At 40.3% G+C, this 72089-nt stretch overlaps 5 protein-coding genes across 6 annotated transcripts; all 5 read right to left on the reverse strand.

Moving 5' to 3' along the window:
- Window positions 1–13116: 13116 nt before the first annotated feature.
- prkg3 (protein kinase cGMP-dependent 3) lies at window positions 13117–25161 on the reverse strand (the record flags this gene model as incomplete). The annotated part of the gene is made up of 21 exons (XM_083934626.1): window positions 13117–13203; window positions 14886–14961; window positions 15170–15232; window positions 15522–15638; window positions 15932–16095; window positions 16287–16428; window positions 16703–16792; window positions 16884–17020; window positions 18251–18362; window positions 18497–18541; window positions 18670–18717; window positions 18879–18944; window positions 20600–20688; window positions 20811–20888; window positions 21197–21260; window positions 21386–21491; window positions 21648–21761; window positions 23778–23944; window positions 24124–24250; window positions 24378–24440; window positions 25074–25161. The coding sequence occupies 21 exons, from the start codon at window positions 25159–25161 to the stop codon at window positions 13117–13119; spliced, it is 2043 nt and encodes a 680-aa protein (XP_083790752.1).
- A 5802-nt stretch (window positions 25162–30963) lies between these two features.
- On the reverse strand, window positions 30964–35536 carry LOC310961915 (phospholipase ABHD3-like; the record flags this gene model as incomplete). Its single annotated transcript, XM_083934210.1, has 9 exons — window positions 30964–31514; window positions 31846–32011; window positions 32101–32149; window positions 32242–32415; window positions 32610–32722; window positions 33565–33610; window positions 33764–33946; window positions 34090–34250; window positions 35417–35536. 9 exons carry the CDS (start codon window positions 35534–35536, stop codon window positions 31309–31311), a joined length of 1218 nt encoding a protein of 405 aa, XP_083790336.1. The 3' UTR covers window positions 30964–31308.
- Window positions 35537–36921: 1385 nt separating this feature from the next.
- ctsbb (cathepsin Bb) lies at window positions 36922–39617 on the reverse strand (the record flags this gene model as incomplete). The annotated part of the gene is made up of 9 exons (XM_083934619.1): window positions 36922–36998; window positions 37108–37236; window positions 37701–37817; window positions 37911–38054; window positions 38158–38243; window positions 38330–38445; window positions 39033–39147; window positions 39274–39359; window positions 39498–39617. The coding sequence occupies 9 exons, from the start codon at window positions 39615–39617 to the stop codon at window positions 36922–36924; spliced, it is 990 nt and encodes a 329-aa protein (XP_083790745.1).
- Window positions 39618–40829: 1212 nt separating this feature from the next.
- fdft1 (farnesyl-diphosphate farnesyltransferase 1) lies at window positions 40830–52233 on the reverse strand. Of its 2 annotated transcripts, XM_083934672.1 has the most exons (8): window positions 52072–52233; window positions 46960–47057; window positions 44986–45169; window positions 44623–44751; window positions 43648–43839; window positions 43067–43243; window positions 42221–42373; window positions 40830–42134 (listed from the first exon to the last, which is right to left on the reverse strand). In XM_083934672.1, exons 1-8 carry the CDS (start codon window positions 52168–52170, stop codon window positions 41907–41909), a joined length of 1260 nt encoding a protein of 419 aa, XP_083790798.1. In that variant the 5' UTR covers window positions 52171–52233; the 3' UTR covers window positions 40830–41906. The 2 variants fall into 2 exon arrangements, with proteins under 2 accessions (XP_083790798.1, XP_083790797.1); XM_083934671.1 differs by lacking the exon at window positions 52072–52233 and having other exon boundaries at window positions 46960–47592.
- Window positions 52234–63168: 10935 nt separating this feature from the next.
- Window positions 63169–71743, reverse strand: gata4 (GATA binding protein 4; the record flags this gene model as incomplete). The annotated part of the gene is made up of 6 exons (XM_083933643.1): window positions 63169–63294; window positions 63651–63787; window positions 64138–64219; window positions 64571–64696; window positions 64807–64973; window positions 71221–71743. 6 exons carry the CDS (start codon window positions 71741–71743, stop codon window positions 63169–63171), a joined length of 1161 nt encoding a protein of 386 aa, XP_083789769.1.
- Between the last annotated feature and the right edge of the window lie 346 nt (window positions 71744–72089).

Consider the following 72089-nt stretch of genomic DNA (forward strand, 5'->3'; position numbering starts at 1 on the left):
AAAAACTGTCTATTTGTAATTAAAGTAATTGGGTGGAAATTTAATACATCACTAAATTAAAACTGGTTGCACCAAGTTGACTCGGTCTGGCATAGAGATTAGTTTTTTCTAAATATTTACACCCATGTATCATTAACGCAGCTAACTGAATGAAGTGGCAAAACTTACGTTAGCTTGCTTAAATATTACCCTTTTAGAATGAAGACTAAAATGTAACATGGTCAACTCATCTGCCCTGACACACACACACACACACACACACACACACACACACACACACACACACACACACACACACACACACACACACACACACACACACACACACACACACACACACACACACACACACACACACACACACACACACACACACACTTATTTTAAATTACATTTCACAAAAATGACATTCCTTAAATTAAAAAAACTTTGTGATACAGTTACATTTATAAAGCCAGCTCGGTTAGCAGAATCAAATACTCCCCCACTCCTTCTAAACTGCATAAACATGCTGCTGATTCTGAAACACATTTCTCCATGTAGCCCGTGCATATATAGACAGAACAAAGTAATGTCTATGTTCTGTGTAGTAAATTTAAAATAATACTTAGAGGTCAAATGTTCCCCCCACTGTTTAAAAAAAACAGGACATATGCAATGCACTTTTAAAAAATGAAGTATTTTGCGCTTAAAGTAGCTGTTAAATTTGAAACGAGCCCCCTTGTGCCAACATGAGTAAATAAAAGCAAACTACTGCTATTATTCATGCATTTCTATGTAACAGTGTTGATTGTGAGAGCGTGAGTGAGAGACAAAAAAGGGACACAAAATGAATTGAATGAAAATAAAATGATGGCTTAATGATATTGGCATAAACTGGTAAATATAATTGGTGTTTGGCGCATCAAAACGTGTCCGTATGTGACGAGAAGGGAACGACAATACTGCCATACATTTACAAAAGATAAGTAAAGTTTAATATATCTCTAGGCCTCCTAAAACTAATTTTTAAATCTTAAATCTGAAACTAGCTAGACGTTACCAAGAGGAAAGACTTTAGACACAAACTTAGCTATGGATTTACAAATAAAAACAGCTGGTGCAACCCAGTCTTAGACAGTCTTAGTAGGTTACAAGTTTGCTCTCTTTTTCTGTTGTGGATCTCCTGGTTTTCTTGAAAAGATTCTCCGAAGCATGAGCACTGACTGACTGCACTGTTACTGGAGGTCACCAGCTGTCACATGGAATCAAGTCAAACAGGAGTCACAGAAAGATTTGGGTGAGAAGATTGGAGACTCTTTCAAATATGATTGGGTTTCTAAGAATGACATTATGTTCTTCTTCTTGCAATCAACAGAGACACTTACTGTACGTTGTACTGATTTGCAATACACTGCAAGAAAGACTAGGATATTAATGCCTAGGGGGGAGCAGTTTGAGGTTCAGCATAGCTGCTCAAAGCGAAGCACCCAGAAGTCGTCCTATTGCTTTTCCCCAGTCGGCCGTGTGACTGACAGCCACTGAGAGGCAAGCTGTCAGTGCTGAAGAGAGTCAAGGAGCGCTGTCGATGGAGCATTATGTAATATGTCAGGTCACATGTGAGGATACCCGTGCATGATTGTGTTTACAGTAAGTGTGTGTGTGTGTGTGTGTGTGTGTGTGTGTGTGTGTCTGTGTGTCTGTGTGTGTGCGTGTGCGTGTGTGTGTGTGCGTGTGTGTGTGCATGTGCATCGGGGCCTGATAAAACTCATTTAAAAATTCCACCCACAGCATTTTCCGAGGGCATCCTCTTCTTTTTCCGGGGTGACAGTTTCTAATTAAGTCTGTGACTGTATCAAAATCCCAGTTCAAGCATGTTGAATGTACCTATCCATTCATGGCGGCACACATGAGCCTCATTATGAATGTAAGCACATTTGTGATTTCACATTATGATTTATGTATGCAAAGGAGTTAAATTAGCTCAGAGACAAGTACAGGCTTTTTAAAGCCACTGGCCCTCTTTTGTTTTTGTTTTTTTACATGATTATGTCATATTGTTATAATGTCATAATGATCACAATAGATAGTGTTATCTGGTTTCATCATATATTTATTTTTTTGATAAGGAAATGTGCATCAGTGATTAATTTTTCATGAACCATAACTTTGATTTGGTCAGTTTCCTAAAATGTATGCATGAAAATCTTTTTAAATGAGACCCATTATGACAAGGCAAATTAACTGTTTACTGTTAATGTTTTCAATTCCCAATAAACCCATCTGTACAAACGTGCCGATATACATGTTAGGGATCATGTACACTCATGCACATTTTATGTTGCATGCCACTTTAAATGTAACTTCCAGAGTTTATAGATCAGATGTGTCTATAATTGCAGTTTTTGCTTTTGACAGTATGGCAATCATGAGATTCCAGTATGTTAACATGTGTGTATGTCTCCTGAAATCATGACAAACTTGTCAGAAGGTTTAGAATAAAAGATTTTATATGTAAAAAAAACAAAAAACCTGAAGGTCACTGTTTTCTTTCAGCTCTTGGACAATATGGCGTAAATTTATATTTTTAATTTCTGTCAACAAAAAAGACTAAAAAAAGACAGTGTGTTTGTTGATCTCCTAACATTTATGACTTCCCCAGTCTGTCTGTGGCACTCAGCCCCAAACTTGTTCCTACGTTTTTTTAAAAGTCATTTCCCCAAACACCTGGGCACCGTAGTTTTTAGCAAGTGTTTCTTAAACAGGAGTGAACGGTGTATTTGTTGGGGACTATTTTCAGAGGTGGATTAATACACATCAGGTGCTCTCGTGAGTATTTCTGGTAGGAGGACAGTATATCAAGGATTGACTGAAGACTACAGTCCAATGACAACGAAGGAATACTGTATGTAGTGCAATGATGGTGGTTTGTGTATGGGGGGGGGGGGGGGGGGGGGGTTTAACAGTTTTAGGCCGATCACACAGCACATAAACCTATATCATGTCATACTTAGCAGATATTAGATACATTTATTGCTCAATTTAGTCTTTCAGTGGTGTTTGTTAACAAAAGGTTAAGTAGCTTTATCCTTTAAGTGTTGCCGATTTCTAAATTAAATTCACTTTTTGTTTTGCAATCCCATATTGCATTACTACGCTGAAGTGTTTTCAGTTATTTGTAATGCTGGGTTCCCACATAAGACATCTATTTTTTTATCTATAATGAATTAAACAGCACCTGTACCAGATAAACAACCTGCAGGCAGCTGGCTGTTGTGTGCAGCTCAATAATAATAATTTTTAAAAAATGACAGACATGATAATGGATCAAAGCTGACAAACTGATCTGAGTCACAAGTTACCAAACATTCTTCATGGCTCACACGTACGCCGAGAAGGCTGCCGCTCATGAGACTCTACATTAAAAACTTTACTTAATTTGTAAATGTTTACCTCATTTCCTTTGTTTTAAGGACTTTTCTTTGTAATCTATGTCCAGTAGGAGGATTTTCCTTCAGTCTGTCCTCCAATTTCTTGTGTACAAAACACAGAAATAGAACATGCAGACTGTAACATTAAAGACAAAACCTGATCAGGGTCTGCAATGGTTTTCCTTAATGCAAACTGACAGGTTACTTAATGGCTCTAAAGATAGAGAGTGACATTGCGCATCACCTCACAGCCTCTGCCTTGTCAACAGACAGACAGGACCATAAGCATATCCTCTGATGCTGCATTACACTGAGAGGACATGACTCTGTGTCCTTCAAATGGGAGACAGTATGATTCACTGCAGAGTGGCTTTAAACACAGTCACAAATAACACATTTGAGCTCTTCGTTGGAACGAGAATGGTGATGTTTCAGTGTTTAAACATGCAGACTCTACAGACACATTTCATTTGGTATATTTTAAGTATACAGGTGTTTACTAAGGGTAGAATTCTGTGAAACCCTTAAAAGTTTAGCTGTTAGTTATCTGAACAGCAGACTGCAGAGAATAGACGATACTATAGAACTGTATAGGTGAATCCATGCAGTCACTCAAAGCACTCGGAGATAAACTTGGATACAGAACAAAGAGGGAGTATTTTGTGTCCTGCAGACAGACGACCACAGTGCCAGCATGGTTGGAGATTGTTTGGTTCGTTAGAGATCCTGTCTGCAGTGACATCAGAGGAAAACAGTGACTCAGCCCCCAACCACTACCGTCTGGGGCGGGAGAGGTACACGGTGAGAGCGGCGGTTACCTCACACATTGAGAGGAAGCTGGAACTGTCTGTGTGTGTGTGTGTGTGTGTGTGTGTGTGTGTGTGTGTGTGTGTGTGTGTGTGTGTGTGTGTGTCAGATCCTTCACAGACTGTCTAATTCAACAGTATTTTTCATCTTTTGACCTCAAACACTATTGAATTAAATAAGGATTATTGGTTTAGGAAATTCTGTTCGATTGCCTCCATTGTGAGACACCCACTGTGGCACCCATTTTACTGTCTTGTTAGTATGTGGATCCCAGCCGAGTAAATGTATTGATGACCTCAGCTGAATAGGATGTGAGGTCCTTTGTTATTCAAGCAGTGCTCACCAATATCTGTCTTCTCTGAGAAAGCTTTTAAGGTGTAGTATGGCATTTTGAGACCTTCTCTTCTCAGACTGGAAGAACAGTTCCACTTTTAGGTCAATTATCTTATCTGGCTCCATCCAAAGTTAAACAAGACCATGCCATGCTAGTGGCTCTGTAAACTGTCAGCTTAAGGGCCTCAGGTGGTGCCCTGTTCGGCCTTGTTCGTCGTTTTCATGTAACTTAGAATTTGCGGTCCCGTCCGTTGACCCTTTTGGCAAAAAAGCAAAGAAGCCTATTGCTCAAAAATGTGGAAATATGCCATTAAAATTCTTTAAGTACTCGTCAATTTCAGAGGTTGGATTAACCAGGGTTTTTTATTTTAAAGAAACAGCTTCAATCTAAACAGTAAGCCCCTTTATTGTGATTGACCTTTTCTATCAGATAATCACAAAGTCTAAAAGTCAGACTGATAGCAAAGACGTACTCTACAATCCAGAGGGGAACGGTTTACACTTTAACCTTTCCCTGAATATAATATAACAGCATTTTCCTGTGGTGTCCAGGGTGCTGCGGTTAGGATATCCTTTCATGCTGAGAGGATGAATGACATCCTGACCTTCACAGCTTCAACACTCCCTGTGGACCATGAATATACCTTATATAGTTAGAGAAAGTACCCCTGATAAATAGTAATGACAGCAACCCAGCGATATGACTTGAATTTCATTTTTAGTATGAAGCCGGTATGCTGTAAGATGCATTAAAAGGTCCCAAAATGAAAACTGATGTAAGAGAAAAGGGTATTGCCTCAATCCATCATGATACACTTGTCAGGGCAAACTGTGCATTTTTAGTCTGATAATATAATTAGAGTATCTCAGAGTATCTCATCGATTTCACCTTAAAATCTTGGTTGAAGGAATAGTTTGTACCAGTTCTCCTTCCAAATACGCTCTTAGATCTTTCAGATATTTAGACAATTCCTTGCCAGAAATGTACCTAGGTGCATTCATTTTGTCCTAAAATAGTTTGTAACGATTATATCATGCCTTGAGTTTTTAAATCCAATTTGCGTTGACATCAAGCAACCTCCGCGAGTTGAATGGATGCCCTTTGTCTGATAGGTGTAGTGTAACCAGATGGTTTATATTTTGTATGCATTTTAGTTATCTGGTGTCCCTCAGTCGGTTTATTTTACAGTGGGCATGGCGATCGCGGCAGGTGTGCAACACGCCTCTTACCGGCACCTGTAGTGCAGCCGTGTCCTCACCCGCTAATGCGGGACGGAGCTACCTGTGGTGTACTGCCTCTCACTTCCTGACTGAACCACTGTATTCGTGTAGGTGGAACATCCCTTGAAAGAGATTAAATTAAATAAAGATATAAATGTTTGAGACATCACTTGATAAATGAAATTGTTTTTATTGTGACTAATAAAGGTTGTTAAATTATTTTACATCGTGCCTGTATTCATTTGTGTAGGGACCTGTGTATGGGTGGTTTTTGGGAAACCCTCAGAGAAATTAAAGATAAAGGAGTATACTCTTAAGGTGCAAGTCCTAAGGTGGCGTTGTCGGTGTTATATTGCTTCTCTAGATCTGCCACTCGCAGTTCAACTGGTATTGCCACCGCCACATCTGAGTTCACCTGCAGATTCGGTCTCAGAATAGCCATTTAATCTTTCTGTGCCGCCATTTCTGTCACTAGCCTGGATATTTATTTCCTTCTACTAGGTCATAGATGTATCATTCCTCAATATACTGTAGACAAAGGACAAAAAATAAAAAGGAAATTTATTAGATTTGGAAGAAATAAACTGACTTCTTCTGGTACAACCTGGAACATATCACATTGTCCAAAAGAGGGCAACGATGTCACCGATGCAGAGCAAAACGCCTCTGGATGCAATTAGATAGACCTATAACCAATGAGAGCAACGAAACATGACCTACAACCAGGGGCGTTTTAGAAGTGAGACGGTGCGTCACTGGCCCACCTAGCCCAAGGAGAATAGAGGCAGGGAGGAAGAAGTGAACGTAAACACCTAACCCTAACACACATAAGAGCGGTATCTATCTTCTCTAAAAAAAAATTATATTAGAAGTGTGTGCCTCAGTATATGTGTCCCAAAATGTGTACATTTGATACAGCACACAACACCTAAAAACAACTCAAACTATACCTGCCGGACATTACATAACATTAATTACACCTGTGTAGTCCTGAATTGACATCAAGGTCCATCATGAAGTGTTGATGATGTGCAGCTGCCCTTTATAACCTTTGGTGATTGAAAGAGCTATGGTACCTCAGACTTACAGCTCCTCAGCCCATGTAGGTTTGTTTGTTTGTGCTGAAGAAAAGAAATAAGAGATGGTAAGTACCGATGAGTGCAGCTGTTCCAGAGGGATTCAAGAGCATTCATGCACAAGACAAACCAATCACTGAGGCCAAATGAGAAAGCAGCTGAAGATCCATTCTTCCTACGCTGAGAGTTCAAGCATGTGCAAAAAGATTTTGCCTGTTGGGAATTTTGAAACAACTGTTGGGCTCCTGGGAAACAGCAGTAAGCAAAACTTTAAATGTGCATAGATTTAGCACAAACACTGCATTTAAGGTCAAATCAAACCATACAGCGTTCAGTCATTCAACATCTGGAAGATTTTAGTCATCATTTTTGTCGGTGTTGTGAATAAGTGGGGCTTTCATCACAGACAAGGACCCACAACAGAATAAGGCCAATCAGCAAGCACTGATTCAGAAAAGATACACGGAAGAGCAACTCAATTATTGTGACTAACGATTGACTCTTAAGAGTTTTAATGAGTCATTTATTCAAAAGATGCACCAGCAAAATCATTGTGGTTTAATTTAAGACCACAATTAATTCAGCACTCAAACTACTGTTACACAACGATCACTGGCAGCAAAGCGAAGCACAATGAGGGTTAAGGCCCTGCATACTAAATCTTTATGCTGCAGGTAGGTTATAGCTGTACTGTGCATACACAAGCAGCTTCAGGCTGTAAATTACAGGCCAGGCAGCATGGCAGATATATTACTGTATATCCGTCTTTTTCACCATTGTGATGAGTGATCAAAATGTATTTAACTGAACCAACTGGGGAAAGGCCGTACTAACAACGTAAATCAAATAGTGGAGCAGGACATAAAATCTGATCACAGTAATCGTCACATTATTTTAGGTGGGGGGAAAAAATCTTACATAGTTAACAGTTTTTGTTCAGCCACATCAGCTCAAAGACTCAGAGGAGGGACATTAAGTAACAGTATTGGCATGCCTATGGTTAAAAACATCACTGTGTGTGTGTGTGTGTGTGTGTGTGTGTGTGTGTGTGTGTGTGTGTGTGTGTGTGTGTGTGTGTGTGTGTGTGTGTGTGTGTGTGTGTGTGTGTGTGTGTGTGTGTGTGTGTGTGTGTGTGTGTGTGTTGAAACCTTTAACATGTTTGAAATCGATCTTTGAAAACTGGAGAATTTTCTAGAGAAATGAACAATAAGGTGTGTATATGCAGGGAACAACTGCAATAGAGAAGAAAGAATATGCAGCAGGGGCATTTCTAGAACTTAAAACAAAGCATTTGATACTGTCGAGCATGGCTTTTTAGTAAAACAAATGACATATGCACTCTGCTGGGTAAGCAGCTATCTTGAAAACAGGCACACACATAAAACACACACAAATGCTGATTGCTCTTTCCACAATTTGTCAATCTCCAGCTGTACTAACAAAAAATAAAAGCAAAAAAGATGAATGGAGTTGGTGTAAAAGGTATGAGGAAACAGAAGGGTTGGTCAGTATTAGTGTTTCGAACAAATCTGATCCAAATGATAAACACTGTGGGGAAATAACATGACTGCAGCTCAACAGGCTAGCTTATGACTTCTATACACAGAAACAGATGCACACTCCTCGAACATTAAAGGCAAGGCAGACAGCGAGCAAACAGCAGAGCTTAAGTAGACGGAACGCAGGTGCAACCGATAATTAACCAACACAGGTGTAACCACTAAGACTAATTACCTCAGGAGTGCTCAGCAGAGAAACCCCGACCAAAAAGAATATGTTGCGACAAAAGAAATAGGAAAACAAACAGAACAACAGCCACAAATGATCTACTTTCCCTGATGGAAACTAAAGCTCAGGCTGCAGATCCTCACACTGGGCTCAGAATAAACTTCCCACACAGAGAATGAGAAAGACCTGAAGACATCCGCATTAGGAAGTCAGGAGAAGAGCCACTGAACACCTGATTGAACTTTTGTTCTGTGAAAATGTTTTATTTTAATCCTTTCTTGTCAACACATTCACTGTGTGGTAGGTTCAATGACCAGGGGGCTTTTACACTGATTACACAACAATAAAAGCTATACGTGATAGGATACAATAAGTGAAACATACATTATCATACTGTGTGATATAATATCTCTAAGAATAGGGGTTTGGTGTCAGATGTGGGGGGGACACCTGTGTTTGTGTTTTCCATGTGCACATTAAAAAGTAACCTGAGTGGTTGAAAATTGCAATTGTGTCTTTGCTAAGTCATGGTATTCAAAGGGCTCCAGTGACATCATCGGCCTTGTGAAAGGTTAAATACCTGGATCTCCATACCAGTTAGTTGGACCAGTCCCAGCCTGGTCAGTGGCGTACGTGAACTGATGAAGCCTCTTAGATGAGAGGTAAAACGTCTTCCTAGACAAATAATGGGGATAACTATGACCTGGACAAATGAGAACATTCACAGGTCGACTTAAAGTCATCATCCAGAAAATTTGAGATACCTTGTTTCTAGCGGCCTCTTTGGCAATAAAATGTAACTGCAGTTGAGTCTGTTCTTTCAGAGCCCTCCATCTTGTCACGTTCAGGATCGTTATGTGTGCTGACTGTTTTTTTTTCTCTTTTGTAAACTTTATTGACACACATTAGTTGTCTGAACTTTATATAGTGTGTACGCCATTTTGTGGTAGTGTTCGAATTCTCCATGGTTAATTTCATTCACTATATAGTCCACTATAAAACACTTGAGCGTACATACGATGTACACTACATTGTACCCCCCTATACCACAATGCAATGCGGTCATGTTTTACAAATGGAGAAGAAGAAGCAGAAGAAGGTATTTCAGAGCTAACTGCAGTTACGAACTACCATTACTCACAAGCAAACTAGTTCTCGCTCACGAACCATCCGTGGACCGCTCGCAATCGGGACACACAACCATTGTTTACAAAACCACACATTAACACCATTGAAATTTCAAAAATGTATTTGGGATTTAACACTGAAATTAAAATGAACATCAATACAACCTTTTACCATCCTCCTGGGTGCCTGGTTTGTATCAGAAACAGACTGTAAAACGGGTCCACATGATGCTGGACGCACCCAACGCAGCATAACCGGCAGTGATGAGAACCACCGGCAGACCAACCGCTGTCAGCAGCATCACTAACATGGCGGCGTATTTGCATCTAGGGAGGGAACGTCGCCACCGACAATGATATTGGAATACTGGGCAAAGAGGCACGTAAAAGCGCTTTCATTACCGTATCACATGATCAATCACCATTTGATACATAGGAATTTAACAGACAATTAACTAGATGAAAATCATACAGATTATAACTTTAAAATCACATTATTTTCATTGTGACAGCCCTCTACCCTGTTCGGTTGTGCCTGGTCTTCTCTTCTCCTGAAGGTACATGTAATTGGTGTGTGGGTTGTCCACTTGGGCTGATTGAAGCACCTGGGCCAAGTGCTCCCAGTCCACATAAGCTACCACCTTTGTTCAGTTTCTTTGTCATTCTTCCCAGCAACACCTGCACACTGCAAAACACTGTCCTTTACTACCTTATTTTAGCTTAATGGAAATTTCTACTGTCTTATAGGAGACTGTTAACTGTAAATCAAAATACAGATTATCATTTAATTACACAATATTATGCGTTGTTGTTGTTGTTAGAGGGTAAGGTGGTCCTTATAGACTTATAGAACCTGAGAGGCAAACCTCGGGGCAAATTGAATTACAAAAAACCTCACTGCTGCTCATAAAGTTTATTGCTCTGAGCACAAGGTGGTAAACAAAGGTGACCTACATGAATTTATTAACAACGTGACATCTACTATGATATGTTGTAACATGATGTAAGATTATATCATAGGATTTGATGAAATACTGTTCTGTGACCCCTAAACATTTGTGTTTGTCTTCCTATTTTCGTAGTTTATTTGTGATTTATGTTTCGCTAAGTTAGAAAATGACCTAAAACAAAATGTAATAAACAAAGCAGTGACATTCAACAATTTCTCATTGTTAATAGTTTGCATTTACAGACCAAAACAATTGTTGAATTCAAACAAAACTACTTCGTTAGAGTTGATGTTTGTTACTTGTACATGAATGAAGTGTGTAAGTAAGTCAACACTGACTTTTAGTTTCACACTGAACATGAACAACAGTCTCCTGTGAATGTCCTGTGTTTATTTGACCCATCCATCCACCCCAACCTCCCCTCTGTGTTTTTATACCATAGACTGTAAAAAAAAAAATGGACGTAGCGTACCCGTCTGGGTCCGCTCTCTCAACTTGATCCAATCGTCCTCGCCTACGAGAGTCGCCATCTTGTCAGACTTTGACACCGCCTCATTTCCTCTTACCAAAAAAGGGCATTGATGTGACGTAGGGGGGAGGGAGATACGTCCATCTGGCTGACGTTTACCTCCGAGGAGCTTAAGTGACCGCACCCCTAAATATTCATATACTTTAAACTCCAATAAAATAATAACTAGCCTGGTACAAAGAAATCCGGCCTGTTTCACATTGGGGTCAATGAGAAATTGCTCTATTGTGCAAACTAGGCCTAGTGGCCACTCGGGGAACTGCAGTTTTTGGCACTTTCGTATTGGATCAACCAGAAAGTCGCTGTGGTGGGGGCTTGTTTTATACCATGTCACCTGACTTCCTCCACCATAGTCATAGTTACTACAGTTACTAGAGGTCTCTGCCTTACAATAAACGTAAAAATGTGTCGTAGTAAGCTGCTTGCACAGACGACCTATATGGAGGTTTTTGACTGGAGGTCGGTCTGCTTGTTTTTCTGTGCCTTAGAGCTCCATTGTTGCGCAAAAAGGATTAAAAACGCAGCAATGAGCTACACAATTGCACTCTGTAATATGTTCTTTCTTTAGAATGCGTCTGTGTATTGCAATTTAGCTTTAGTGAATTTATCTGCGGCTGAAAACAAACAAATGCACAACTTACTCCTGCGTGAGTAACATTTGCTAAAACCTGCAGTGCCCAGATGTTTTGGGAAATGACTTTGCCACAGTGTCACGGACAGAGTAGGGAATTTAAAAAAAAACATTAACAGGTTGTTGTTGTTGTTGTTGTTTGGTGTTGGAATACCACACGCTTAATGCTTTAATCCTGTTTCCTCGTTTCTGTCATGTCGTCCCACGCACTGCAGGTCTGACAAGGTTGTATGCAGACAAATGTTGATCCTACATGCCTTTTGAAAGATATGATTGCTTTAGTGTGAGGTGTTTTTCTGATGTGGAAAAATAGTCTCAGTAGGAAAGTCACAGGCATTAACAGGACGGAAGAAAAGGACACCTCCTGCCTTAAAACCTGCTAACATGACAGACAGCTGTATCCTACTGGGGTACAGCTGTACCGTTTAATACCTTATCATTTCTCTCTCTGATAACATTTCTATAAGCACTATATCATGTGCTGTTAACGCCATCCATTGCTTACTGTGTTCCATATGTGTAAGATTTGGCCACAACAGCAACAAAACAAAAAGAAAATTCAACCTTTCACACTTGGGATTTGATCGCAATAAGAAACAAACACAGCTAGCATATACAGTACAGTAAGAGCACTTTTATTTACTAAAGTCGAGTCTTGTAGAAAATTTTCTTCAGGACGTTCTACTGTATATGATCTTTCAATCAAGGTGCGTGAAACAAATCTACATGTAAAAAGCGTGGCAGATTATCCAAAAACAAAGGGAAATCTCCTCAAGAAAGTGACCGTTTACAACAATAATAGAACAGCATGTTTTATCTATAAATCTAACATAGATCCAAGAGAACAATAAACATTGGAGTACAGTACAGATATGACGTCAGTTTTGATTTTATTGTTAGGTGTAGAGAGCCTTTGATACAGATTGTACAATATGAAGTTTTGTTGTTGTGGTTTTCAGTTAGCGAGCACATCAACCCATGTTTTATTCTAATGAGTGAAGAGTGTTGTACGGATGATGTTACTAACACTTCCTGCACTAGATTTGGGAACATCTTGTCCCAGCACCTCCTCATATTTTTGTCCCTTTTCCATCCTGATGGTTGTCTCTCTATGGCAACAGAGAGGCTTTCATAAACATTTGGGAAGCGATGATTCCCTGCAGTTCCACTCTAATTTAATCATCAAATTAGGATGAAAAGTTATGTTTTGTTGATATGAGGCACCGTCATGTTTTGAGGACATTTTCTTGATTTGGCTCCATATTTGAGTGATGTGGGCAACTCTTGATCCTCTGTCAAATATATCAGAAGTCACGGTCCCAACCAGAGAACTCCTCCTCCGCTTTCGTCTGATCAAGAGGGAAACGATCAAAGTTGATGTAGCAGGGGCCCTGAACGAGGAAAAAAATATAGTTAATTGAAAATTGCGGATGTATTTGATCACAATCCTGTGAAACCATGACTCATTAGAAACAGTCCGTCCTTCACAGCATTTTTCTTCTATGGAAATAGAAGCTCTAAAGTCAAAGGCCGTGACGACCTGTTCAGCTTCTCACTATAAATAACGATGTCCTACAAGAACCTGGCTGATTTTATTTACTGTTCCTATCGTATCTACAAAAATGAATGCACTATTTATTTCATAAATAACCCATTTAATCATGAGCCAGGATGTGCAGGGCTGCCTTGGAGCCTCGGGCTACAAAGAGGATGTAGGGAGGTCAGGGTGGATGGATAGGTCCACAAACATTCACCCAGGAGACCACTGTTTGTGTCCCACATGAAAGCAAAAGTCGACTGAATTATTTTAACTTACTTTTTCTCATGTAAAGTACGTACTTAACTAATATTGCATGAAGGTTACGTACCAAATGTGCTTATTGTAACCCAGACCATCTTTTCGTAAACCTTCAAACGAGTTTTGGTTCCTAAACAGCTTCTGTAATACACATGCTTGTGCACAAGGACCACTCCCACTAAACATTGGAGGTCAGATAGACGTGCAGATCATGTCTGTATTGGGTCCATCGGTCCATGACCAATTCTGGGTACGGGTACAGATCTGGTTTACATTTATTTGGAGGTATATGACCGGTGTAGGAAATGTACATGTTATAGACGTCCAAATGATGTTTTATTTGTTATTTTACATTTTCCTTTTTTTATTAACTGGTTTATTTTGAATAATCAAGTTATTTATATATGAATATACGTATTTTTGCATTTATCCGTTAGTTTTATTTGGAAATGCAATTTGTGGAAAATAATTTCATGGTAGCCCATCCACCTTATTATCACAGACCTCTCCAACAGTCAAATACTACCGAGCCAGAAAATGCAGGTCAGGAGCAACAAGCTAATGTTAGCACCTCTGCTAGTAGCAAACAACCTGTTGCTATAGTTGCAGTTGCTAAGCTGTGGCTCAGGTTGTAGAGGGGCAAAGCCCGGGGGGTCCGCAGTTCGATCCCTGCCCTGCCGTGTGTCATGATTGTTGTGTCCTTGGGCAAGACTCTTGCAGACACCAACCTTTTCAATCCGAATGTTATATGTTTGATTATTATAGAAGTAGTCTAAAATTAGTCTACGGCCACATTTGGACTTTATACAGCCCTTACGTTATCAACATTAGACATTTGGTAAACAATGAACGACCCCTTCAGTGGACCAAAATTGGATTTCCAAAAATAAGATAGAAAATATGTGACTCCGACGTCCCATTGCGCAGAAGGCTCACTCATACACATGAAAAAGTGTGCATAACTTTTTGTACAATACCATGCGAACCGTTATGGCTAAGCTGACATGAACACGCATTATGGTTGGACAGTTCAGCTTATTTGATACGAGATATTTTGTGTGAACAAATCTTAAATTCCTATTAAATAATATCAAAGGATGTTTGATTCCAAAATGTAACTTTGATTGTTGCACCTTCAGTGATGCATATTCAGTGTTTTAACAGGTACTGAAGATTTGAAAACACGTTCGAAAGGGTTTTTAAAATGACTGGAAGTGAGTCATGCTCTGTTTTCTTAAAACCACACATAAAAACTCAGCTAGTGGTTTGACTTGCCTTGCGTATGAGCCGGACTGTGGGGGCGTCAAGTTGACCCACACGCAGCTTGTGCCAGTTCATACTGCTGAACCACCTGAAGGCAAAGAGGAGAGCGACAACAGGTCAAACATATTGAGATATGACTCACACTCTTAAGCTCAAACTGTAAAGGCAAGAAAATAAACACCTTGATCAAATAAAACTAACTAGTGAATACTACCTGTGTTCAACCAAGCATCACGAGGTATCACACACATTTTAACTAAATAACAACCGTACATGTGACGTGTTGCCATGGTTACCTGTGATGCCGGACATCTTTGATTCCATTCTTGGTGTTTCCTAACCTCTGACCCGGCCGCGGTCTACACACAAAAAACACGAGACATCATTCACACAGATGACTTTTACATCCAACCTTCTATATTTTCACGAGATTCACTTTTCAAGAGCTTTGCATTCAAAAAACTTTGCAGATTACAGTATTTTCCATAATTAATAATCTCAGATAGACTCAAGTCTCTGTCATTTTCACATAAACATAATCCAACTCTATTTTATGACAAAAGTTATTCAGGGAACAGGGAGTTCATTTTTGAATGAATACAGCGTTATCAGTATGTGATCAAAATGCAGTCAGTTTATATGTTTCACCTGCACAGTTTGCTGATGATGGACTTGGCTGCCTCACTCATGTACGGTGGATACTTGGGCACACCGTCCAAAATCTTGGCATAAATCTTCTGAGGCTCTGAACTCGAAAAGGGAGGGCTGACAGGTCAAAAAGAGAGAAGAGTGATTAATGTTTGGACAAGCAGTCAGTCGAGTTGCTGTTGGGTAACCTGAACAGCTTCTGGGTTGTGTCAGACATATTTCCCTGCTGCCATCTACTGGTTAACATTTGTGTGACTCTCTTGTGACATGAAATCCCTGAATCATTGAATCACTCTTTGGCTTAAAAATGAAAACCGTAGGTCATTTATTATTATAAGCTTGTCTGATATGAACCATATATGACATCAGAAATTCTTGTTTTTAAATAAGGGTAGGAGTATTGGAGTTACCTTCCCACCAATAGCTCAAAGATTAGGACGCCGAGGGACCAAAAGTCAACCGCAAAGTCGTGCCCCTGGTTCTTGATGATCTCTGGGGCCATGTACTCAGGAGTACCCACAAATGAGTAGGTTTTCTCACCACGCACCAACTCCTTGGCAAAACCAAAGTCCACCTGTAGAGAGACACGCACACACACACACACACACACACACACACACACACACACACACACACACACACACACACACACACACACACACACACACACACACACACAGATACTTTATAATTTGCATACCAGCAGCAACAAAAGTGAGTTTAGAGAGTTCAGAAATGGACGCACATACGTAGATAAGCACTCACTAGTTTGACGTAGCCCTTTACGTCCAGCATCAGGTTCTCAGGCTTCAGGTCTCTGTACATGATGTTCTTCTTATGGAGGTAGGCATAGGCCTCCACCACACAGGCCGTGCAGAACGTAGCCATGGGCTCGTCAAAACGCCCTCTGAAATCACAGGGACATGAACGGTTCGAACACCTCTCCAACCGACCCCTTTGCTCGCTTAAATATGCTTTCAATACGTTTAAATAGCAATAAATCACATTTTCTTACCAATTAAAGTATCACAGAATTGTGCAGCAGTGGGGAAATAAAACATCCTGTCTTTTATAATATCTCACTGGTTTACAATGAGGAATACCCGTGTAACACCACAATATTCTGCTTGAACAAACAAACATCTAAAAAAAGAAATGAGTCGTTGTCTGTGTTTTCTCACACTTCTTTGAGTTTGGTCCAGATCTCTCCTCCAGCACAGAACTCCATGACCATGTAGATGTATCGTGTGTCTTTAAAAGCTGCATGAAGTCTGCAGAGAGAGGATGGGAACGTAGGATTAAAGACCGACTGACACCTCCGAGTTCTCCGTACATTATATTCATTCATATATAGACGGATACCTGACGATGAAGTCACACTGGATGGCTTTAAGGATCTTCTTCTCAAACAACATGTGCTCTTCCTGTCTCTTGGAAACAATGTGCTTCTTGCTGACTCGCTTCATGGCGTAATATTTCCCATGATTCACTGTGGTCATCTTAGAATGACAGCAAAACAATGATCGTCACTAAACTATAAGGGCTAAATGTCTTGAGTTTGTATGAATATTTGGATGGCAGTAGTAATCTTAAACCCCAACAGCCAATTTCTCAACGCACAATTTAGCTGATAGATTAATTCAACTGAAACAGAAAAAACAGGAGAAAGTTTTGGTAAAACTTGAAAAGTAAAATGGAAATGTGTTTTCCCTGAATATGGTATTCATATTTTTTATTTCTATACTCTAGACTATTATTTATAGGTTGAACTCTTTTACGGCAACTTCCTGCATACTCTGGCTAGCCATCAAGACGTGGTTGAACTATTAACGGAGAAATCCAGGAGAGTGGCTAAGAGCCAGACGTTGCCAACAGTGATTAACTCAGGGCAGTACGATGAAGACATTAAAACTTCTTTTTTAACCACTAATACTTCTAAAAATAACAGCAAACCTCTGCAGTAGCATGATAAGAGTCCCTACACAGAAAACAAAGCACCAGTGGGCTCTTTCCTTTGGGATTGACTTTGCTAATCGACTTGAATGAACTTAACTATGAGAGGAGCTGGTACCGGGGCCAGTAGGTAAGTCTTTCAAAACACTTTTTTAATAAACTCTGGGCTCCCGCACTACGTTGTTGATGCTTTGTTTTATGTGTAGGTACACTTATCATGCTGCTGCAGAGGTTTGCTGTTATTTTGAGCAGTATTAGTGCTTAAAAAAGCTGTTTTAATGCCTTCACTTTGCTGCCAAGAGCTAATCAGTGTTAGACACGTCTGGCTGTTGGCAGCTCTCCCGTATTTTTCCATTAATAGTTGTTACACAAAAGAACTGTCTCGATGGTTTATTTGATGTACTTAAGTGCCGAAAAAAACACAGGGTGATTGATTTTGTGCTGGGAATACACTTTAAGGATTGTATGAAAATGATTAGGGAAGAGTGGGATGAATATGTGTTTTTTCATTTTTGAAGAGATGCATTTATAAAAAGCAGAGATGCGTCTTTTTCCCTCGTCCCTGATTGATTTTTTTTTCTTTTTAATCCATAAATCCACAATTGCGTTTATGTGACTGGGGTTCAGTCAAATGTATTTTAACCAGAAGAAAACATGGTCAAAAATAATTTCTACAGACACAAAGAGATGACAACAATCCACATATGGATTTAAAGAGAAAAAAAAAACAGCAAATAACAGTGCTATTACAACAAGAAACACACAAATACACTCACCAGCTCAACACGGCCAAACCCTCCAACTCCAAGCGTGACCGGATCTCCTTGGTATCGACCCTCCTGATACTGCATAGGGACCAGGTCCTTGAACCTCAGAGTGGAGCCGGGACTAACCGGGACAGACGGAGAACTTTAAACTAATGCCATTAAATTTCGAGGAACTCATGTGTGTGATTCAAATTGATTGTGTCACATCTTTCAGGCTGCATCCACCGAGCCTTGTAATCTTCCACAACCACTCACCTCGAGTTTTCTGGAGCTGCCTTTGCCTCCTGCAGCACTTTGGAGCTAGGAGTTTAAAAAGAAACAAAAGAAAAAACAAATATAATGCATGATTATATCACACATTAGACTATTCTCACTCAACCCTTTAAAGATTCCTGGTTATAAAACGAGATGTGTTGTGTCGTACGTACTCGTCAAACAGCTCGAGGTGTTCTATGGGAATTGTCTCTTCAAATACCCTGAAGAGAAAGGAATCGTTAGACAAACTGTGTAGATCAGAGAAAGTACACATCCAGGAGCAAACAGTGCAAACAAGGCTACGGTGACAGAGAACAATTTCTCCCTGGGAGCAACAGCCCGACCTAAGAGGAACATCAATTTAGTGTCGAGTCACACTCACTCCTTGTCGATGGAGAAGCAGGTAACAGGGCCGTCAGCACTGCAAGTTGCAGTTCTCAAGACTTCCCTGCAAGAGGAAAAACAGTGCACATGTGAACTCAGAAAAACTGTATATCATTACTGTACATGCATTTGTCAACACCTCAGTGGGAATTTTTCTGTGGTCCGGCCCAAATGTCTGGTGTGGAGATCCAGGTATTTAACCTCTCACAAGGCCGTTGATGTCACTGGAACCCTTTGTGCTCCAAGTGCCAACGACCGTCGTTTGAGTGACAATCGTTGGTGGGAAGTCGGTTTCTACTTTGTTAATGCTCTATTGAGTCTTAACGACAGTCGTTGGAGTTACAGGAGGCCATTTGTGAACAGTTGTTCTTTGAGGGTAGATTGTTGAATTTCCTGGAAAAGCTTTGCATTCACGCTTGACCTCGATGACATCTTGCATATCGAAAGTTTAATCAAGCTACAAAAAATCAACTTAATTAATACAGCTACGGCAGATGATTTCTTGTTGTTCCGGCTTTTAAAGCGCATTAATATACGTGGATACGAAAAAAGTAATTTAATTTAAAAAAAGTAAAATTTATTTATTTATTCATTGATCTTTCTGTTACGCAAATCTGCATCTTAACAATAACCGGGACGCATTTGCCTTTAATAAAAAGCTGATATCAACCTTGGTAGGAGTTCAGTCTGTAGGTGACTCGGCTGGGAACTGTGTGGACCATGCATTGAGTGTGAACTGGTGGCTGGAGAGGTGCCAGTTCATCTCCTGGTCACTGCGGAGGTGCTGTTAAGAAAGGCACCGAACTGCTCGGGGCGCCGATCTATTTGGCAGCCCCCTCGCTCGGACATCTCTCCATTAATTGCATGTATATAGGTCCTGTTTGTGCATGTGTGTGTGTAACATGTTTAATAACAGAGTGAAAAAATTGAATCTCCCCTTGCGGGAATTCTTCTTCTTCTTCTCTTTATGTAATAAAGCCAATGACTCTTTATTGTACCGTAGATTATACAATATCTCTTAATTAGTTGTGTTTTTATGCAGCACCAGCTACAAATTTGCTAAAAAAGATTTTAACTGTTTAATTTGCAATATGTTTGGAATTTCCTACTCTGTACTTCTGTCGATTGCATACAGTAATGTAAAGTAAAGTAAAGTATGTGAAATACCGATGTTTTTACAATGCCACATGCACTAACACGCACACACGGCCAGATTGTCTATCAGAACAAACAACAGAGAAACTCAGATTACACACAGAGCGAGAGTGACTCCACTGTATCATTTCACAGAAAATAGTTGTTGCTGCAGCTGCTCTAATAATGTTCTGAATGTTGAGTACAGTGCATTTTAAAGATCCGAACCACCCAGATAGATAATAGATAGATAGCCAGATAACAGCCTTTTCCCCCTGTTGAGGTCAAGGAGAAGGTACTAGATCCACCAGGACAGCACTGAGAGGCTCAGGAGGAGCTTCTACATTCAGGCCACTAGGACCCTAAATGAGGACACGATTGATTGCTTGATTGCTTGATTGCTTGATTGCTTGATTGATTGATTGATTGATTGATTGATTGATTGATTGATTGATTGATTGATTGATATTTTGTGACCATAATGTCAGAGATGACAGCTGTGAAAAAAGATGGTGCACAGAGCAGCGGATGTTGCAGTAGGCTCCATCAGATGCCCTCAGGCGTGTGTTGTGTTGCCATGGTTACCGTATAAGGGCCTGTTCCCCGAAATGCTCCCCTTTTCCCATCCTACGAATCTGCTTCTGGTGTCCACTCACATTCTTAGTCACCAGGACCTGAGGAGGAAGCACGCGTGGGAGGGAGGAAGAGATAATGAGAGCGTATGTGTGCTGTATACACACACCAGCTGGTGCAGTGCACTGACTTTTTTTTTTTTTTAAATTAGACACCACAGTACCTCTCCTTTAAGGATGATGTAGAATGTGTTTGCTTCTGTTCCTTCTCGAACAATAACATCTTTGTCCTGGTACTTCACCTGAGGCAAACCAGACAAAACGAATAGAGAAATAAAGATCATTTCCATAGACTGACAAATCAAATATTTGTCTTAAAGTTTGAGGTCTACAGGACAGCAAAGCCACAAATATTACACTTGAGATGCTGATAAACATAAACTATATCAGCATCTAAGGAACAGGTGGAGGTTTAGTGTTCTGCTCAAGGGCACACTGGCAGTGTACAGGATTGTCCGTACTCCATATTTTGACTTCTGCTGTGTTTTCACATGAGTAACAGTCACTTGTAGCACTCCACAAGTCCACAGTGGGACATCTAAGAACACACCTCCTCCATAGAGTCGATGATTTTGGACAGCTGGACATCATTCAGGTCCTTCAGAGTGCGTGACCTGTGACAGCATACGAAACATATTTAGATATAGTTGTTATATGGTCCACTAAGCCATGAAAATGACATAAGAGGACACCACCAAATCAAACAGGATATTACTTGCTGCAGAGTTTCTAAACTCACGTCTTCAGGAAGCCCATGAGCTGCTCCCGTTTCTTCTTGGACTTGTTGGTTATGATCGTCCTGTAGGTCTGTCGCTCCATGCACCACAGACGCACTGCTGTCTTTGCTGCAACAAGTGAAAGATGAAAAAAGACTATGAAGTGTGGCTTTCCTATTATTAGAAAAGAGTGCAAGGGGCTGTTATGGACTTGAATTAAAGACAACTGAAATATCATTATTATACCTGCATGTACTTCCAGGTTGCATCATGACAGGGACTGACCTTTGACTGTTGCTGTCCGTTTGCAGTTGTACAGGATGGCCAGCTCCCCGAACACATCACCAGTGGTTAGGCTGCGGAGGTTTCTGCCTGCCTGGGTGACACGAAGCTCACCGACTAAAAGGTGGAAGGTAAAGAAAGTGTGTATATATTGTAAATATATTTTCAGCATATGATATAAGTATAAGTAATAGTACTGATGTTTTTTTTAAATAACAGGTTTTCAAATCACAACAGAGAGCTTTTAGTCTAAGAGGAGATTCTTGGACGGGGCATAGAAAATGAGAAACGTAGCCCACCCTCCAGTACCATTAAATGATAGAGTGATGTTTGTAGATCATTTTTAGGTATGATGTACTATGGTCCCCACAAACTATGCTTATTTGCCCTTAACAGCAAATAAAATTACAAAAGTATTGTTTTAATAGACACAATGACATCAAAATCAGAATATATACTAGTAGTGGTAGCATCTTTATTTCCTGACGCTTGCCAGTAATTTTAATGTTGCCCGGGAAAGGGAAGTTTGGGGTCCCCTGCTAAAGCTGCTGCCCTCGCGACACGACCCCGGATAAGCGGATGAAGATGAGATGAGATGAGATGCCAGTAATTTCTGCGTTTCCATAACAACCGTTGGCAAGGAAACCTTGCAACAACTGTATACAAAGGAAATTGTACCCCATTTGGCATAAATTTGAAGTTTACACAGCTGGTTCAATAACATTATTCAAAGGCGAAGAAATGTAGTCAGTTCATTGTTTAGGTACTATAAGGATTGAGTAGGTTTATTTTCAGTCATCGACACAGTGAAAACATGTTAAAATTGGAAAAGGCATACATTATCTATGTTGAATAAAGATTATATTAGGCTTCTTGCATGAGTCATAAAAAAATGTAAACTTACTATCCCGACAAATTATGCTAATGTGCCCTCAATCATCAGAGGACAATATGCAGATCCCATGTGGTTGACGAACTGATGTCTAATCAAGAGGAAGTTGATAAGAGGATGATTCTTCACGCCTCTGCAGGTCTTGAATCATAACTCAGTCCCCTGACACTGACGTTGCAGTAATGGCATCCCCTCTCTAAAACACACAGATGATGTCCTATCATCAAGTGTTTAATTTTGCACATATTTCAGATCGTTTCTTTCTCCCTAGTAAATGTCATTTTTAGTCTGCCACAAAATGTATCCCCTCTCTATCCGGCTGTTAAGAAGTGACGTGACGCCCTTTCAAAACAGGATTTACGGGTCCAAGCCGGTCCAAGCCTTGTATTTCTACAATGTCGCAGTGCCCTGTTCCCCTTTGTTTAACCAGATCTGAGTTTCATCATTTAACGTCTTTCTTATCAATGAAAAAGGTGTTGACGTTAGAGGGGGTTGTAGTTGTTCACATTTTCGGCCGTTGTGTTTGTTTCGTTTCTACCGAGCGTTTGGACCCGGAAATCGTATTTTGAAATAGTGTTGCGTTACATTTAACAGCCAGATAATTCAGTGATGCCATGCTACCATCATTTTTTTTTTTCAGATCATAACTAATAAAGCTGGTGAATATGGAGAGGTTTCAGGGACACAAATGCTTACAGGCTGGGTTTTCTGTTACTTTCAATCTGCATCAAAAATCATCCCCTCTCTAAAATGGACAGATGATGTCCTAACATCAAGTGTTTAATTTTGCACATATTTCAGATCGAACCAGTAACATTGGTAAATATAGAGAAGTGTCTTCTTTCCTTTCTTGGCAACGGTTGTCATGGGAACTGAGGAGTTGCTGCTCTGTAACTTTTTAAGTATCTACAACTCAAATGCACGTAATGTTATCTGAATTTAACATAGATAACCTATGCCTTCCTGTTGCTATGGAGGTTTGTACGATGTCGACGGCTGAAAATAAACATCCTTATAGAACCTGAAAAAAAGAGGTGTGACAAGATATTTCTCATCAAGGTGAAAAGCTGTCTTGCGATATCAGTACATAAGTGCATAAACAGACCCGGACCATAGTACATCAGACCTAAAAATGTTCTACAGACATCAGGCTAAACATTAGAACTTTAAATGAAATCCTCAGTCACACACAAGCATACGCACACGCACACACACACACACACAAACACACATGTCCGCACCTGCTACTATGTACATGCTGTCTCCTTCAGTGCCCTCTTTAATGACGTCATCCCCCGGTTTGAAGTTAAATACTGCTAAGAGATCCACCATCATGGCTGTTTGCTCATCATCGAGACGGCTCAGGAAGTCATTCTTCTGGATGGCTTTGATGATGAGATTTGTCTCACTGATGATGGGAAGTAAGAAAAGTCAACTTGATCTAAGGTCATTGAAATTTCAGGGGGTTGCACACAACATGCAAACCCATCATACATTATTAAGGTGTTTGACGTGTGCAAGAGAGGATTCACTACAATGGGAGCCTTACTTAAACTGGATATTCTGTAATCAGCACTGATTACCAACCTGGCAGTTTTCTTGACCCTCATGCGTGCGATCTCCAGGGTCTCGGGGATTGGTTCCGAGGCAATAACAGCCGCACGACTCTTCCTGACCTCTGGGTCGATCTCATTACCGCTCTGAGGAGGAAATTCTGAGACAGACAAACAGAGGACCGCAAAAAGAGGGTTAACTACTGTAAATAGTTGCAGCTGAATGTTGAATCAAAGGCCAGAATTGAATCAAAGTCCCTGTCCCTGGTGCCTGTGATGGCCTTTTACCCAGATCATGATATTGACCATGCAGCTCCTGCAAAGTTTTTTCTTTCTCCTGCAGTCGTCGTTCTATGAGGATAAAAGCAGAGAGACATTCAATGGACAAAACATCATCACAAGGACTGTGCTGCTATAGTGTGTGTGACAAGACTCGTTGCTCGTGGGAGTAACATTACGCACAGGTATCGTAGCTTCATCAAGACGTCACTTGTGCGATTACTGTGTGCTAAGTCTTACTAATTAGGTATTTTCAGTCTTATACTTGTGTTATGACTAAGGTCAGACAGGCATTCTTATATATTTGATAATGCCCTAAATCAATAAAGGCATCTTAACTACACCCTTGCTGGGTGCAAGTGTGCTTGAAGTAAGTCCAGTCCCTGTGGCTTCTGTTTTTCCTAAGTTTTTCTACGACTTCTTGCCTCTTTTAAGTTGAAAAACAGCATACTTGTAATGGTATGGTATAGTTCAAATGGGATCCAAATATTATTTGTCAACTACTGTATATTGTTTCTGGAGAAAGGTCCCTTGGTGGTTAAGCTGGAGAGGAGGGACTTTGCCTCTCTGTTAGTGGTGACTTTATGCCCTTTATGCCCTTTATTACTATATCATAGCTGGATATGGTCACAACCCAGCTGTGACATTGGGTGTGATCACATGTGAAGTTATTCTATAATGTCATATAGTTATGACTGTACTCACCCAGGTCTTTGTTTTGCCTCTGCAGCTCCTCGTTGATCATACATTGTTTTTCTAGCTGCTGCTTCAGCTCCTCTAGTTGCTTCTCCATGACTACTGGGGGGGAAACAGGCAAATGAATAAAGATATATAGAGATAGATAGATAAATAGATAGATAGATAGATAGATAGATAGATAGATAGATAGATAGATAGATAGATAGATAGATAGTTAGATAGATAGATAGATAGATAGATAGATAGATAGATAGATAGTTAGATAGATAGATAGATAGATAGATAGATAGATAGATAGATAGATAGATAGATAGATAGTTAGATAGATAGATAGATAGATAGATAGATAGATAGATAGATAGATAGATAGATAGACAGACAGACAGACAGACAGACAGACAGACAGACAGACAGACAGACAGACAGACAGACAGACAGACAGACAGACAGACAGACAGACAGACAGACAGACAGATAGATAGATAGATAGATAGATAGATAGATAGATAGACAGACAGACAGACAGACAGACAGACAGACAGACAGACAGACAGACAGACAGACAGACAGACAGACAGACAGACAGACAGATAGATAGATAGATAGATAGATAGATAGATAGATAGATAGATAGATAGATAGATAGATAGATAGATAGATAGATAGATAGATAGATAGATAGATAGATAGATAGATAGATGGATAGATATACATACAGAGTGAAGAAAAACTGCAGTGCAATCCAGGGTAGGCAGGTGAGTTTAAATGATGCATCTGAACAAACCATACAGTACCAAACATGCTGATATTTGTGGGCACTCACAGACATAATATTTCAACTGCATGTAACTATGCTGATGCCTTTTTCACAAGCCACTGAACTCTACTGCACTGCCTGCACACAGCAAGAGCCCCGCTGAATAATGAACACTAATGATAGACAGTCAACAGGGTGCTTTCTGAATGCTGTCACACCCTACCAGCTTGTGCTAAAGATCTATGAGTGTACCTCACAGCACAGAACCTGTCAAAATAAAACAAATCCTTCCTCATCAGCTCACTTATTGCAGGCTGTATGTGTATTTCTTTATTCTCTCTGCTTGTGTGCTTCAACACTAATGTGTGATAACAACCTCTGCTGTATAATGTAGTGTTAAAGGTCGCATATTATGCTCATTTTCAGGTTCATACTTGTGTATTTTGAGTTTGTACCAGAGGTTTACATACTTAAATGTTCAAAAAGCAGTTTATTTTTACATACTGTCTGTCTGGATATACCTGTATTCAACCTCTGTCTGAAAGGCTCTGTGAAACGTTTCCGGGTCTTCTGAATCTGCACTCTCGTCACTGTAGCAGCACTTTCTACCTATATTTGGTGTGGTTGTGACATCACAACCGTGCAGAAGTCCTGACGGCTCGTTTAAAGACACAGTTTCTTAAAACGGGCTGTGTGCATTTCTCTGTGGATTTAGCGTTTTGATTCTTTCATAGTGTCTATATAGCACCAGTTTATGTAAACCTGCTTGATAATAAAATTAAAAAAAAACATATAGATTTCACTTTTTACAATATGGGACCTATAAGTTTGAGAGTGGAACAAACCTAGCCACAAATGAATCGAATTGTTAAGATAAACACACTTCACATCCGCTATCTTTTTGTCAAATGACCTGTACACAAAAGCCTTGACAACAAGGCCCCTCAACTATTTGAACTTAACTAAGAAGTTAATGGAAAGATATTTGCATGCCAAACATTACAATCAATACAAACACAGGGTTACCGAACCAATATCCTAAACAAACACATCAGTAAAGCCAGAGTCGGATGATCATCACATCATCACATGACCACCCCCAGTTACCGCTGCCTCACCCTGAACATTGGACGGCTCACAGATTAGACCTATTGTTACAGCGAATCATAAAGTCACGGAGCAAAGCCCAACAGACTGTGATGGAAAAAAGGAAAATGGCTCCTGTTCCACTAATAAAGAGGATTGTTTCTTTAATACAGGACCGGACGGAAGGTGTTACTGACAAGAGTTGGATAGTGACATTGGACCCTTGAAAAGAAAACGTCTTTACAGCAGTCGCCTAGATTGGATGTGATATCTTCTATTACACCAATGATTCACTATCAACAACAATGTGATAATAAAGTTCAGTCCACAACACACTGCAACTGTAGTGCCAGGAGTTAATAAGCCTGGGCTGCAGGAAAGACAAAGCGTGATGGTCATTAAACTTTTACAAACAACATAATGGCGACAAAAAAATATGTAACTATAGGTACTAGACAGTTTGCCTTGAGGAGTTTTATTCACCTGTCTGTCTCTCGCACACACACACACACACACACACACACACACACACACACACACACACACACACACACACACACACACACACACACACACACACACACACACACACACACACACACACCACACACACACACACACACACACAGAGTGAGACAAAGCTGATGACAAACACTATTTGCAATCTTTCGAGGAACTTGCAGCTATAAAGAGAGACAACCAGGGAAGATTGGGATGATAACCTTTAGTACCTGCTGGTCAACATTTGATGAAGAAAACCCCCTCTTAGTTTAACTCTTTTAGCCCTGGATGACTGGAAAATAAGGAGCTGCATGCTGCTTGTTGTACATTGGGTGTTTTATTATTTTATTTTGTGGATGCAACTACTACGAAATATTGAGAAATTCCAGGTACTTTTCTCCTCTTAAAGACTATCAAGTTTGACACATATTTTTAACACTGATCACTGGAGGCTGGTGACATTCCCATGAATGAAATGACATTTGCAGAGACAATAAAAAAGGGTATTTGTGTCAGCTTGTCAAGCTGAACATGTTGTACAGATCCCCATACACTGATACAGGCGGTAGCCTATACTCCATACTGTCTCATTACTAATTCATGTCCAAGTGTAACTACAGCTGAATTCTCATTAGATGCTCTGTAATAGAAACCTGGAGAGAGCATGTGTGCAGTCTGTGTTTAAGATGCACTCCTTAACTGGCTATTAGGGATTTCTGGCACATGCACATAATCACCTTTTATCTTCATGGATTTGTGATGGCAACAACTGTAATACCTCAATGAGCAAAGCCATGAAAAAAAGGCATATTCCGCTGTTAACAAGTCTGTAAAGGTAAGAACCTGTACTTTAAGGACATTAATCCACTTGCTGAAACATCCAACTGCTACAGTCAAAATGGCATGTTAACAGAGTCACACTCACCTGCAGGCTACGTGTGGATCAGGAGAGTAGATCAATGTCTGTCCAGCCTATAAAGGCCGCATGGACCATAGGAGCCAAATAATCACCCTGGACTGCTCACCAAGATCCACTCTCAGCTGTAAGATATGCTGTGTGTTCAATATCTGAGATCTGCTTGACCCCCAGACACACCTGAACAGATTAAAAACATGCAGCCTCCCTGGCATTGCTTCCCCTTCTTACAACGCCATGTCTGCTCTCCAGCTTTCACTATTTTTACTTCTCTATTACAGCACTCTGTCTTTCTCTCTTTCTCTGTCTGTCAATCTCAGCAGCTCCGGTGTTGAATCATTAACGATAACCTGGGGCTCCTCCCATCACACCAGGTAGAGGTATAGGAGGAGGAAGAGGAGGAAGAGGAGGAAGATAGACCGGAGAGAAAGTCGGCGTGTGAAACTCAATGCTTAACTGCTAAAATGCACATTTTAACTAGATTTGTTTGTGTGATTTAAATGCATTTTATTGTTGCCTCTCAAACAGAATCTGTGTAACGTGTTGATGTCTTTTTTTTTAACTTTAAAACATAGAAATGCAATATGGATTTTTGAATTCTGTGACATTTAGCAGATATTAATTCCTGACCCGAGTGAGTAAACAATGAGAAAGTCATTGTAAAAGGTGACAGAATGGGGAAGTGGATTGGAACGCTTTCTTTCACCTTGATATTTTTCTAAACTGGTGACTGAATAGTTTTTCAAGGCAACCAGGCCAACTCTGATTACATCTGAAGTGTCTACTTCATTAGATTCCTATTTTTCCACAGAGTAAATGCCACTGAATATTTTCCAGGCCGCAGCCTCATTAAATGAATCTAAATGAGGCTGAAGGGTTAGCATTGTGACAGAGGGCGTGGGCCTTTTATTGTTGGCAGTTAATTATTGATACTCTGTCTGGTTAATCAACGACATTAACGACCCCGCAATGGGAGATAAAAGGTTTTCCAGAACCGTAGCGAACTCGGTGACAGGCAGTGCATGTGTTATGACATTTTTCCATTAGGACCAACATGGTGATGTGTGTGTTAACCAAAACAAACCCAGGCTGATTTACAGTGTGTGTTGCAATTGACCACAGCCACCGACTGATGTGGATGAGTTCATATTATAGACATCATCAGTTTACAGTCACTTCAAGATGTAAAAATCGCAAACAGAGATGAAAGTTTGATCTACGGCCATTCTTTAATTCAAGTGTAATTTAAATAAACAAAAACCAAATAGACAGTTAGTAATGCCCAAGGTTCTTTCATGTGAAGGGTCACAATCTTAACTGAGATTGTAAACACGAATGTGACAGTGGCATACTCAAGTGAAACTGAAAATTGAAAACACAGCAAATAAAGGCAAGTGAAAGTGGTCTGCAACATCTGCAAAGAGCCGATGAGCAGATAAGCGCAACAAGCCAATAATAAATAAATAATACCTTGGTATGGGTATTATAAAACGGTGCGTTTGTATCATCAGTGCACTGTTGGTGATACACACAACCTTGTACATATTCTGGACCCATTTGAAAAGACATTCAGCACACACACATACTGAGCTGGTTCTTGTACAAATCAGTGATTCAATTCAAACCAGATTACCTCCTATGACGACAACACATCAAAAACATTATCATGTGGCCTGAAAGCGGCCACAGCAGACTTCACAGACATTCTTTTACGTCGCCAGTTTCTCCAAACATCAATGTGCGTCAGTGACAACCAAAAGGCAGATTTACAACACACGCAAATTCAGAAGCACTCGCTATTAAATTATTGACAGCAGGTGCAAACCCCTTAAGTTACTTTTGCACATTCACCTCTGATGTATTGCATAATTTACATTGCGACCAAGCACACTTCAAAAGCATATACAAGCATACGATACTTTTCCACTTTTACATTGAACTGATTTCAGTTATTTTGCTTTTAAAATCTACAACTTGGACCATAATTCTATTTCACGATACCACAGTCTTTTCTTCATGGCAGATTTGTGTAATCCGGCTGTGCAGGCGTTTTCAAGGGTTGACAGTTCCAACAACTGAACTGTTAGTAGGACTACCTCAGAGGGTGGTATGCATTGAGAAATTGCATGTAAAGTATGCATGCAGGGCTAAAAACATATAATCCTGTAAGGAAAACAGGCAGCAAAATCAAAGTAGCTTATGAGGCCAAACAAACAGCACATCTGTGTTATTGTTCTAGTTTTCACATTCAAGTTCCTCTATTGAATACTCCATTCTGATTGGTCAATTATACAGCATTCTATGCTGTTATTTAATAGTACACTATTTCTATGTATAACATACTGTCATGTACACAGTTCCTATCATATATTGATTTTAAATCAATAAAATCATTTTAAAATCATGTCAAATTATTGATTTCTTTAGTAAGTAGCCGTGTAAAAAGCTGCATCACCCTGTCAGGGTTGTTATTCGCAGTAATGACCGGCTCTATCCTCTACAAAAGTTTGTTTTCAACACACTCCACAGTGCTCCACGTGAAGTCAGGACGGCGTGTGAGAGAAACAGTATGTTTAAAAGCAATTCAGTCTATTTGACTTATTTCAACTCATGCGTATATTGTATTTTTGTGTCCATACAACATTAAATATGAACTTGCAAGATTTCTTTAATACTTAAAAATGTTGTTTCTTTTTAAAACCTTCTTAGATTGCTCATTAAAAGGGAACCTGAGACGATGAGGAGGTAGATTAGCATAGTTGAAGTGAGGTCATGTGATTGTACAATACAGCTGGTCATTCTCTGTGCGAACATGGATGACACGCAACATCGTAGTGAGATAACGGCATGCAAAGCTGGGCAATGCTTTTTTTGTGAACTGCTGTTCAACTGCTGTGATGCCTGTGACTTCATATTCTTCTCAGCTCGCAGTCATTCTGGTAATCAGTGGGGTTCAGTGTACAAACAGAATGACGGGGTGATCAGCTCCTCTGCTCCTCCTTAAAGCCACAGGCGTTCTTAATGTCCTTAGGGTGTTCAAAGGCGGCTTGGACAAACTGGCCAAACAGACGCTCCATGTAGCTCTCACCCCGGGGAAAGAAACCCTGCAGGAAGGCGATGTGTCCGCCATGAGCCGTCAACAACAGGGCGACATTCGGCAGGCTCTTGATGATGGTCAGTGGGAAGGCTGTGCAGACAAAAACAATGACAAAGAGTTGGCGATGCTAAAACATCAGATAGAAAGCTGAAACTGAAATATTAACTGAAAAAAATTTAAAGAGAAACTTCACACTTTGGTACATGCCCCCCCCCCCCCCCCCCCGTTACAAAAAAGCATTCAATCCCGTACACACACTACTACCCTTCATCAATTACATCCAAGTTAAAGTGCAAACATGGAACACGGTGTGGAAATATCTAGGTCTGATCACAAACATTACACTGAAACATCACCATAAGTGGAGAGCTACTGTATATCTGTAAGCCTAACGCAACATCCATCTCCTCCTGTTACTCACCATGTTGGGGAGAGAAGGGGTCATCAGCAGCGTTGAGACACAGGATGGGTACCGCTATATTGGGGAGCTTATTGTCTGGGCTGGCATCGTGGTAATAGTCCGTACAAGATTTATAACCAAACATCAAAGAGGTGAAGCGTTCGTCAAACTCACGGATAGTCTGCGCCTAGAAAGAGAGGGATGAAATGTAAATGAAGAGGGAAGGCCATCACACATAAAGGGAGTTGAGAAACCATGACTAAGAATGGGCCATACCTTTAAGACATTCTCAATATCCACCACATCCTCCAGAACCTTCCTATGCCTTTGAGAAACAGATTTTTTTTTGTTTTCAAATCAGCAACCCGAAATTGTTAAACTAAAGTCAAGAATTTAAGAAACTGCCATATATCTGACCTAGTGACAGCACGACACAGGCCCTTTGTGAGGTATTTGTTGAAGAGCAGCCAGTTGAGTGGTTCTTCCATTGAGGCGGCGGACTTCAGCGCGTTCCAGGGGGCGGAGATGGTGAAACCGGCCACCATTCCTGACTCTGTACGCTTACGGGCTAGGTAGTTTAATAATATCATGCTGTATGGGGTGAAAGAAAAGGAAAAAAATACAGGAAACGACAACAGCAATTTGACAAAAAAGGTAGTAACTAATAAGGGAAGCAAGAGAAAGGAAATAAAGATAGGATACATACCATAAACCATAACAGACCATACATTAGCTTTCTGTTAACAGAGAAATGCAAGCAGTTGGAAACCATTACACTGACTCACCCTCCCATAGACACACCAGCACCAAGCACAGGGGCATGTGGGTAAAGTCCTTTGACATGGCGCACCACACACTCAAGATCTGAGGTATTGGCTGCACAGTAGGTGACAGGCGTCTGAGGCAAGCAGGACAGAGCACAAGCCAGATTCTGTTTGAACTGCTACTACAGATCGCGATATTCTATATCAATCTTATTGTCAAAAAATCCAGTGAAAAGACTAAAACCAAACCTTGATGGTCTTTCAATACTCTGCTAAACTTAACCAACCTGCCTGTTTGTATATATTTAAAAGTTCCATTAACCAGAGACTATCTTTCGATGGTATCATGTCAGCCGTGACACCTAATCGAGCGAGGGGCCTCCCTACCTCCTACCTCCCTTGCTCTGACCACACCCATCTTTGAACTTGACTTTTTCTTTTTTATCTCAACTAAACACCTGTAAAGTTTTGTGACTTTATCTTGTAGAACGAGTGGAGTAAAGTGTCCACAGACAAACAAAATGACAGACAAATACCTAACACAATACGCACACAGACACACAAACGAACAAAGGTGGCTGGTAAAAATGGGACACAAATATATAGTTCAAATTTAAAAAAAGACAAAGTAATTTTTTAAACAGCTGGGAACTGAGTTTTTTAGCAAACATTACTGAAACAGGAGTAAATACTGCCTTTGTTGGGGACTATTTTCAGCCGTGGATAAATTTGGTGCTCGAGTCTAATGAGTATTTACAGTAGTGATACGGTGTGTGACTAGTCAGTGCCCATGTTCATCCTTATGAAGAAACAATAATTATAATTAACAATACTTGATACATTTATTGTTGGTTTTAGTCATTTCATAGAATTTGTTGACAACAAAAAGAAATACTGAATATCCTGAAATATATTTTGGAAAAAGCAGCAGTAGTTAATGTGACCTGATCGTTCATCAGGTGATCGTTGTGCTTACCAACAGTTCTTCCCCTCCGAGCCCTCTGTTGTTGAAGACCACACATCTAGGAAAGAAAAATGTCTCTGAAAACAACTGAAACTTTCCTGCACGACAAATTCAGTTCCGATCGAAGGGACTGAATAGAAATGTTTAGGGTGTTTACATTTCACTTCTGATTCTGGCACACAAATGGCGAGAGATGAGGAGCACAACTGACCTGTAGCCGTGGCGGGTGGCCTGGCTAATGGCATGGAGTACATAGGACTGCTTGCTGTTGCCTGTCAGGCCTGGGAGGATCAGTACAGTGGGGCGGGTAGAGGATTCTGGGTAGGACGCACTGTCCTGATTGTCCACCCAGTCCAGGGAGATCTGACCACCATCAATCGTACGGACCAGCTCACTGAGGGATGAGGGCAGAGTTACTAGTACGCATTAACTTAATCCTATATAAATATATATATTCTGTAGAAAGATAATGAGATGTGTCAGTCAAAAAAGGGCCATAAGACAACAAAGGAGACTTGTGCAGGAGGTTTATCCTACTTGCGATAAGTGACGTGAGGTCTGGACTTGATGAGGGCACAGACCAGGGTTTGAAGCCGGCCTCCCCAGCACCACGGAGTGGGTCTGAAGGCCTCAGCTACGCAAGGACAGTGTTTGTGGAGGAATGCGCTGAAAGCCTGGCCTGAAACCAGGACCGGTGTCTATGAGTAAAGGGACAAAATGAAGGAGCAAAACACATGAATTAGAATAGATTAGCATGTGATGTGGTAAACAGTACAGTGTTAAAAGTATAAACAATCTAGGTAAGAATATGTTGTGTGAAAAAAAACGATTACGCACACTTCCATACTATATGTTTACATAGTTGTTTACATACAACTTGAGTTTGAATATTATGTGGTATTAATTAAACTCACTGAGTAGACAACAGATAATCAAATGAATGTTATTCATCAAGTAAGAATGCCAAACATTTGATTGCAGATGTAAAGATGAGGTGATTTTCTCTATTACTACTACTACTACTACTACTACTATACTTTCTATATCACTGTATATTGGATATTATAGTAATTTTTTCAGGGCTGCTGTTTTCAGTTCTTTTCATGTTTTGTAAACAAACCAAAAAACTATTAGGTCTAACTGAAAAAGATATCAGCTGAATAATCAACAATGAAAATAACTGTTAACCCTTTATTTCAACCTCCTTTTAACATGTTTGTGTTTATAAATGTTAATGTATTTGTTTACAAGTATAGCTCCTCCTGTGAGATCCATTACTTGCATATACAGTTGAAAAAAATAATTAAAAGCTGTTTTTGGTGTGTTCAAAGCTAATAAAGATGTATCATTATGTATAATCACAACTATTTTAAATGGTTTTATCAAGCATTCATGACCACTTTATACAGTTATCATAGTTATAGCAATTACAAGAAACACTTGTTACATGTCCTTTTGACTTCGTTATAAACCATCTATGAGTTGTTCATATGTTATAAATGCTAAATAGAGGTTATAATAAAGTATTAGCAAGTAACCATTAGTTGCTGTGTGGTTAACATTATTATTTTCATAGCAGGACTGTGTGTAAAATAAAGGTAGCGTGTGCAAAAATGTCATCTTAAAGACACACAGCAGAATAAAAAAAATAACATGAAATTAAAGTTTTCAAAATTAAAAAAAGAAAATAAAAATAATAAAATAGTCAAATAAAAATAAATAAAAGGGAAAATAGAGTAAAATTCAATAAATAACAATACATAGATATTTATTGTTGAATAAAAATCATTGAAAAAGATGAAATAGCAAAACAAAGTGGCTGATAGTGCAGTCATTATCGCTACCCTTTACCTCAGTGACTGACCTGACACTTGCGGCCCCACAGATAGCACAATGCGGCCGTGAGGGAGCAGATGAACACCGTGTAAGGTCTGGAAACACACTCCCAATATGTTCTCCATAGCTCCAAATGTGATAAAAACATTGTCTATCTACAGTTAGGCTCACAAGAGCTAACCTGCTAGCTGACGGAATGAACGTTAACGGTCAATTAAATCCTTAGCAACCGGCACAACGGCACAACGGACAGAGACGTGTTTGTTACAGTGATGCCCGACAACCTGCCTTCATCATCAACAGCTAACGGAAACGATGTAAAGATGCACAGCCTCTCCTTTAGTCCCGAGACGTCCCATCACCGCTGACTGTAACGGGAACTAGCCGGTATCCACCGGCAGGCTTTTATTCAGCGGTGTTTGCCTTCTCTGGGAGCAGCTGCTTCCTGGTTCTCAAGTTTAAAGACACACCGCCAATGTCATGTCATAAAGTCCGCCCAGGCTTCACCGGGCATCACGGGACTACAAATATGGTGGGTATCTGACGCGCATGCGCTGTTCTTTTCTTCTTCTCTCTAATTTGTGGCGAAATATGTATACCGCCACCTACTGTACCGGAGTGTGTGACACCAGGCTTCATATAGAATAGAACTGAATAGAATTACTTATTACTTACTAGTTATTACTTTGAACATAACATAAATAGAATCCAATATATACATAGTTTATATATACAGTGCACGGTGTGCTATAAACAATAAACAATAATAATATATACAACAAAATATGCAAAATGTACAACAATAATAATATTGTTACCCCATATACTTGTGGGTAATTTTTTTAGATTATTTAAAAATGTTAAAATGAGTTTAATTGGATGTTTTTTATCATTAATATTACATTGGTGATATAAAATCATTCTAAATTTCATTTACAGGAGTTTAAGATAAAAACATTAATAAAGTGCAAACCAAATATTGGCTAGGGGCTCTCTTTTTGCACAAAGAAGGAAGAGTAAGAATTCCTAGAAATTGCAGCAGAGTGAGAGCTCTTTCCTGCATATTAGCACCATGCTGTTCGTTGCAAGAAGAACTGGCTCAGGCTCTAAACTATACACCCATGCTCTGAAGAATTAAAGAAAAGCTTTTATGATTAAGTCCACATCTGCATGTTGAAACACATAGCTCATAACAAACCATAACATCTCCATATGACATTTTAAGTTTCACATAGTACTCAAAAAGTCACACTCATAACGCGTTACTTGCTTTTTATTAGAGACCTTTAATTTGTCTAATAAAGCTGCAAGATTACTTAATCGGAAAAACCTGGAGATAAATCATTATTTAATTAGGACAATAACAACGCAAGCACACAACTTCTTGTTCCACCAATTTATTCTATGTTTATTTCATGCAATCTCTTAATAATTTACTTTAAATGCAGAACTCAAGTCTCTCACAAAACAAGGTTTTTATTAGAATCTTTATTCGTTGACTTAATGATTTACAATTTCCAGGACCCATTTAATCTAGTTGAGGGGGATTCCTGCAACCACCTCTGACTCAATACCACACTCATCATTTCCACGCTTGATCTTGAAGAAACCTGAAACGAGAGGACACAAATCATTTCCACATCTTTACCGTTTCACTCTCTCCACACTGCCAGATTATGTGATGTTGAAAGAATATGTCACCAAGAAACACAAACGCACCTTTATCTCCCCAGTCACCGTTCCAGGAGTTTGCAGCCAGCCAGTAGGGCGTCCCATTCTCCTCTCCCCAACCCAGGATCTTGATGGCGTGACCGCCCAGCATCTCCCCTGTCACATGCTGGTACACACCTACAGTAGAGTGGCATCAAGTGCAATAACACAGGGTTTAAAGAATAAACTATGCTTGTAGATTGGGGATTTATTCAAATCATACAAAATTTGTGTCAATCCGCCAAACACTAATTTATGTTTTCCTTTACATACTTTTTGTGTTTGTTCTTGTGAAATACTGAATACTTTAATATAAAAAGATTGAGATGGAAAAAAGACTCTTTGGTTGTCCACATTAGGGCCTGAATATGTGATGAGGGGTCACATACGGCCAGGTTCTGGCCAGGTCTCATTTGTAAAAGACATCTCTGATCTCAATAGGACTAACCTGGTTAATAAAGGCTAATTAAAATAACATTAAAACAAAGTGGATTTTCATTCTGAAATGAAGTTAAACTGCTTCAAATGTAGCAAATTATTTCGGTTACTTTTCCTGCGTGTGTGCATGCTGCATTCAGAGCTGTGGCTCAAACCAGCCTCACCTGTCTTGTACAGCAGGAAATCCGCATATACAGAGAAAGCTGCCTCCACAGGCCCGTTCTTGTACAGCTCGGTCATGATCTGCTCCTGCTGGGATGGGACGTTGTATGTGCGTCTACCTGAAGAGGGAGACACAGGAAGCAATAGAAACAAGGTGATGTACTTCAGAGACGCTACTGCAGGGGGAGGAACTCGATTTTTTGAGTCTGTACCATAGTGTTTGTCCTTCTGATAGGATGGGGAGTACCCATCGATGCACTGCTCCACACACTTAGGGGTCTCTGATTCACCCTGACATGGAGGACGAGTCCCATTCACATGATGCTCACAGGGAGCGATGCTGTAGGGTCGGCAGCCTGTCAAACACACCATCAGTTTCAGCTTAGACTTTACATACTCCCTTAAAAGACTTCCTGAAAAGTAGAAACCCATCTCCGTTCATGCTTAGGATAAGCTTACCGACTTTGGAGTTATACAGGCCTCCTGTCACAAGTCCTGTCTTTGCCCAGAACTCCCAGGCTGCAGCTGGAAAACCACCAAAACAGCTGCACACATAGGAAAACAAAAACCCCACAAGCATTGTTGTTCAATGTCCTCTTAAATACACTCATGTTGTTACACAGGTACTCACCCCATGCCACATCCATCACAGCAGGACAGCAGATCTTCAGCAGAGATCTCCAAAGAGATCTTGCCACCGTTGTGGATACACAACCTGTCAGATATCGCCTCAGCTGCCCCAAAGGCCTGTGGGAAATTTTAAAAAAAGAGAACACTGGATTACAGGTGGCATATTATGCCCTTATTCAGGTTCATGCTTGTGTAAATAAACATAATTTTTCTCATACTGTCTTTTTGAATATATCTGTATTCACCTTCTGTCTGAAACGCTTTGTTTTAGCGCCTGTCTCATTAAGACCCCCTCCCAAAAAAGTCCAGTCTGCTCTGATTGGTCAGTGATTTCAGGTCTTTTGCATCTGCGCTCTCAGTGTCTTTGTACTGTCATTCCAGCCGGAGAATGACTGCAACAGTGCGGTACCAAAACTTTCTACCATATATATATTTATATATTTACGCTGTATATAGTATAGTTGTGACATAACAACAGGAGTCCTGACGGCTCATTTAAAGACACAGTTTCTGAATACGGGCTGTGTGCATTCTCTGTGGTTTGAGCATTTTGATACTTTCATAGTATTTATGTAGCACCTCAACCTGCTTTAGAAACAAAAAATATTTTTTTTTACAATGTGGGACCTTTTAAGGATATGACATCTAAAATGCACTTAGCTATAACAGATCAGCCCCAGTTGTGTCCCTTTGGTCTCTCTTACCCAGCAGGACCCACAGGATCCCTGGTCTCTGATCTGTTGTATTGTGGGGCAGTTGGGCCACTGCTGGCGTGCGTCAAAGCTGTCTGGAAGTTTTATGCCTTCAGTACTGTGAACCCTTGAACAAGAGAAGATGGTCACTGAGCACCGCAGAGTAGCTGGACCTGCTGACTGTCACCTGCTTAGGCATGTAAGAAACTGCACACACACACAAACAAGGCTTACACACACTCAATTAACTTACACCTCTGGCAGCCTGGGTCCATTCAGTATGGTCCCACACAGTCCTTTCACATAGCTGATATCAATGTTATGGAAGTTCTGCCCGGCCTGGAGCGAAAGCAGGGGAGGTGAAATGAGAGATTGCAGAAATCACAGCACTCATGACCCCCGATCTGTGACAGCAGGTTTCCTCGGGTGGCCATGTGCTGCAGACATAGTTGCCATAGAAGAAATAAATTTACTCACCGTCCAGGTGGTGTTGGCTTTTTTAATAAGGTCGAATATGTCGGAGGAGGCATGAACAACTTGAGGCCGAGCCGAGGTGACAGAGACTGTCACAAGTACACAAAGGAGAGCCAGTTGCATCCTGCAAAAACAGATGACAGTCAGACTTCAACCACCTTGGCTGCGGTATGACTATCACTACTCAGAAGTTGGAGGTTACTGTTTTATGGGACATTAAAGCATTTTATGAGACATTACAGCATGAGCATCACGAGACAATGAAAGCATAATTATCATTTTACATGTTATAATTCCAGTAATAGAATTTGAAGATGGACCGAAATGTACCTACACAAGTACAAAAGCAACACGAGAATGCAAGATAGTTGCAGGTTATCTATTTATTTTTTAGCGTCTCTGTATTTTTCATATACATGCATGAAGTGCCACATATACCAGCGTTGACTTTTAACATCATCCTTATCTGTGCTTTGTTAATACCAGACAATTTTTCTTTTGACATTATTTATTTAATTTGGACAACACAGCACACAGGAGTATACAAAAATATGCATTGTGGTTATTTAATATGGACTATTTATTTATTGAATTACCAGAAAACATGTTATATTGTGATATATGTATATATATATATATAACTATATCGTTATTGAAAATTAAGCCCATGTCACCAAGCCCTAATTTGAAATTAATTTGTTTGTATAATAACCTACATAAAGACAGGCGTACAATAACATTAAACTTTTTCTTATTAACAATCAACTCAAATGCAAAGATGTAATAAACACATGGAATCATTGAAGATAGACACTTCAGCCATAATAACCCAACAAAAGCGAGCCAAACGTAAGTCTCAACTTTTACCTGCAGATGTTCTGATCGACCTTTTCTGGGCAATTCCTTTCTCCGACTGAACAAAACACCAGTCCTTTCACTTCTTACAGCAGGTTTTATAGAATCATGTGTGTATAAATGCATCGTCAGCAAACATCTCGTGACTGACAAAAATGTCTTTCCAAAGGTTGATGGGTGATGTTAAAAATATGACCTGGCAGCGATAAAAAGAACACGATAACTTACCATTATTATCTTTATGAAAATCTTTCCTTTGCATTATTTAGCTTCAAAGCCCAGTACACACATACACAGTTAGCATAATAACTAACAGAAACAAAGCAAAGCACATTATATGAACCTTGAAACTGTGTTGCAAGATATAAAAATATAGTTTTACAGTCTGGAAGCTATAAAAAAAATCAGTTTAACCCATCTATGATCAACAGGAACAATCACGGTTCAGACTGATGACATTATTTCACCTCTTTATTTGTTCAAATATGTACAAATCAAAATGTCACATTACATAGCAATGTTTGTAGCTCTCCTTTGGTTCTGTACAAGGTTACTCTGTGCTAGCCTTTCTACTCCCCAAAGCTGTGTTAAGGACACTTTAGCTAGCAGTATCAATAAGCATTTCCTTTATATATCAAATGTACCAGAAATTACATTTGTTCTCCCTCATTCATTCAAACAGTCCATGTCAAAACTACCTTGGAATTACACTGTTCTTTTCATCGTCTCCTATTTCAAAAGGTCATGGTTGAAAAAGACATAAAAGTGTTGAAATAAAGCTTTCCTGCGAGTGGATGCTGTCCACGTCATATATGCTAACACACAGCGCTGTTTACTGTAAAGTGCACTGTTCTTTCGTTTGAGTGTTTCTCCTGCAGAAACATGACAAGTGGGTTGTTAAACTAGCTTTGTTTTAACATGAAAAAATACGGAGACAAAGATTTGACAGAAAATTAAACAAAAATTTGTTTGGTAACTATGTTCCCCAAATTCCTAAATCGTGTCATGTACTGTGCATTTACCCCAAAAAACGAGAACAGCCGGGCTTTCATTTTTTAATGCCATTATCTCGAGATCACAAGGTAATTAATACGAGGAAACAATGTTTTGTTTTCTTGTGATAACGACTTAATTATCTCCTTTACTCGAGATAGCGGCAGTAAAACCATAAAAAAATGAGAGTATGGTCGTTCCTCTGGGTCAAAATGTTACAAATAAAACAAAAGAACACAATATCAAACAACAAAACCCCCTGAATTGTTTCCATGTGCCATTTATGCTGGTGAATATAACCACACAACACTGTGTGTAAATAATTTATCCAGATGCAGGAAGGACTTTTATAAATCACTATCAAACAATCTAAAGGGATCCGCCTGCCACCAGAACCCCCTCCAGAGTCTAAATATGCCTGTGGTCCTGTGTCGGCCATAATAAAGAGGGTAAAATGGGTAGAAGTGCTTCAGATGTCTCCAGTCAGAGGAGAACTGAACCTCCAGAGTGGGCAAAGGGGCCTTTTGAGTCTGTAGCCTCTGGGAAAAGTGAGGGTAAAAGGGTTCACTGTCCCTGCATGTCGCCGGTGCCCTGTGCCTGTGCTGCAGTGGTGCTGAGGTACTGCCAGCTCAGAGCGGCAAGCAGCATGGCAGCAGACAGGTACATGGGTGACAGGTGATGGGTCCTGGAGGGGAGGCTGGACTGTGACAGGGCGGACTTCTCTCGGATCAGAGCCAGGATGTGCAGGGTCCTGTCTCGTGATGGGTCTGTGTGAGAGACCTTCTGTAAAATCTGCAGAGAGGGAGAGCAAGATGGTTTGTTTTGAAGTGTACCCATACGGTGGAAGAAGAAGAGCACGCACAAAAACACACACACACCTCCTGACTGTACTGGGCGATGATGGTCTGCACGGCTCCCATGTTGGTGGCGTCCATCATGAGTGTCACAGCCTGTCCCTTTCTGATCTTCACTACTCCCTGGAACAACATGGGGTTGTTGTAGCACGTCGACAGTGTAGCTATCGCCATCACCTGGTCGAGAGGGGATTAACACAAAGTCAAGTGGAAGAACTGAAAGAGGTTAATGAAAAAATGAATTCATTTGAACATTTAACTGAATTATTGGAAAGATAATCAGTTAAGAGCACGTTAAATATCACGTCAGACAAATCAAGTTAAAGGTCCAATAATATGCTCATTTTCAGGATCATCCTTCTTGTTGGCCGGGTTACTACTAGAGCATGTTTACATGCTTTAATGGTACACAAAAACACATTATTATTATTATTATTATCTGAATATACCTGTATTCACCCTCTGCCTGAAACACTATTTTGGTGCCTGTCTCTTTAAGCCCTCCTCTCGAAAAAGCCCAGTCTGCTCTGATTGGTCAGCCTTTCCAGGTTTGTACAAATGCCCTGTCTATGTCTCTGCACTGTAATTGCAGCCAGGGAATGACTATAACAGCCTTTCTACCTATATATAGTGTAGTTGTGACATCACAACTGTACTGAAGTCCTGATGGCTCGTTTAAACTCAAAGTTTCTGAATAGGAGCTGTGTGCATTTCTGTGGATTGAGTGTTTTGATACTTTCACAGTATTTATATAGCACCTCGGCCTGCTTCATTATAATAAAAAAGCACATGGAAATATCACTTTTTACAGTATGGGACCTTTAAAACACTGCATCATTGGACAGTAATAAGTAATAAATCATTGTGTACCTGTGGAATGGCACAAAAATTAAAGACGCTCTGGTTGCGAAGGCGGGACAGGTAGGCGATAACATCAGGGACGTGTCGCAGAGCATCGGTGACCAGCAGGTTGAGACAGGACAGAGCCGACTCCAGCTTCTCAGGCTGGGCCAGGTCCTCCAGACGACCTGCAAACTGACTCCAAGCCTGCACAGGGATTAAGGATATTGGCACATCACATATGCGTGTTTTTTTCAATCAATATTCAGCAGACCTCTAAGCAATATGAGCAATATATAAAAGCTGGTCATTGGTTTTTCTTTTTCTCTCCCTCCTCGCCTCACAATCTACACAAGACGTATACGTCCTCCACGTGTGACACACATGCTGCATACTTTTTATAGACAGAAAATCTATCTATCTATGGCTTGAAAAATAAAATAGATATATTCAACTGATAAAATGTGTGTAAATACTTAAGTGGGTTCACTTTCCAAGACACCCTGTTGCTATAACATGCACCTAATAAACAAAAAGTTGCACTGGAGCATTTTCTTTTACTGCCAAACTCTGGTGCTCCGGTCAGACACACAGATAAAACATGTCCTTACCTCTTGTGGCCAGAAGGCACGTCCCTGTTGCGTGTCCTCTAGATAGTCTCGGATGATGTTAGTCTTCTGGAGGAACAGGCCCATGGAGTTGGCCAGCTCGGTGTCACGCCCAACCTCGGGGTCCTCGAGCTGGGACGCAGAGAACAGCTGAGACAGGCCGATGCCGACCAGCCCCGCCACGTAATGGCAATACTGAACAGGAGATAAAACAAGACAACATCGCATCCGTTACAGTCAGTTACAAAATAATGACTTTTGATTGAGCATGCAGAGTTACTGTAACATCCAAAGGTGCTAATTAAACATTTATGCAATATAATTAGAGTCAGAGAGACAGAGCTTTTAAGATTGTGTGGTAAGACCACAGATGGATTTCTGAATAGGGCCTACTGGGCCCAAAGTGTCAGGGCCCCCCTGATCTTCACCTATAAAATGTCACTCAAAGAGACAATCTGGGAAAGACTCAAATTTACCAAAAAGAAACATAAAACATCTACAAATAAAGACAAAAACGACTACAAAGAAACTCAAATTACTAGGAGGGGACACAAAATGACCACAGAAAGAGGCTAAGCAACTATATATCTGTGTGGCTTTTTGTATCTCGGTGCCCATGAGCAATTCATAAGATTTGAAAATACAGAGATACATGTCCATGATAACCTCCCTAATAATTTTCCTCCCAGCCAAAGACACCTAACCCAAAAAAACAATAGTATCTCTGCTCTAATCTTACAGTTTGCTCATCTCAGAGTAGCATTAGCAGTGCCGGAGATATGTTTGTGTTGTTAAGTTCATGTATGTCTTTTTGTCATTTAAAATTCAATTTCCCCGTGCGGGATAAATAAAGTAATTCTTCTTCTTCTTCTTCTTCTTCTTCTTCTTAAACCCATGGTTCTGTTGTACTCCTGTAATATGTCAAACATTTCTATTGTTGTTATCTTAACATAATAGTAAAACAAGGTTGACATTTACCAGGTCCCACTCCTTCATGGATCCCACTTTCTTTTCCAGGAATTCAGCCATCCCCACTCCCATACGGTGGCAGATGTCTGAGATGACGTCTCTGTATTCCTGAGCGAGGTTTCTGAATTCCAGTGATATCTGGGATGTAAGAACAAATTAGGATAATACTCATTTATAAGCCTTTCATCTGAGTGACGAGTATGTTTTTATCACATACGCTGATAGAAACAAGAAACAAGACCACCATCTTACAGGCTAAAACACCATTTTACTGTTATTGTGTAAGAACTAGGAAATGAATCTGAATGCTGCCGTTTTCTCGGCTGAATCCACCTTCTGCCTTTCTACGTACCACCGTGAAACACTACTGACCGTGGGGAAATCTGCCAGAACCTGCCGGTCTTTCTCCTGGCTCTCGTTGAAGTGCCACTCGTCCTGGTACAGGTAGGTGTGGAAATCATTCAGCATGGGAACCTTCTTGTCCAGAGGGATAGTCATGTCGTCCTCCACTGTGTCCAGCGCTCGTAGCACCAGGTAGAAAATGCAAACCGCGTGTCTGGATGAGAAAGACATGATGCGGCTTTAGAAGACAACTGGCAAAATCTATCGTTGTTAGTGTGTTTTTACACGCTGACTAAAGAAACTGACTCGTGAGTTGTTCAAAAGACGACAAAAATAGCAAGAGTGTCAAGCAGGTCGTCACAGATCAGGTCAGTCTATATGTAGAGGACTCCCTTTGACCGGGGATATATATATATAAAGTGCACACACACACACACTAAAGATGTGTAAACTGTTGTCTCTTTACTGACAGTTAGTGGTGATCCTAACTTAGCAGCAGCAGGCTCTTCCATCCCTGTAATTTTAGTGGTTTCCTTTTGGATTCCTGCTGCAGGTCATCCCAGGTTACCTTGAGAATCCGGCCACGTCAACTCATCTGTTACTAGTGTTTTCATGCTACTTTTACTTCTAGACGCATTAAATCTGCTTCGACACAGTTGCTTCCAAAGCATTTGTTTGTTTCTACACTGCACCTGGTTAAGAAAAGATAAACATGTATTATCCTAGTAGGGGGGATTCCTGTCAGGTGCTATTATAATTATTATTGAGTGAGATGAGCAGATTGGGGAAAGATAAGGATATCACAATAAAATGAATCAGTTACAGTTCTGATGAATGATTAATCATCCAAGTAATTTGTCAAACAATAATATAAACTTTGGACTTTATTGTCCACAACGGGTGAATTATCTTCCACAGTACAGTACACACAACAGCACATAGCAAACAACATATGACAGACAACAGAATACATTCAGGCCCATTCAACCTGATGGAACAGAGGAGTAAAATCCTGAATAATGCTCTGGTACAATAGTGTGTGTGTGTGTGGGGGGGGGGGGGGGCACAGAGTCCTTTATTTTGCAAGTTGCAGATGACTGATCTTTGATTGCTCCTTTTTTGAATGTCATGAGAGTAGTTGCAGCCCTAAGTGACATGTTTTATTGTCTAATGGGCTCCTTGGTCATACTGTATCTAAATACATATTCACAAATGTGTAGCTGCCTTGTTAATCAATAGAAATAAATATTCTCCCCCAAAATATTAAACACACATTGATATCAATACTGATTGTGTGCATTTGAACTGTTGACAGAAAATACTTTCTCCTTAGGTCCTTAAAAATGCTTTGGTCAGCCATGAACTGCAGTGCACTTTGCTGTATTGAAGCTGAAGCTGAATCTTGTGCAAATACTGTGTCTTTTGTCAGAGATTACCGCAACTGTAAGGCAAGTCAAGATTATTTGTATAGCACAAGTCATCAACAAGATCATTCAAAGTGCTTTACATAAAACATTAAAAGCATTGGGAGAAATAACACATAAAACATAAATTAAATGCATTAAACACATTAAAGGTCATTCAAAACATATAAAAGATGGTTACAGTTACAGTGCAGTTTACTGAAAAACAGCTGCAAATAAAACAGTCTTCAGTCTTGATTTAAAAGAACTCAGAGTTGCAGCAGATCTGCAGTATTCTGGTAGTTTGATCCAGATATGTGGAGCATAACAACTGTACAGGTCGTGAATACCATCATTCGTGTTTTCTCTAGTAATAAGATAAATGCACCAAGGGACAATCCAAGTAGGCCCACCATGGTAGTGTAAACGTTATAACTGTAGGCAATGTTTTTGTTTTGCCCATAAACATGTGTCACAGAAAAGAAGCCTGCTAGTGCAGAAAAGGGAAGTACCTCAGCCACCACCCCTGACTGCCCTTCAGGGAAGAAAACATGCCCGCGGACACGCCCCCTCCTCACCTGGAGCCAGCTTTTTGACTCACCTCAACTCGCCGTCCAGCGCCTGAATGACCGCTGCGAAGCTCCGGCTGGTCTGGTTCAGGTACAGGTAGCAGGTCCGCAGACTCTCGCTCATGGACTCCTGGCAGGGGGGACAGGAGAAGGCAGTGTGTCGGTAAAAGCCTGCGGGTCTGAGGGCGCTGGAGGGTCGGGCGGCCTCCTGCAGGCCTCGCTCCCATATCCTCGGTAGGAGGGACCGAGGAGCGGCCCCGCAGCCCCGCGGCACCACCGAGAGAGAGCGCTTGAGCACGCACAGAGAGACCGCACTCTTGCAGCAAGCTCCGGCCATACGAAGAACCTGACAGCACGACCGACCATGCAGCTATAACACAGCGACTCTCTCCATGTCGACGCCACGGCTAGCGGGGGAGTTGGAAACATGTAGAGGACAAGCGAGCCGAGGGGTCGGGTAAGGTAGCAGGACGTCGTCGGGGTGAGACAAATCGAGCGCTCCGCTGATCTACAAAAGTGTGCCCTCGCTGTGAGGGGAGGCAGCGTCTGCGCGCAGTGTTTGTAGATCTGCTGCTCTGCTCACGCCGCTCCTCCCACCTCTACCCAGAACAACACCAGCTGCACGTTTCATAATCTGCTTCATGCAGGGAAATGTGGCTGCTCAACACGAGATAGGCTGCACGGCTGCTGCAGGTGACACCGCAGAATATAGTGTGTTTGGATTTTAAAACACATGAAGCATAAATGGTCTTTATTCCTTTCTCCATTTTTTGGTTTATTATTATTATTATTATTAAACATTTATAATTAATATTATATGTTTTTGTTTGATTTGATTTGGGTTGGCCTTTGTTTTTATTATCATTATTATTATTATTATTATTATTATTATATAATTATTTTTGTTCTGTAGTTCTTAGTTTGATTTGGGTTGGCCTTTGTTTTTATTATTATTATTATTATTATTATTATTATATAATTATTTTTGTTCTGTAGTTCTTAGTTTGATTTGGGTTGGCCTTTGCTTTTTATTATTATAATTATTAGTAGTAGTAGTAGTAGTAGTAGAAGTAGTGATTGTATATTTATTATTTTATTATACATTTATTTTTGTTTTGTGGTTCTTAGTTTGATTTGTTTTGGCATTTGCTTTCTATTATTATTATTAGTAGTATTAGTATTTTTTTCCTTACAATATTGTTTATCATGACATTATGATTGTATAACTGCCAGCTGAGATGAGGTGGTTAAGGTGTTGAAATGGGCGGGTTAATTCTGACTGTGAATGTTCTCATTTGTCCAGGTCGTCGTTATCCCCAAAGCAATTTCAGTCCAAAGCAACTGGACTTGATTATTTGTCTAGGAAGACGTTTTACCTCTCATCCAAGAGGCTTCATCACTTCATGTATGCATCTGACCAGGCTGGAACTGGACCAACTATCTGGTGTGGAGATCCAGGTATTTTACCTCTCACAAGGGCGATGATGCTACTGGAACCCTTTGTGCTCCAAGTGCCAGGAACCGACGTTAGAGTAACAGTCGTTGGGAAGTAGGATTCGACTTTGTCAGTGCTCTATTGAGTCTTAGGTCGCACTCACACTGTCCATCCGTACCATGCCCAAACAGGTTTTACGGGTAAAGTCTAGTTCGTTTGACCAGTGTGAGTGCAACCGTACCGCGCCTAGCTGCGGCCAGCTTGCTGGCCATGGAACGTGCTTTACCGTTTGCACATGTACAAGCACAAGCGTGGGCACGTGTACGAGTACAAGGGCCTACGGCGGCTCTGACGTCATTTTATGTGCGCGTGTTTGGACATGGTAAAAAAAAAAAGACGGACCATGCATGGACATTTAAAACAATGGCGGCGAAAGGTTCACGTTGGTGTGATGCGGAGGTGGAGTGTTTACTGCAGTATTGGTCGATGAAAATATTCAAAAACAGTCGACAAGACGCACAAAAACTCAGAGGTCTATGGAAAGATTTGTAAACAAAGCAATGCATCGCGATGACGTCAAGCAATGCGTGTGACGTGTTACGGCGTGATGACGTATAGGCGGCAAGAAGCATTCCGCCGAGGCCCAGGCAGTGTGAGTACAATCAGGCCTGGGGGGAGAGGAAGGGGGGGACAAGTACCTTAAAGCATGGGGCACGGTATGGATTGACAGTGTGAGTGCGCCCTAAGCCCCCTTAGCCTCTTTTAAACCACCTGTCCCCTCTGTCCAGGATGTGGACATTGGTGTCCTCAAAGGAGTGGGCTTTCTCCTTGAGCCGGAGTGGGCAGCAGAGTCCAGATTGCTTTTGTTGGAGTGTGGTGTTCTGTCCTTGGGATGTACTGGTCTCTGTCTGAGTGTGTTAGTGTTTGAAATACACAGGGATGCAGTGTTTGTGAAGATCCTCCTGAGTTTCTCTGATACAGGAACAGCTGCCGTTTTCACAAAGAAGACGGCAGCTGTTTCCAGAGAGACAACCAAACAAGAGAATCAACATAGTCATTGCGTATGTGGCTGGGCTCACAGAAATATTAAATATTAAATATTGGGCCAATTGAAAATCTCTTTCCAGTAAATTATACCATTCTAATTTATTGATTGTTTGAGTTTCTGTTTTCCGCTGTTTGCAATATCTCTGTTCATAATCTTTGTCCATTTGTTTTATCTGTGAGTATGGAATTATTTTTGTAGTGTCATTTTGACTTGTCCATCTGATTTCCTCATTTCTCCCATTCCAGGTCATGTTTTGTGGGTTTAGACAGCCCTGCTGCTCCAAGTATGCCCTGTGCTGGTGTGAGTCTAAGAGCGTACTCACACTGTCCTTCTGGCCGGGGCCAAAACCGTTTTTTCAGCTAAAGCCTAGTACTTTTAAGCAGTGTGAGTGCACCCGCTCCGCGCACAACTGCGGCCAGTGGGCCGTCCACGGCCCGCTTGAAAGAGGTGGGCTTTAGCGGAGCCGTTTGCACATGTACGAGCACGAGCGTGCGCACGTGTACCAGCACGAGCACGAGCCCTACGGCAGTAGCGTTATGTCCGCCTGTTCGGACATAGAAAATAGAAGGACGGACCATGCGCGGACATTTAACAACAACAACAATGGCGGTGAAAGGTTCAAGTTGGTGTGATGCGGAGGTGGAGTGTTTACTGCAGATTTTGGTCGGATGAAAATATTCAAAAACAGTCGACAAGACGCACAAAAACTCAGAGGTCTGTGGAAAGATTTGTAATCAAAGCCACACACACGTGATCAATGTGTGTGACGTGTTACGGCGTGATGACATATGGACAGCAAGAAGCATTGGCCGGCCCTGGCAGTGTGAGTACAAACGGGGCTGGGGCGCGGGGGGAGAGGGAGGGGGGACAAGTACCCTAAAGCCCGGGTCGCGGTCTGGAAGGACAGTGTGAGTACGCCCTAAATCAGACTCTATCAAGTGGTTCCAAAATGTGATGGTTCTCTTTTTAATATTAATTAAAAGGGGGAACTGGCCCGGCTCAGTTTCTCTGGGTATTTATGGCGCAGTTCTTGGTTTTCAGGATCGTTATGTTTCTTGTTTGACAGATTTCTGAGAGGCTTTCTAAGGAGGGAACGTTCATTGTCAAACCACTGTTCTTTCGCTTGCTTTTTATTTGATCTTATCATTTTAGACTCTTTTGCTTATTTCATGAATATCTGATTCAAATCTGCAGTAGCCGAATTTATGCGATCTAGGTATTGATTATACAGAAAACTATCAAGCATAGTTTGTATGTTAGTGTTGCTAAAAGAATTGGTGTAATCAGTGAGACTTTTCTCTGTCCACTTGTAATGTTTTGGGGGGGGGGGGGGGGGGGGGTAACAGATTATCATCAGGGGCATGTTTCTCGATATGGGTCTCTGCTTTTTCAGATAAAGTGTGGTCTGATTGTGGTCTGATATGGGACGTTGTAGCAAGACTGTGAATGCATTCATATTTTCAGAACAGATATCTGTGATTGCATAATCAATGACACTATTTCCCATAATAGAGCAGTAGTTAAACCTGCCCAGGGAGTCTCCTTGTGTTCTACCATTAACAAAGTATAATCCCAGGGCTTTGCATAATTGTAAAACTTCTTTTCCACTTTTGTTTACTAAACTATCATAGCTATGCCTATGTGTTGTAACAAAGGGTTGGTAAAGAGGGGTTTGCATCAAAATGATTATTGCCATCTGTATCAATAAAAATCTATTTCTCTGCCAGTTCGGGCATTGGAGTCCCTAGATAACAATGTAGAGCCGAGGGACTGGAAGTTAAGAATATCCTTCTGAATTTCATGGAGATAATCTTTAGAGTAATACGATTGAAGGTGGTAAATATATAGCACACAGATAAACATCATTACAGTTTTCAAGAAGTCCTCTGCTAATTTTTACTCAGATATGTGTTGTCCCTTTTTTGACTGGTAATATATATATTTGTGATCCTGTCTATAGCAAATAATTATTCCCCCAGAGTTTCTTTCAGTTTTTTGTGGGGATATTTGAAAGAAGGCAGATTTAGTTTGTAACAGTTACTTGGGCAGTTTGAAGGAGTGTTATCATGTCTCCATGTTTCATATCCAGTTAGGATTTCAGATCAATCAAATCAATGTTATTTATACTAAAAAAATTTGAAGTTTTCAATCATCCCTGGATATTCCAACTGCTGAGTGAAGATGCTATTCTTTCATTTAAGACATCTCTCTCTCTCTAGGTCACATAGGTGTTAAAACAGTGGGATTACATGCGCACAGCATCCCTCCACTCTGTTGAATCCTCCAAGCTCATTAGATAACGTAAATCCCAAGTCAATGGTCACATCTGCCTGTGTAGGCGACACCCGCGCCAACCCAGGGGTCAGAGATCCAATCAGTCCAATTGGCTCTGTTTCCATCGGCTCATGAAGGAGCAAACCCGAGCATCACAGGTCAATCCACCAGGATGCAGACTACCTGTTAATAGACCTGTGTGTTTCCGTGTTGCTACAGTCAGCCGGTCCGGGCTGATGCTGTTAAAAGGGGAACATCGTGTGCTGCTTGATCGGAGAGGCAAATCTGCAACCGTGCATCAAACGTGCATGTTGTTGCTGTTTTCATACTCATGTGACACTTTTACTCTCAGTCGCCGTGTATTTTGAAAAAGAGGGTTTTACTCACATAATCCAACTTTGTCATGACGGCACTGCAGCCCCCCATTTTAAACTTAAACAGGTTGAATATCTCTTCCGGGTGGCCCAGTGACTTCAGGATGTCCATGTCGCTTCAGGTGATGAGCCGATACTCTGTACTAACTCACTGATGTGCTGAACCTGGAGAGATGTTTCGCATCAAAGCGGCGCGTCGCTGAGCTGCAGCCGCACCGTGGAGAGAATGGGGACGCGAGAGTCGTCAGATCGACCGACGCCTCTGATTGGCTGGCGAGTCATGGGCATAGCGCTCAGGGACCAATGAGCGACCAGAGCGTCTGGTGTGATGCCCCGCCCCAGAGGACCGTCAGTGCAGCGCGGCTTCTGATTGGTCCGTCATTCATCCTAAAGAGAAACGATACCTGCTCATTGAAATTATATAATCTGCTGGTCTATACCTGTTGCTTGTGACAACCACTGTGTTCACACACTAACACACTTAAGTCTGTGTTTCCTATCATCTCAACATTAATTATCTTTATTTATTCTTTGTTCTGTTTTTTCAATGCATTTGTCTGTTGATATGAATAGAAAACATTTTATGCCTTTTTTATCTGACTTCATTCAGGTTGTTAGTATTTATTAGAATCTGAATATGATAAGCAACTTTTTAAATCTCTATTTGTATATAGACAGTGTAAAAAAGTACAAGTACTCAAAGGCATTGATGATCAGAAATAATACATATACAAATATAAACATAAACAACCCCCCCACCCCTGCAACAATATTACAGTACCATTCGACATCAGTATTGATTGAGTTTGTATGCAACGACTTGTATTGCACGCATCACATACATGTTGGACATATTTTATATAAAAGAATAAAAGTGACAGAATAATAATAATAATAAGAAAAATAACAGTTAAAGCAAAACAGCATGATAAACGAGTAAATAAAAGAAAATCAGCAAGTGAATGAGAGTGGTCCTTATGGGCTTCAAATTATGCACAATACAGGATCAGTCATGTAGAACACCAATATTAGTGACATCTTATTTCTCTATATAACTTAAAAAAACGTTTCCATGTAGCATCACATTTTTGAATCCATCCTGTTGTAGAGTAACTAATCTTCTCTAGCACCAAATGGTGTAGGAGGTCATTGATCCACATCTTAAAGTTTCTCCTTCCACTTCGATTAGCAGCTTTTTTTCGTGTCGCAGCAGCAAGAGTACAAAAACATAATACACTGAATAACTAACTTTAAGTAAGTAAGGCAAGTTTATTTGTAAAGCACAGTTCAACAACATGGTAATTCAAAGTGCTTCACATAAAACATTACAAGCATTGGGACAAATAACACATACAACATATACATTTAAAACATATAAAAGGTCAATTAAACCTATAAAAGATTTATAACGCATAAAAGGTCATTTTCAAAACATAAAAGATGGTTACAGTTACAGAAGTTACAGTGCAGTTTACTGAAAAGCAGCGGCAAATAGAAAATTCTTCAGTCTTGTTTTAAAAGAACTGAGAGTTGCGGCAGATCTGCAGTTTGCTGGGAGTTTGTTCCAGATATGTGGAGCATAAAAACTGAACACTGCCTCTCCATGTTTAGTCCTGACTCTGGGGACACGGAGCGGACCTGACCCGGACGATCTGAAAGGTCTGGATGGAAGATCTGAAATGTATTTTGGTCCTAAACCATTCAGTGCTTTGTAAACCAACGATTTGTATTTTTTTAAATCAATTCTTTGACAGGAAGCCACTGTAAAGATCTGAGGACTGGATCGATATGATCAACTTTTTTTGGTCTTAGTGAGGAGTAGTACTAGTACATTTACTCTACACAAAAATGCACTAAATAGCCTATTATATAGTCTACTGAATGGTTATAATGTAAATCATAACTATATTACAATAAAACAGTTACAAAAAAAGTGTGGAAACTAGGAAGTTGTGATAAAATACATCTTGATGAATTAATTGCTTGCAAATATATTATATTGATGATTGACGATCATTTTCATTTTTAGCAAGTACACAGGTTTTCTGTTTAAATGACAGTAACTCCCTGATACTGACCTGTGAAAGAATTTGATTGTTGAAGAAACGCAAGGCTCTGCAGCCGGGGGAGAACACAAGCAAGTTCACCATAGCAAAGGGAAGTGGAAACTCAAAGTGGTCCTTTTCATCCCCCTCTGGTCAGTCCGGACCAGGGGTATCATCGTGAAAAGCAACAGACAGTGTTAATGAGGCCAGTGTAAGATCCAGAGTCATTCTGTTTGCAAGGCCACATTTCTCAGGCCCTGAATGAGTGGTGTTGATGTAGCAGAACTCAGAGGCGGTGCAATTTCATCAGTCTTGTGAGCTTAGTTGACTGTCCCGAAAAAGCACACAACTCCTTGTTGTGCTTTCGGGTTCAGGGTCATAGCTGACCATTATTGACGTTCAGGACGTTGGTCAAGAGGGCAAGGCTCATGAATGTTATGTTCTAATAACATGGTCACACCGTTATACATGGGGTTTGCTGTATGTTGCTAAATAGGGGTTTAGGGACCTTTTGGAGACTCTGATTATTATGCGATGCTACGTTACGCGTGGAGCACGTAAAATAAGAACAAGGAAGTGTTGATCTAGACATGAGGCTGAAGTAAAAAGTCTGTGTATGTTCAAAAAGGAAAACGTCTGTGTGTGTCTTTCACACACAACAATGATGATTCCTGACGTCACAGACTCTGTGAAAGTTTCCATTGTTCCATGGTCTCAGAGGCGCTCAGCAGCCACAGCATCACACGCAGTGCCGTGTCCTTTTCACGGGGTAGCAGGGAACACTAGCAGCTGTCTTTTGGTCATTTGCCTGGTGGTTTGAGCGACGGCTCAGTGCTCTGGCTCAGTGATTGAGGCGGCGTCCATGGCGTGTAGCTCAGGCGGTTTGCTTTGGCCTGGGGATGGGGCTGGTCAGCAGCAGGGGCAGCAGGGTGAGGCCTGCTGTTTCTGTCTCTAAGATTGTTTCTCTAGAGCTTCTCTAAAACTTTCTCCATCTCTCTGTCATTCATTCATTCATCTTGAACCACTTCTCCCTGTCGGGGTCGCGGGATCTCTCTCTCTCTCGCTCTCTTTTTTTTAACCCTTTACATCATTCAGTAAAGTAAAATGAAAATAGGTTACTTTTATCAGGACAGGATAAAACACACAAAGAAATAAAATCAAAACTAATATAAGCTCCTTCAGTTGTTGTCTTCAAAAAAAAGTGAAAGAAAAATTACACATTAGAGAGTCTTTATATAATGAAAACCCATCATCTCTTGATTGTTAAAAAGGCTGAATTTGGAGTAATAAAGAGCTGTTGATGATGTGAGACTATGTTGTCATAGTAACCCAGGCCGTAGTTTCCCTCAGCACCAACAATAAACCAAGAAACCAGAATGTTTGCGTATTTGAAAAGAAAAGAAAATGTGTTTCTTTAACTCCATTTAGAACTGATCCCTTCATCCAAACGTATCAAAATCTTTTGAATCATTAAATCATTTATGAATTAAATGAGAGAGGAAGAACAATTAGAATAAAGATGAGGTAAAATTTAAAAAATGAATATTTAATTTGTTTCTATTTCTCATTTTTAATTTTATATTTTGCTTTAGTAGGGGAGCCCTTATTCAAATTGCAGCAGTAGCTTGTAAGGCAGACTCCCTCCATGCAGCACGTTGTGTTCTGGGTTTACTCTGATCATTATTCTGAATCATCAGACGTCATCACCAGTGGCGGATTAAGGTAGTCAGGGGCCCCTAGGCTACTGTTTGTTTGGGCCCCCTACATTAATAATCATACTTTATCAGAAAAAAGCACAGAACAAGAGTCTGCAACCTTGAAAATGTTTCTTTAGTAGATCCTGGTCTTGCACGTTCGTGCTCTGTCATCACATTTCCTTTCCATTTTCCTTTCTAGTAACAGTGAGTGACGCATCATTCCACGACAAAACTGACCTTATGAACTTGGCCACATGATGGCAACTGATTTGGTCAATGTGTCCTATATGTATCCATTTTTTTAAAAAATGTTTTAAGTCCTAAATAGGAGGCACATTTTCCCCCCAGTGTAGTAAATAAAATAAATTTAAAAGTCTGTTCAATCCGGGGCCCCTGGAGACCTGGGGCTCCCAGGCTGCAGCCTAGTCCAGCCTGTGCATTAATCCGCCTCTGGTCATCACCATTATTTTAATGAAAACACAACTGATTTCCCTCTTATCAACAAACATTATTCATTTATAACCCAGCAGTTGCTAAATTAAATCACTGTTAGGCTCAAATCTGTTATTTTTTCCCCTCTGAACGTGTGTGTGAGAGTAAACACGACCTTGATGGCTGGGACAGGATGTCATGTTTTCTTTCAGTCACCGGATCGAGGTCAGATTTTCAGAGAACATTATTCTTCAGCCAATTTTCTTTTCTTTTGCCCTTCATGTCACTCTCTGATGACCACATGAAATATACAGGCATTAAATAAATAACTACATATTTAAAATCTATTTAACTTTGTATTAGTTCTCCTTTTCTATTTGACACCCATATTTAAACCCCTCCATGTGCACTTACATATTCATTATTTTGTTAAAGTTGCAATGTATTTTATTTACATTAACTTTGATTTATTCTAATGCTCAATAACTTAAAAGATCAAGCAACACTGTTTTTTAAACCCTGATTAGTTTTGGTGTAATCTCACCAATGGATATTATTTTCATCTGAATCTACCACTAACGTAACATTTTATTTATTATATTTAACCCATATTTATTCTAGCTATAAAATAAATTGTCTCTGCGTACCTGTGACTCTTTTTTCTTTTTTTTAAGGTTTATATAACATAACATGCTTGTTTTAAATCAGGTTAGGTTAAGTTATTCATTCAGACTAGGGTGAATCTGACAGTTAAGCATCAATTATCCTCCTTAAAATAAGCTTCAGAGCAGTTAAAAGTGAAGTGACTCTGTATATTTCCAGTTGCATTAAAGGGAGATCCAATAGTTCACTGTCATCTGTTTGAGCCTTTGTCTGTGAAATATTTCATTTAATAGATGAAACTGAATTTAGCATTTGTCAAGGCAAATAGTTGAACTATCATGTTTAGAAAATAAGTAATTGAATAATCTATTCTTAGATTCCAATTGTTTTCTAGATTTATCGTTTGGTTTATACATTTTTTTTCAAGGAGATGCCCATGTCCCAAATTTCAGTTTAATATGATATAAAAAGCAGGAAAATCTCCATTATTTGAAATGCTTCTGCCATCTGTCATGAAAATTACTTTTTAACCGGTTTACAAACAACGTTTCGGTGCATTACCGCCACCAACTGGTATGGAGTATGGATCAGAGTATCTAGCATACCTACGGTATGATAGCATATATAGAAGCAAAGAAATAAAATTAAAAACTCATATCTTCTCAATATATTAGCTCACACTGCAGTTGTCTCTCCGTGAGACGTTGACATGCATTTTATAAAGGTGTTTTTGTTTGTTTGATCATATCCATTTCATTGAATATCCGTCTTTTTGATACTAATTCAGTTAATTGTCTGACTTTTTGAAGGTTAGATAAATTGACCAAAAATATAATTTATAATATAATTTTATAAGGTCCTTGTCTTTTCTCTTTATAAAGACCGGATATTGCTGATAAAACTACATTATCATTGTGGGGTGGGGGTGACTCGACTTGCCCAAGAAAAAAAAATACTTAGGACTTGCTTGGGACGTGGACCAAATAACCAGTGTCAAATGTCAGATAAGCTACTCAGTCAGAAACCCGACACAGAGGCACAGACATCCTGTCTAACATGTTATTCTGCATGGTTCTTCTTGTGGCAACAGTTTCGTCATGTGTGCTCACATTGTTTTAACACTGACACTGTCCAGGCGTGTTTACCTCCATCAGCTGACAACATTTCTCTGGAATCACAAGAAAGAGCAAATAGGGATGTGTTTTGTTGCTGAAGAATTGCACACATTTGCAAAAACGAATGATGACGATAAAGAGTCAAAGGCACCAGACCTCTATAATACCGTTTTGCGATGCGCCTTTTGGTTTTGGTTGGCCAGACAGTATTTTCACTCCAGTTTGATTCATCCAAATGATAGGTCTGTGTCAAGATAATAACAAACCAAATCCTTTTGAAATGCAAAGAATGAAGTGTGTTTATCCACATAACACACTTTTCTGAAGTTTCAAATTTCTATACAGACTAACACACTGATGAGTGATAAAGATGATTCACCAAACACTTTTTGATAAATGTGCTTTCAGTGACAAACTTTGCCATAATAAACAAAAAACTTTTGTCATTTTGGATCATATGACTTTTCAGCTTTGTGAAACGAGGACTAACTGCACAATTATATGTTGGGTATTGCTCAACACAGGTATGAACTGCAGCCAACCTCCAGGGCAGTGTGTGTCACCTGAGCCATCAAATGAATCGGGAGCATCTCATAAATTGACATTTGTCTTCTAATCTTTTCCCCTTTTAAGGCAAAATTAACATGTCTGCACTTCAGAAAGTTAAAGTTACTTTGATGTATTTCTGCAAACCTCTCTGAACTTGTCATACGACAGTCGATCACGCAAAGAGGCAATACATCAGCAGTGAGGTAGTATGTGTATGCCTGTGAGCATTATGAAGAGGAGGAGCTCAGTGCTGAATGTCACAGTCTCTCAAGCTGCTGTCAGAGTCCACATGCTGGGAGTGCAACAGTTCAGTTGTCCCTCTGTTTGTCAGGGATGTTCCAGGAGTTAAACTAAACTATTGACACCACAAGAGAAAAGAGGAGTCATGTTTTAACTGAAAGATTCCTGCACTATCAGGGCGGAGTTGTCTGGATTGAACTTTCCATGTGAGTAAACTTCTAAAACCATCTATGGCCTGAAGGGGAGGTGGTGTCTGACTTTTCTTTGCTGAAATGATTGAAGGCATTGTTTAGGCTCTTAAATGTATTTATTCTTTCAGCAAAACCCTCAACTAATGTTGTCCACAGATGTCCCACAAAGCCAAACAGCATTGGGTTCATTTCTCACAGCCACTGTACATACACTGTTCTCTGACCCTACATGATGATCAGCCTGTTTCTATTCAGGTTGAGCCGCAAACGACCTCTGTTTAGTGGATATGAAAAGGAGCCTCCGCCGCACACAAAGAAGTGTTTGACCAGTCTGAAAACCAGTCTGCTGGACAGATATGAGACAGACAGAGCCACAGAAAGCTCCAGACTGAAGTAAGTATGGACTGAAGTGTTGCAACAGGACAGGCACAGGTTTATTTATGCACATGGGTTGTTTAAGGATAAAGGGTTTTCTGGTTAGCTTCGTGAGACCATCCTCATCTCGCGAGTGCCATTGTATTTTACTCGCAGATCAGTCAGGTAATGTGTGATGGAGAAAAATTGGAGCCGTTTGTGGATTGAACAGTTATATCGCACCTTGACCTGCTGTCTAATAATAAAAAAAGACATGGAAATATTTAGCAAAATAGCAAATTATCTTAAAGGAGTAGTTATTTTTTGGGGGATAACTTAATCAATTTTTTCAAAATGTAGACCTATTTCTTTAAAAGAAAAGAGTAATTTGACAATAACATTCTTATCACGTCTTGAACTTTGTGCTTAGACATTATTAATACAAAATATGTTAATACATTGCACTGTTTATGTACCATATTTCACATAGTTTTAATTGATAATTCAGCCACACTTTTATGCATAACAATGAGATAGGCTATCGTTGTGTTGCAGGTCGAGTTGGAGTCGCTCCTGCACACCTGAAGCCTGTGTGAATGGAGGGTCAAAGCACCTGACTGACACTGAGAGCTTCTTCAAGCAGATATCCTCCTGGGCTGACACACAATACTCTGTGGGGAAAGTGCTGGAACATCTCAAGTTCAGACAATCAACCGATGACATTATACTCAACAAATCAGTCAATGAGAAAATGTTGGCGTTTCACCGTGACATGATTGAGGAATGCGGTGCAGAAGATAAGCAGCATTCATGGGCCGTTATTGAGAAACAGGAGGAGGTCGTCATGTACGGACCTTATTATCCTAATTACAACAACGGAGAACACAGCGAGGACATCATTATCCAACAAACGCAGGAGCTTCTGGAGTCAGAAACTGTCTCAGAAGGCTGGAAGGTGTATGTTTTCACCATGAACAGCCCGTGTTTGGCGAGGAACACGGATCCATGCATGTTAAACCTGGTTCAGAAAGCTCAGGAGTGGTGGAGCGTGTATGGAGTAAAGACTCATATTGGTTATGTGAAATGCTGGGGCTTCAAAGGAGCTAAAGAAAATCTGTTCAAGGACATTAACTACAGTCAAGTGGACTGTAGGGATCCGACTGACGACAGTGAGAGCTATGTTAAAGCAGCTGCAAAGACTGATCTTAATCCTGAATGTGAAAATCTGTGTTCTGCTGTTAAACACTTACTGAGATCTGGGGGTTCTGCTGGGATAAATATTGTGCAGGTGCAGGACTGGAAGAGCTATTTCAAAAGTATGCATCGTATTTTTGAAAGCAAACCAGAAGAGGAGAGAAACGTCTGCACACAGGAGGCAAACTCTATGATCGAAACCGCACAAGTTCTGCTTTCAGAAAAAAGTGGAAGTTTTGAGGAGTGTTTAGAAAAAGGATGCGCATTTGCAATTGATTACACTTTTAGTTCACAAGCATCCAACGCCATACAGGATCAAATTAGACTCACATTTCAACAGTGCTGGAAGGAGATGGTGCAGAACAAATATGCCGAGTTCATCAGGGAGAAGCTGACCGAAGACTTCAACCAATGTACCGTCCAGCTCTTTATCAAAGACGTTGGGAAGTTCACAAAAGAATACTTAGAAATCGGAAGGGTGCAGTTTTCCGAAGAAGCTCCACAGGCTGTCCAATAACACAACTCTTCGACAAAGATGATGAGGAAGTGACTAAATATTTCACACGTTTATTATGCATTTGAAATGGAATGAATGATGCCCAGCTTGACATCATACATACCGTTTGCATCATGTCAAAATGCTTCGTCTTTATTAGTTTCCTCAGCAGAGCTACAGTCGCACAGGTAGTGTTAGTCTCCATGTCCGTCTCTCACTGTGTCTTTACTTAAAATATATCACAAACGGTGTATTACAATTATAACTGGAGTGGACTTTTACATATATGCTCATATATTTGTTGGTAATTACATGTGGCAATATCCCACATTTACACGTTACCCCCACCCCCCTCACCAATGCTTGTCACAAGCAAGTGAAAGCATTAAGTATTGGTAACAATGTGTACAGTCTCGATACAATACACCGTCATAAAGTCTCTCAAACAACCTTCGGCTAATAGATGATTGTGTGGCCTTTAATAATAAATACGATAAATCCTTTCTCATGGATGCACGTCTGCACTTGTTTCAGCAGATGGTGCTATGTGCCATTACTTCTATCAATATTCATCATGTGCAACTTACGTGCTGCATAGGTAGTTTATCATGTCAATATCTTTTGTACACTTTAAATCAAAAAGGCACACAGCTCAGGCAACTGATCCAGAAACAAAAGGCCATCAGGGAGCTGAGTGGGAGATCATCATGTCGTATCTCTGGTGCTGTTGAGGAGTGATGGATGCCGTGAGTGATTCTCTCTTAGGTACAGTTAGTTAATGAGAAATGCTCCTGATTAGCGTCTCTTTGCGATGAGGTGCACTGTGAGATGACACCTGTGTGTGTATTACAGTCATTGGGATCACATATAAGTGACTGTAATCAGTGTCGGTTTTGGGAAATGTTTAAAGGGTCAGTTCAGAAATCACATATTCTCTTCCATTCTGGGGTTTGTCTTTTGGATATAGTTTAATCTGCTTAAGTTTTTAGATATTGCTGCTGAGAGTGAGCCGCCCTATTGCGGCCAAAATATTTTTGTGTGGTGCCAAATGAATTGACATCCTTTGAAAAAACTCAAAGCAAAGTGCTTTACCAGATACTCTGGATAATCCACAGACCTCTTCACCTCTGAACACTTTGAATCAAATAGCAAATATACACAATACTGAAAAACATCCATACAGAGGTCTGTTGATTATTAAAGTTCCCATATTATGCTAATTTTCAGGGTCATACTTGTATTTTTGGGTTTCTACTAGAACATATTTACATGTTTTAACGTTCAAAAACACGTTATTTTTCTCACACTGTCTGTCTGAATATACCTGTATTCACCCTCCGCTCTGTTTTACCGCCTGTCTCTTTAAGACCCCCTCCTGAAAAAGCTCAGTCTGCTCTGATCGGTCACGCGTTGGATTGAACGTTTTGATACTTTCACAGTATTTATATAGCACCTAAACCTGCTTATAAAAAAGACATGAAAATAACACTTTTTACAAGATGGGACCTTTGAGTAACTGGCACATTGTAAAGAGACATAGCTTTTGAGTTTTTGAACTATCATTTTTATTTATCTCATCTGCATTTTAATGTCGTTTTTCTAAGTATCTAAATATATATGCAAAGTTGTTTTTTCCTTATTAATGTGAACTGACCCTTTAGGAACACTTGCTCTTCAATGGTGCCATGTTCGACATTAAGGTGTGACGTTGGGATTCTCTAGATATTGTGTGTCCATTATTTTTTGGCAAATTGTCCATAACAATATGAAAATGAAGACTAATATATTGAAATAAAAATAACTCAGAGAGATAAAGTCTGGCCATTACTGTTTCTTGTTTGTTTTGTTACTGGGTTACGTTACACTTTTTGTCATTGAATGCCTCTGCACCGGCATTTTTCAAGAGTTGTTTGTATCTGATCACAGTGCTGCTCTTTAACAAACTCCATTCAGTCCGTCGCCTGCTGTGATTTAACACGCAGTATCTATGCAGTTCTGTTTAGGATCTCCACTTCTTTGATGGCGCCCACATAGTTGTTCCAGAGCGTTGTCAATGAAGGCACTGTACAGTGAGTAGGCTACAGGAACGACTGCATCCACAGGCGTCAGTCTGCTTTCAGGAGACGTTTGCTTCTCAGGAGAGTTTAATCGCTATAGATAGGCTGGTTTGAGATGCTCGTTTGTTGTAGGTCTTCTAGGCCAGGATTAGGTTGTTCCAGGGCTCAGCTTTGGAGCCAGAAGAACCGCCGTGGCCTCCAGGCGACATCTTAAGAGGAATGACCCCACCTTGAGCTGTCATGTAGGCTGGCAGGGCTGAAATCTAGAGGGATGGAAAAGAAAATGGTGAGAAAGTCATGTGTCACTTACTCTGTCCTGTCCGTCATTGACCTTTTCCTTTGCTTCTCTATTCTAGGGGTGACCCCAAATAGTCGACTATTCGACGATCAGCTCCGACTGTGATTCGCCTGATTCACAGTCAAAATGTCGCAAATGCCCAAAACGTGGTTTTAAAACAATGGATTATTCCATTCTGGCTCTGAGGGTGCTGAATGTCTAATTTTACATATAGATGCTTGGTTTCTCCAAATAAACCATGATAAATAGCCTATTTGGGTATAAATATTAGCCTATTAATAAATACTACAGGAGGAAATTGGACTGAGAAAGGTGTCCAACCTGTGCATGTGCGCTGTGATGTGCGTACAAGCTGTGAGTGTCCGGCTCCGTCTTAATCTGGCGAGGCTCCTCTGCGGCGATGGAGGACCGGGGAGTGCTGCTTGGCGTGACTGGAGTCCCCTCACTGCCTGGGGTCCCTGTGGAGCGCCACAACTGCAGGTCATTACAGATTCACAGACAGTATGCTAAAAGAAATTACTTTTTGGTATAGAAAAATGTACAGAATTAATCTAAGTAATTTAAAAGAAATTTAGTGGGAACAAAATTTGAATATTTACAAATTTTATTCATTAAATAAATTCACTGAATAGAAAGAGTGCGTTTTATTATATATTTACAAATACAATTTAAATGATTATAGTCAAGAATTTTTTGTTCATGCACATGTGAATAGGTCCGGGTAAGTGTTAGATATAAACCCTGCTTATCTGGACATCTATATGTACGTATCTACACAAACGTTAGCACATGAGGTTTTGCAGCTCACCGGTTTGGGACTTGTTGAGGTTTTTGGGTTTGCGTTTGCGGGTCTGGATCCCCTCTTTCTTCATAGCCAGGGGTCGTGGTACCTGTCAGGACACAGAGAGAAAGGAATAAGTCAACAACAGCAGACTGAAGTTAGATAAGTCAGGCCTTTTCTTTTTTGAATGGGGTGAGCAAAAAAAATTACTCTAACTTCCCAAGACACCATTTCAAAACCTCTGGGAATGATTCTTTTTCAGTTCAAGTAAAAATGTGTCCAAACTGATTTTACAACATTTCAGCAGTTTCGGTGATGCACTTGCTCTTCTCTCTCTCTGTCTCTCTCTCTCTCTCTCTTTCTCTCTCTCTCTCTCTCACTCTCTCTCTCTCTCTCTCTCTCTCTCTCTCTCTCTCTCTCTCTCTCTCTCTCTCTCTCTCTCTCTCTCTCTCTCTCTCACCCCATGGAGTTTCATGTAGAGACCACAGGCGTTGCAGACCGGCTCTCCCTCTGCATTTCGTCGCCACAGGGTGGTGGTGGTGGTGTGACAGTTGGTGCAGGACAGGCCCACCCTCCTCGAGGCAGACTGCAGTGTGTAAAATATGTCAGGAGGAAAAAGATAAAACATTATTTTTTACCTGAGTTACACTGCAGGTAACAAGCTTACTTATACAAAGGTGCTCTACTGTCACCCACCAGCCGTCTCTGAGGTTTGATAAGAGGTCTGTTGATGCCGTTCATCTTGTGGTACAGTCCGCAGGCGTTGCACAGGTAGTGACCGGTACCGTCCCGCCTCCAGAGGGGGGTCGACATCGCGCCGCAGTTCACACACTCCCTCCCCTCGGCGAAGTCATCAAACAGGTCTGATGGAGGACGACAAGAAAGAAATGTGATGAGCAAAAACATCAGATTTTCTTAATCTGGATCAAACAGTAATCGGCTTCTGTCATGTATGGGTTCTTTTTTATAACATCCTGTGTGGACCAGACAATAGGCCTACGATATGAGCTAGAATGAGTTCCTTAACACTCAAAACTGCACTGGATGAGCTGAAAAAAAATATCCCATGGTCTTTTTCAGAACTTGCATACATCAAATCAGCCATCGAGACAGTTTCTTTCATGTATGAACTATTGACAGAGAAATCCGGAGAGCCGCTAACAGCCGGGCGTGGCTAACACTGATTAGCTCGTAGCAGTGAAGGCATTAAAACAGTTTTTTTAACCACTAATACTGCTCAAAATAACACCAAACCTCTGCAGTAGCATGAGAAAAGTCCTTACACATTAACCAAATCACCAACAACGTAGTTCGGGAACCCAAAGTTTCCTTCCTTTTGGTTTGCATTTGGTAACTGACTTGAATTGATTTTACTATGGGAGGAGCTGGTACCAGGGCCAGTTGGTAAGTCTTTAAAACATTATTTTAATAAACTCAGGGTTTGTTAACTACGTTGTTGGTGCTTCTTTTTATGTGTAGGGATAATTATTATGCTACTGCAGAGGTTTGCTGTTTGTTGCATGAGCAGTATTAGTGGTTAAAAAAGCTGCGTTTTACTGCGTTCATTATGGGATGATTTTGCGCCGGAATTACACTTTAAGTTGAAGCAATGCCTGTTTTTCTAAAAAATATATATATATTAAAAAAGGATATTTTACTGTTGTGTCCATTGGCACCCAAAATAAATAGACTTTATATAATTGCCCTGTTACGTAGCCTACCCAGCTGATTAAACCAAGCAGACTAAATCAAGCTAATGTCTGTGATTCTTAGAGAAATGAACTCCCTGTCAACCCCTTATTATCAAACGCAGTGGCATCTCTCCACCAGCAGGAGGCGGAGCCTGGAATCCCTGCTTATCTCACAGCTCCTCAGATAAAGAGCTGGCTGGAAATAGAGACAGAATACAGAGCTCTATCATATTCAAATAGAGCCTCTGTGTTTATCGCATCTCTTTCTCCCTCTCTCTCATTTCACGTCTCATAATGTTCACTCTCTCGTGTTGCACAGAGCAGAGAACCACCTAAACTCTCAGAGGAAGCATCAGTGGTGATGGTAACAGCACAGGTAATGGTATTCATGATGAGAACAGATTGAGGAAATTTGCAAAACACCGACATATTAACTGTAAAAGCAGCAATCAAATCAGATCCTATTGTTGTTTTTAACTGTACTTTCCACTGTGCTAGATTATTTTTGGCCTCCATCTGCTCCTCCCTCCGCTGCAGAGTACTAACTGATACGTGCAGGCCTCCTCCAAGGCTGAGAGCAAAACAGAGACAGTAGGGCACACTAACCTTGAGCCAGGCAGCAATTGTAGCCAACACAACGCAGCAACACAAGACAATACAGAAAAGAAACACTGCAGTTCTATTTAAATGGAGGTGTATTTTTTCCGCTGTGTAAATGTCAGCGTGCCTTTATCAGGGGACACTGACGCTTTAAGAGGACAAAGGTGAAAACAACTGTGACATTACGTGGAGACTGCCCGTGTACGTTTTAAACTGTTTTGTCATGGTGACAATTAACGAGGTGATACCGTGGCAACATTTAGGAGTCATTTTAAATGTTTATTTATTCAGCGTTATCTAAGTATCTAAGTTTTACATAAATATTTTCCTTTCACAAGGACCTTTGTACTCAGTCTGTGGTCAATGACATTAATTATAAAGACTTTGCATGCAAAACATATGATCAAAAATATCACGATCAATGGTGGAAAGTAAGTCAATTTACACAAATACTGAACTGAATTACAAAGTTAAGGTGGGCTACCTGCACTTAACAGGAGTATTTCCATTATATGCAAATGTTGCACTTTTTACTCCACTACATTTTTTTAATTTAAATTTTGTTTCACAGAGAAAAAACAACAAAACAAACACACAACAAACAAAAAATGATCCTTACACATTAATGTAGCAGTAATAATATTCTAATGGTAAAATAAATATGTTAGTAGAACAGGCTATTTTTCTGTGTTGACTACTTTACATTTGATACTTTAAGTACATTTTCTTGTAAATACTTTTATTTAAATTGTCAGTATAAGTGCTTGATATACTCCATTACAGCGTGGTGGGTCGGTGTTTTGTTTTTATTTAATAATCTTAGTATTCTTTTGATATTTTGTGTATTTTACACTCACTGCTTTTTAGATTTACATGTGTAAAGTTTTAAATATTTTTTTCAATCAATGTTTACCCTAACTACAAAAATATGTATGTGTGTTAGTAACCCCTACTTAGTGTCTGCGCAGTATTGCTGCATGAGAGGAGAGACGGGGAGAGATGAACCTGAGCGGCATGCATGGGAATGAAGAAGGCTGACCATATATTACTCTCTTTTCCCTAATGGTCGGAATAAGTCGCTAAATTTGTGGCTAGTCCCTGTTTATAAATAAAGTTGGTAAGACAGCACCCGCTGCTCGTTGGGGACAGTAACTGCAGAATGATACCTGCGTTCACATCAGTCTAGATTTTTCTCTAGTCGCTTTTGACAAAAAAAAGTCGGCAAGAGGATTTAGAAAGTCTCCAGATTTTACAAGAAAGTGGCCGGGGTTTGTGCAGTGTCTCTCCGTCTCTTCTTCTCTTTTGTTGGTATATTTCTGTGGCAGTTACAGCGCCACATACAGGCCTGGCATGTGTTTTACAGCGCTTTGAGGTCGGCTTCACTGGTTTCGTGTGAATGCAGATATTTCTTGAGCCGGGACGTGTGGACAGAAAGCTTTTCAAGAACAACAGAGAAAAAAAAGGTCATTTTCTATCGTGTGGACGTACCCTTAGCTTCAAGGAACTGCTTAACCTGTATACCAGTGTGACGGGGGCATTGTCTTGCATGAGAATTGAGGTCTGATTGGAAGACAATTGCCCAACTCCTGCTGCAGAAAACATCCCCTGACCATGACATGACATTACTTAAGTTAAATTTATTTGTGTCTGATGGGAAAGACTGAACCCAAAGTGTCTAAAGAAGTCAGTTAAATTTGGAGAAGGAAGTTTCAGAGTCCAGATCTAAACCTCATAGAGAATCTCTGGAAAATCCTTGGTGACAAAGTAATGTCTAAGAAACCCACTACAGTTACTGAACTGTGGAAGAGCCTGAAGAAGAACGGACCAAGATCAAACCAGAGCAGTGTGAGAAACTAGTGATGTCCTGTGGGTGCAGATGTGCTGAAGTCATTCAAAGCAAAAGCCTCTACACTTCCTATAGATTTTTGAATCCTATAGCCTGAAAAAAACACTGTTCAAATCTTCTCTTCTGACACAATGGTGACTGTTCTATAATTTTGCTCACTGTTTTTTTCAACAATATCAAGGTTTTTGTTGAAGTGCCTTTGTTATTTAAAAACACACACGCTAGTACACACAGTGGATATTCTATCAAATTCTGAACAATAAAAGGGTATTTAAAAAATTGTATTTCAGACTAAATCAAGTATTAATTGTTCTCCAGTTTTGATCTCCAGTGTGTGTGAGGGTGACAATGTTTATCGGAGTGGTTATACCACTATATAAGGGTTGTAAAAATATAATGTTGTATAAGTAGAATTTTTTTTTTTATAAATTAAAACTTCATCTTTAAATATTTCCAAAATAATTTACACAGATGGTTTAAATGATTTAAGCTTCCTTGTAAAGCCACATTATGTAAATTATCCCTGACAAAGAATTCGTATTGTAATTTATTTAATAAGTAATAATAAAAGAGTCACTTCACAGCTGAGGGTCGAGAAACCGAACAACAGAGGTTTCACTGCACGGCTGAATGCCACTTGATCAAACACTGAGATCTCATTTAATTTGATGCAATCGTAAAACAATGAGGTTACTGAAACACCTAAAAAGAAAATCGGTGAGTAAACAGGCTGTGGGATGTAATCATGAAGCCGTCAGTGTGGATCAATGCTGTTATCTGTCACACTGTTGTACATCTGATCTGTTTCTTTCTTTATCAAACAGTTAAAAGAGATTACCCTATGGATGGGGCGTTTAAATCACCAGCACACAAAGCATTTAAAGAGCAGCCAGTCAGACAGAAAGAGCTGATATTGATAAATGAGGACGTAATCAGCTGTTAATCTTCTGTTATTTTGATAAAAGCAATAGTTATATGTCTAATAATGACGATTAGAGGATACATGACATGATAATGAAAAATATATTGATGAATGAAAAGGTTTAGATGCCCGATACTCTGCAGAATATGTAGATTACTGAAGAAGCACGGGTCAAATAAACACAACGCTGACCGGTAACATAGGCAACACATGGTGCAAGAAAACCTGACAACCTAAGCAAAATCAACGTGTTGCCATACGGTCCAGAGTTCAACCTGCAACCACGGGCCACATTCTCATCCAGCACCGCGGGGACACAAAGCTCAAATATCAAATATCTTTAAATGGGGAAAAAGCATGAAGTGAGTCTACAGTTGAATCCTGATCAGGGTCAGATTAAACACACACACACACACACGCAGACGCACACACACACACACACACACACACACACACACACACACACACACACACACAATCACACACATAGATGCACACACAGACACACACACCCACACACACACACACAGACACACACACACACACAATCACACATATAGATGCATACACAGACACACACACAAACACACACCCACACACACACACACACACACACACACACACTTCAAAGAAAATCTGATGAGCTCATCCAGGAGGCCACAGTCAAACACAACTCATAAACTATAATACCCTATAAACTGAGTTATCAGATCAGGCTCAGTTCATTTCTATCACTCCAATAAATCTGATTCATGAAAATATACAAAACATGTTTATTAGCCTACCTCTAAATGTTAATTATGTGTGTGTGACCGTTGGAAACTGGCGTGTTGATTTATTTCATTCATCATCAGGAAATCATCACAAAAATTTTGTTTAAAATGACTCCAGGAATAAAAATGTATAACATACTTAGATCTATTGTCTTTTTTTTTTTTAAATGAAGAGAAGATGAAGTAACTTGCATTTCACTTAATCACTTTATTTGACTTTTACTTGTTTTGAATGTAAAATGTCACTTTGAGGCACAAGGAAAAAGAAAATGTGTAATCAATAAAGTATTGTAAAAGTGATAATTGCATAAATATAAGCAGTGCAGTGGTTAAACTAACTATTTTAGGAATGAAAGCAAATGTAACAGAATTATTATTTTTTTCATATAATGGTAACTGTCGTGAAAATACACTGGCGAATTACAGCTCGTGTAACTAAATCACATATTCACAGGTGACAACAGCCCATAATCCTTCTGCAGGACTTTGTTTATTTATGACCACGGTAATGATTGATCTCACGTGGCGTGGCGGCCTGAAACTTAACTTAACTTTATGCTTTAGTTGCGGTGTTGTTTTAATTAAACCTGATGAATATAAAAAACACGAACATGCACTCGCCCTGCTGCAGTTAAATGAGACGTTTTAGAAAGATTCGTTCTGCAGGAAAATTTGATGAACAGTAACTGACACTTATGTCACATCTTTTTTTAAGAAAATAGTGGTAAAATGTAACTTTAGTCATAATTCAGGGGCGTCTAATTGACTCGTTTCACTTAAAGTGTTGTATTACATTTGTGTGCAATTATATTGTTATAAGTTGTTATGTAGTTTTTTATAGTCATTTATAAATCATATTTCGAAGTGGTGCAATATGGGGTGTTTAGTGTGTCCTGTCAACTTTAATTAAGATATTTATAATATAGCAGCATGCAACTGTTTTTTTTTATATTTAAAAAAAATGATTTATATAGTTTTTCGTTCAGATTTTCCAATGAGGCCTCGCAGCCTCTCACGTAGTTCATGTTTTTTTTACGGTAAATCATTTTAGGCCTATTAGCTTCTTTAATCGTTGAGAAATATAAATAAATAAAAAACACATGCTTCACTCTTTTTTATCAACGGTATCTACACATTTTTCTCCCGGTGATGAAAATGAAATATATTTTACATTTCTGTCAGGATGAAACAATTTCAAAAAGTCAAAACACATTTTACTGAAGGGAAAATAAAAGTATATCAGCATGACACTTGCACAGAGGATTTTATGTTGCTCACCTATGTTTGGGTGCCGCGCTGTGCCATGAGGCGCTCCGGTTTGGAGACCGTGGAGGACCGGGCTATCGAACGGGGACGACGGCCACGTTCCACCCACGTTCGGGCTCATGTAGGCCGGGTAGGGACTATGATACGACCCGCTGAGGCTCCGGGCGCCGTAGTGCTCCCTCCCGTTGGCAGAGATGTTTAGTGGGCTGCTGTAAGAAGCTGTCGCCTCCCGGGCCGAGGCCACCCCGGAGGACAGAGGCGGGCTGGTGGAGAAGGCGAAGCGCGGAGACACCTGGGAGTGGTTGTATGAGGGCACCGAGTCGGCGCACGTCTGCGCCCAGGCAGAGTGGCTCGACGCGGGGCTGCTCTGCTGCGACGCACCGGGCGTCTGGAGGTAAGGCAGCGCCGGGATCATGGGGGTGACGACCCGGGTAGTGGGCACATAAACCGGAGGGGTGCCCGCCGAGGCGTTGTGGAGAAATCCGGCCTCATAGGAGGGGGGTCCGTGGTTGGTTGTCATTATGCCCTGATACATATCCTATCCTTGGAGCTGGACATCCGTGTTGATAGAAGGGATAATGATAGTGTGGATGCAGTTACTGCTGATTATTAACGCAAGATTATGGGGTTTAATATCCGCAGGACTCTCTCCTCCCTATTAAAATCAGATCTGCTGCCGATACGTGAAGCAAAGCACCGCAACATTCAGAAATTTAAGAATAAACTGAGGAGACATGAGAGAAAGGAGGAGTGAGAGACTGATCAAGATCCAGCTGTTATCATCCCTCCCTCTCTCGCTCTCCCCCCTCTCTCTCTCTCTCTTTCTCTCTCTCTCTCTCTCTTATATTAGATATCTGAAGTTTGCTTTATGTTAACCAGAA

Source organism: Echiichthys vipera, assembly GCF_963691815.1.
Source record: "Echiichthys vipera genome assembly, chromosome: 19".
NCBI lineage: Eukaryota > Metazoa > Chordata > Actinopteri > Perciformes > Trachinidae > Echiichthys > Echiichthys vipera.

Coding starts and splice junctions, on each gene's coding strand:
- fdft1 (XM_083934671.1), bottom strand. CDS start 47,264: ATGGCCGGAGCTTGCTGCAAGAGTGCGGTCTCTCTGTGCGTGCTCAAG. Junction 42,374..43,066: donor ATTTTTGTGCCATTCCACAG/GTACACAATGAT, acceptor CCTCTCGACCAG/GTGATGGCGATAGCTACACT. Junction 42,135..42,220: donor TCGCCCAGTACAGTCAGGAG/GTGTGTGTGTGT, acceptor CCCTCTCTGCAG/ATTTTACAGAAGGTCTCTCA.